Here is a 62,439-nt window from a genome sequence, read left to right as displayed (position 1 = left end):
GTTGGTCGGTTTTACAATGTTTATTTAATTTTAAAGGTAAACATATTATTTACAATAAACGTTAACATTTGAAAAACTCAAATAATTTAACAATCATTTTTTATTACATTGTATCGTGGATAATAATAAAAAAAAAATTAAATCATTTATAATAATATCGTTAATATTAACATAGAATAAATTTAATTAAATTACATATACTTGGAACATGTAGCGACGGATAAAAACGACAACATCAGTTACCTATGTGATTTTCAACTTTTAACTTCAGTAGATTGCATGAAAATGTATGCATTATTGATGTTTAAATTTGCACGATACATATTAATATAACTAAAATACTGGATAATTGATCATAAATACAATATTTTACTAAGCGGTTACGTGTATCGAGTACCCACCCGATTATAATTATTACATTTTTTTTAAAACAAAGAAGTCCAAACAAAATAAAATATAATAGTATTAAATGTCAAATGTGCAAACTAAGTATTAAACTTTTCTGTCGTACAACATAGCCCTACCCCTTTTCAATCATGAAGCAGTTGCTTCAATGAAATCTGCATCGTGCCTCCACTGTAGATTTGTATGTTTAGTCAAAATATCAACTTTATTTTTAAATCTTCAAGAACATGTTTCATAAACTAACGATAAAAATATTCTCATTTTTTTTTTTTTGTAACAAGAGCAGTATACTTAAGCCTCACAAATTCCCCTATTACCAACTTCTGGTAGTCATCACTTATACGCGTGTTCGCACATACGAGTAGCTGATGGCCCATAAGGGATCGCGTGGTAATGAAAACCGTTGACCGCGCGGCTCAACGAAGCGATAAGCGGGATAGGAACCGAAGGAAATCGAAGAAAACGTGACCTATCATCCCAGATCCGAGAAACACCAAGTATACACGACGTCTATTAACATAATACTCAAAGCAGCCGAACTGGTGTCCGGTGATAGTTTATTTTTGCTTCGCCTTACCTACGATCGAATATTGGACCAGAACAGACCGGTAGATGTTAACCGCCGCTCAGATGAACTATCGCAAGCTCAATGTTTAGATGGACTATCGAGATGGCTTAGATGGCCGCCGAAAACCACTTGCAATCCAACTGTTTTCATTAGTTTTCCGATGTCTTTAATCTACGAGAAGTAAGAAAAAAAATGCATTAATACCTGGTAATTAATAAAAGGCTGTATCATTTGATGTTCCCCACAAGTTTTTCAAAACAAACCAATTCATATTTTATTTATGTGCAGTCGAAGTGATGCCATCAAGATTGTTTCGAGACTGCGCCGCCGACTTGTTAAGTAGCGAAAAGTTGATATGGGTACAGGTTATTCTCGGGACGCGACGAACACGATTGACTTCGTTTTGCTCCGGGCATTTAATGTATAGGTAAATATAATTGCGTATGGTTTAATAGAATCCACGACGACGAGTAAGTCAACAAACAAACGTATTCATCCATTTTGGTCATATATTTCTGTGCCGGCCAGAACACATCTACAATAACGGGCAATGCGTGAACCGAATTTTTTGTTTCATAGTAGCTGTCAAAAGATTCGATCAGGCTGGCGGGGTGATTGATATTTAATACGAACCGAGACCGCTAAAATATTATTTGTGACACGCTGAGGTTATGATAATAATATGTGAACATAGATTTGGTGGTGCATTTGGCCAAGCTCGGACTGGTAGGATACCGGCCTTCTATTCTAGGTAAACAGGTGACCTACAATGTATTATATTGGGAATTTTTCAATGTATTTGTCTCATAAAATTGATATTTGGTAGGATTTAAAGAGGATAGAGGGGTGCACTTTCTTATAACCTATATATTCAACAATCATGATTAGTTATGGTGTGTTACCCTTAATCCTTGTCCCATGATTCCACACAAAATACATTTACTTTGTACATACTATAAAGTATATGCTTTAAAATAATAGGTACATAAAGAATTAGCGGAGTTTAATGAAAATCCAATATTATTTTTTGTGAATTAATTTATTTTATTTCAAATTAATAATTAAAAATATCTTTTTTTAAAGGTTTATAACAAATATTAACCGTAAAATTTACTTTATTCTGGCGCCCAACATTAGAAAAATTGAGACAACATATTATTTTGATAAGCATAAGCAAAAAACGGGTATCTGGATAGAACATTATCACACAATATAATATATCAATTTATTTATTCAGTCATCTGTGATTACATTAATTATTATAACACATGTGTATAAATATATACAATATACATCAGAGGTTCCCAAACTTCTTATAGTACGACCCATTTTGAAAATTATTTCAATTTTGACGACCCAAAATAATATCATTGACCTTTTTTTTATTACTGTTTTCATCATTTTAAATCGAAGAAAAGTATTATATTTATAAAAAATGTTTATATTATGTAATTTAATTAGTAAGTATATAATTTTAATGTGAAGGTTGTAATTGTTTCCTATTTTTCATAACTGCATTGATATCCACTTTTTTATTTTGATTGCAAAGAACTTGTTGTAAGCTCATCATCAATTAATATTCGTTTTTTAACCGCTGACTTAGATATTATCTCTGTTTCTTCAGTTTTGCAGAACTTTGAGTCGTTGACTTTTTATTTAACCCCTTGTTTATAGTAACTGTACAAAAACACAAAAAATAACGAATTTATTGGTTATTTGAAAAATAGTAAGATTTAAACTGCGTGCATGTACCGTTTGTTAATGAAAATAATCAATTTATTTGAACGTCATACAGGTACTAATTTGTTTCGAATATATTGCTATATTTTCAATTATCATTAATCCGATTGTGTTGTGTTGGCACAGTCGAGCATAGACATATAAAGAAATATTATTATGTCTATTGGTCGCAGTAAATTTGTAATTGTCACAAACGCAGATAACAGTTTATAATAAAACTAACTAAATAATTAAACATCAACCATAAGTAATAGAAACACTCTCCGTGCACAGCTCTTATCGAGCACACATGTTTATTAAACGTCCGCGATTCTTTTTATGTTTCACTTATACAACTTTGTCGATTTTAACAAAATTTATACCGTTGAAAAGGGGAAAAAAAAGACGAATCACTAGTATTTCAGGTCTTACCCACCACGGGGGTCTGTGCAGCCCCAAGGTAAGAAAAATCACATTTTTAATTACCGTTGCACAAAATGTCTAACCAAAATAATATGCTGCCGCGCTCGTTATCTAACCAAAATAACACGTCACTGCGCTCGCCACCACAAAAGAAGCCATACAACTACAAACCGATAACTCCAATTAAAATTGTAAATGGCAATCAAATAATTAAACAAAACGAAATAATAAACACCGACTCGGACGATTTATCATCTGTTGATTGGACATTGGTAATGTCTCCTCACTCCCAAAAACGTCAGCATATTCCATCACCTATTACGTCTCCCAAAACCAAACAAAGCAATACATCAAGTCAGTTTACAACAAAAAATCGTTACACCTCACTTTCTGAAAACTTATCTACACAGGAAATAGATACTGATCAAACGTCTGAATTACCAAATACCAAACCACAATTACCACCTCCAATTTTTATCAAATCTGAATTAAACTACAAAAATTTCTGTGACGCTATCAAACTATTAATCGGTCCCGAAGAATTCTTTTGCAAAAGTCTTATCAATAACCTAAAACTTCAAACAAAATCAGCTGACTCATTCCGAAAAGTAACTAAACTGCTCAAAGAAAAAGGAGTTGATTTTCACACTTATCAAGTTAAACAAGATAAACCATACAGAGTCGTTTTTCGGAACTTACATCATACCACGCCTATCGATTTTATTATCCAAGAATTAAATGAAAACGGATTCACTGCAAGACAAGTTGTAAATGTAAAAAATAAAATAACAAAACTACCGTTACCCCTATTTTTCATAGACCTTGAACCTGACCAAAATAACAAAGAAATATTTAAATTAACTTCAATATGCTACACCAAAATTAAAGTTGAAGAACCACACCCCCGACGCCAAATAATACAATGTCTTAGATGCCAAGATTTTGGTCACTCGAGAACATACTGTAATCACGCACCTCGATGCGTGAAATGTGGGGAAAACCACAATACTTCTGCCTGTTTAAAACCCATCGACCAACCACCAAAATGCGCACTATGCGAAGGACAACACCCAGCAAGTTATCGAGGTTGCATTGTGTATAAAAATCTACAACAAAGACCCCAAAAAAATAAAAAAAAATTAACCAAGATTTCCAATCTGATATTAAATTATTAAGTAACAATAATCCCATACCTGTTAAAGAGGTTTATTGCACCACCCCAAACGATAATATTAATACTAATAATCAGCCTCACACTCAATCATACGCAGATGCCTCTTGTCAATTTAATAATACAAAAATCCATGAACAAACCACAAATTATTTTTCCAAACAGCTCACCTCATTCCTAGATGATTTTAAATTAATTATTAATCCACTTATTTCACTTCTCACAACGGTTATCAACAAACTTTTAATAAAAAATAATGAATAACTCCACCCAATCCCATCCCTCATTAAACATTTTACTCTGGAACGCAAACGGTGCCATTCAACACAAACATGAACTTCATAACTTATTATTCGACAAAGAAATTGATATATTCCAAACTCGATTCCCATAAAAATCCTCTTATAAAAAATATGTCCTCTCACGTTCTACCTGGAAACTCAAAACGACGTTTAAAAAGGAACTGGTCCCGTGACCTCTTATAATAAATTGCCAAATTACAAATTATGAGGATGTTGCCAATGGGCCTCTTCCCCAATCATGCTATTCATACCATTGTTATTCATAATATTTATCACATTTACTTATTGTTTTTGTTTTTATGTACAGATTGTAAATTTCTTTAAAATATAAAAAAAAATAAAAAAAAGTAATAGAAACACATGAAAAATATAACGCGACCCACAGTTTGGGAACCTCTAATATACATAATATATGATATGCATTAAGCACGGTAAATACTAGATTTACTGCAATAAGCTGATTCAGACTAGATTTCGGTATAATATAATTTATAATATATATATAGGATTTTCTGAAAACCTTGCCATGAAATCATTTAAAAAATGTGACTAGGTACCAAGGTGCTATAAACAGATAATCTGTTCACTATTCTATAATCTCAGTAAAGATTTTTTTCACGGCCGCGGCCTACTGTGCTGTAGCACAGTACCACAGTGGGCCAGTCCGGCCCTGTATATATCTCAACACATCTGCACGAAATTTGGTTCTTATACAATGTCAACCGTTTTTAGAAATATAAACAAGTATAAAAAAAAACGTGATGATTATTGAGAAAAAAAATCATATAGAGTCAACCGTCCACGGTTCTGTCACTGAATATTCTGTAGTTCTGTGCTATTGGTGATAACGGTGTCTGCTCATAAGCGCAAACTAGGGAGCGCAATAGGGTTCTTAGCACTCCTGAGTTAAGATTTACCACCTTTGTTTTTTTTTTTCAAATATATATAATCTATAGTAATTATAGTTAAATAACATTTTATTTTATTTTCAGCAATTTCAGCACTCCCAATGTTTGAGCTTAAGTTGCGCCAATGTTTTTGCTGTTAACAGTGATATCCATTAAATGTTCGCTCCTTTTGCCACTCTCCGTAGGATTAAAAATTATTTATGAATTACCGTTAGAGAAAACAGGCTGAATGGCTGATCTCACCTGAACTAGAAGTCTCACCCCTTTCTTGGCTTTGGATCACATTTAATATATCGTTATCTAAATACTTCTCTTGATACAATACATATATACATATATAGACACATATGCATGTATGCCATTTCATAAAGTAAAAATGTATTTATTTATCTGTGTTGTTCTGTTGCAAACACAAATATCGAACCATCATTTTGCTTAGTTTAATCTTATACTATTATTCATTTAAATGAATCTATAAGGAACAAAAAATAAAAATAAATATGATCGCTAATCGGTTTACACTAAAGTTAAAGTATTGATTAAATATTTAATAATATCAAACATATATATATATAATATATTTAATATATAATAAATGAATATGTAAATTTAATCGATGATTAAAGTAAGTTCAAGTAAACATATAATTTACAATAAACGTCAATATTTCAAAGAAGTCGCACGTTCATTAAAAATTTTAAAATTATTGTTTATTACGTCGTGTTGCGGATGAAAAATAAAATAAATCATATATAATAATATTGTTAATATTACGAGTCCAATAAAATAATTGATGATTTGATCAAATCTTTTTGTATGGAACACATAGTAACGGATAATAACGGCAACATTGGTTATGATGTACGATATATAATTTTTAATTCCGGTAGATGGCGTGAAAATATAACCATTATTGATAGGTTTTTAAATTTGAACGGTGAATACTCTCAATTATAAAATAATAAATAATTGATCATTGAATACAATTCGCTACTACTTTATATAGATTTGGGAGTCCTGTCAATATCTCAATTTTGTTTTTAAATCTTCGAGAACATGCTCCGTATACTAATGATTAAAATATTCTTATATTCTTTCGTAACAAAGGTAATGTACTTCAATCGCTTAAATACCACAGTACGATAACTCCGGTTCCCTTTCAAATCGTATAAATCTTTCGCCTTTTACTAAAGATTTCCGTGGAGGGGATCATTCAAGGGAGTATAGATTTTAATTTTTACATACGCCTGACCAAGGTCGGGCAAATATTATCAATATTATGATACAAGCTAGTTCTCATTTTATACATTCTATATGTATCTACTTAGAAAAAAGAATATATTGAATTTTCATCCAATAAATAGTTCTTTGATATTTTCTAGGCACCAGTACGTAGAAACTTTTCTACGATATCACTATTTGTTCGTTATTATTATACACTATCACTTATATAGACCTTATCGTATAGAAATCGATTGTAACCGTAGAAATTATAATTCGTTAAATATTATGAAAAGTAATTATTTCTAATAATGCAATACGCGTATGATTAACGGGTAAATAATTTTTTCGAAAAAACGAAAAGAAAACCTTTTTTTTTTTGAAAATAATTTGGATTTATTTGAAAAATTACGATCTATACAGTATGTATAATAAGTAATATAAATAATTTACAACAGTTGACCATGAATAGAAACATGAGGAGGAAATCACACATTTGTGACACCTCTTACATTTATAAGCTTTAACTTAAGTTATCAAATCACGGCACCATTTCCTCTTGAGGCATCTGGTTGGGTTACCTGGAAGTGTAGTGAAGCTAACTCTTTGATTAGTTGGTTGGGTATATTTTGAAGTTTGGCGTGGAAGCGTTTGAATTAGATAGCAGCTGTATTGTCGACAGAAGGTAATTTGAGGTCGGAGTTTAAGGTCTCGTTCGAAACGAACCAGGGTGCACCAGTGATTAGACGAAGAGTGATGTTTTGAAAAGCTTGTATAGTTCTCTTGTTAGAGTTCTTAGCGGAACCCCAGATTACAATACCGTATGTCCATATTGGTTGGAGAAGAGTTTTATAAAGAATGATTTTTATTGGTAAGGTGAGGTTCGAACGAAGCAGTGGTCTTAGCAGGTGAAGTCTGAAATTAGAACACATTTCACTCTAGTGTAAACGCACTTCTAGTGCAGTCTAGCTAGAGCAATCTAAATCTAGCTGTATTTATCTCTACAGAGTACAGGCACCTTAAGAGTAGCTGTCCGTGTTCGTCCTCTTGTAAAATCTGAATTAAATCGTGGATGTTCAGATTGTGTGTTAGCTGATGTTAAAAACCAACAGATAATTGTGAACGATAATCCTGATCTAACACTTACCTTTAATTATGTATTTTCACCTGAACATTCTCAAGACCAAATATATAAATTAGCGGTTGAAGATTTAATTAAAAAGTTATTTAGTGGTTAGTATACACATTAACACATTGACTGCTATGGTGATTTGAGTGTGTAAAGGCACAAGTAATTTTTTCAACTTGTTTATGCAATAATTACGTAACATGTGCGGACGCTCGGTATCTTATCTTATTGTGATTATTATTCATATTATTATTATTTATTAAGATATCGAGTTTGTTCGCGCATGTTACGTAGTTAATTAATGTATTATTTTTATAAAAACTTTGTCAACGGATTCCGGATTGCCGTCACAAAGCTAAATCCATCGCGCCAATGGACGCCGTTATCGGTGCACCTACTTATAAAAGGCACGGTGGCGTGATGGAAAGTCACCATTTACTGTCTCTCCGGTGTTGTAGTGAGACCTTCCCAGGCAGACTTACGCAACATTGGAAGACAGTATCCCCCCGACCTCGACGAACGATATATTTATGTTGGTCAATGTTGTAATAGTCGGAGTTATTCTGGCATTGCATCGATCAACATAACCATAGGTTTATGGGGCAATAGTCAGAGTAATTCCGGCATTGCACCGACTGTATTATCGTTCGTTCGAGGTCTTTATTCTAGTCGACGCGATCCGAGATCCGACAGTTAAAAATCAGTAAAGCTCCTCCGAGCACAATTCTTATTATAATAAAAACGCATTTTTTTTTATCATTAGTTGTCTTTCTTTTGTGTGTTTCATGACTCTCCGAGTCAAAACGTATCACAACTTATGACATTTTTTTAATGATTTTTGATAATTTCGTTAAATGTTTAAATCATTATATGTGTAATTTCACCTGTATAAATCTGAAGAGTCTCTAAGTCTCTAAGTGAACTTCAGTATCAATAATTATGTGAATCACATTTTCTAGCTTTAAAGGGACATTATCTCAATATTAAAAATGATAATCTTGAAATAATGTATAACATATAATATATAAAACAAATATTCAACTATAGGTAAATAACCGGCTTTTAAATTTTTATAGTTTTAAAAACATAACTAATTAGCCATATTCCTTTTGGTAAAAATAATTGATTATCTTTCAATTACTAAATGTATAATACTATAAAAATTACAACAAAATACATTTTTAACTTAGGTACTTATAACTTTGCACTTGAACATACATTATAATAATAATCAGCAACATTTTATAATTGAAATGTATATACCATTAAGTATTTGTAAGCGCATGAAGTGCTCGCAATAGTTTGAGCAGCTTGGCCACAACTTGAATTTTTAATAATAATTAATAAAAAGAAATAAAATAATTGTGGACTGTATAATTGATATAATAAATTTAATTAATACAAGAATAATAATATAATTATAATAAAGATCACAGCCAGATATAATTTGTGTTAAAACAGTAATAATAATAAATTTATAATAATAATGGTAATGCAAAAAATAAATGGTAATTAGATAAATGAAATAAATAAAATGTGTGGCACACACGAATTAATAAATACTTTGCCAATGACGGCTAGGCCGTCGGCCCTTACACTAATACACGAATATGGTCGACCAATACTCACAATTGTAACTGTGTTGAATGGCGGATTGCATCCCACGCGACCACAACGCAAAATATGCTTATACAATATACTAAACAGTTATAACAAAACTCAAAAAGCACAGTCCCCACTGCGTGCGACCACCCAAACACAGTCACAGACGAACGACGAATGATAACAAACTGAATGTTGATGTGCACACCACGAAGACACGTGGAAGAGAGAATCGGTGCCGACGACATTTTACCACGAAAGTTCTGGCCGCCGGACACCACAATGAAGATAAAAGGCCTCAGTGTTACCACACAAAACTGAAAAACACTCGAAATTAATGAACTTTGAGGTACTGAAAGCATTACTTTAACTTTTACTGGAGAACATAACCGACAATTTATTTGAAAACGTGCAATAACGACAACTTTCATGTGATGATAACAGCGCGATTGCGTACCCGGCCGGTCGCACACGGAGGCTTATCACCGCCGCCGACGAAGGCTGCGGATACGCAACGCATCGCACGAAAATGATAACATAAAATGACAAAACATATACTACCCGCACATGGCGGGAATTAAAAATCTTTGAATTGCTTGCATGCGTAGACATATTCTCCCCCCCCCTTGAAAGACTGTGTTCTTTCAAAGAGAGAGACAATAATACAAATATTTAACAAATCAAGAAATACATAACATAAAGGAATTTATATTGACACTTTACAGTGTGTCTTACAGTGTATACTAAAAACTATTGGTCTTCGAGATCTTCATCTTCAGGATTTGGTAGTGAAGCAAGTTTGACTACTGGGCTGCGGATACGCAACACACCGCTACGCATCGCATGAAAATGATAACATAAAATGACAAAACATATACCCGCACATGGCGGGAATTCAAAATCTTTGAATTGCTTGCATGCGTAGACAATATGTTTAATTTATTTTTCTCTGTCAGTAAAGGAATAAAATTATAAATTGAAAATTCCTTTTAAGTGGGATTATAGTTTTTGATATAGAAAACATTATTATTCTTATTTCTGAATATTTTTCATTTATAATTAAACCTATTTTATTGTATTAAATTATTATATTTATTAATATATAATTTATTACATTTGTAATTTGATTTTAAAATCTGCTATATTTTATAGTTTTCAATTTCTAAATTGTAGGATGGAAATATATCTTAATGATTTGTTTTTTAATGTAAAATACATATTTTTATATTGGTACTTTTAATTTAAAATGTTAGAACCTTTGAAATTTGTTGGCTTAATAATAATGTATAGATAAATTGACTGTTCAGTCAGATGTTTGACTATTATTATTGTTCTTATAAAACAATATATTGTTAAATAGATCTTGAGAGTCTTCTTTTATTGATTAAACACTGTTTTAATTTGCAACTTTTCCTAAAAGTCATTCAATTCTAATTACAAGGTATTTTTTCATTTTTAGTGTAAAAAATGTTTTCTTTGATTAATGATTAGTTTTTATTCCCTAAATTATGTTAATATTTTATTAATATATTGTTGAAGTTTCTGTTGTTTCACATAAAGAAATAATATATTAACTTATTGTTCCAGTGTAATATTATTTAGTTTAAGAAATCATTTTGTAGATTAAAGGATATCATAACAATATAAAGTATTGTTTGTGAAACAATTAGTTCTAATTTATGTATTTTTCTTATAATATAATGTTACCATATTAGCATACGGACAAACTGGATCAGGTAAAACCCACTCAATGGGTACAAATTTTGTGAATGATGAAAAAGAAGAAGAAAAAGGTATTATTCCACGATCTATTCAAAATATTTTCAATGAAGTACAAAAACTAAAAGAAGTACAATTTTCCATAAGTGCATCATTTATTGAAGTATTAATATTATTTAATGTATTTTCTTTAAATTTTTAAATGTTAGACTAATTTTATTAGTTATCATTAATTACAATAATAACTAGTTTTCAAATTTTCAAATTTTATTGACTTTTTGAAATTAAAATTGCTTAAAAATGTAGTTAATAACTAAATCAATTATCAATACATTTAAATTTTCATACTCCAACAACCAGTTGTAGCTGTTAAGAAATATACTGATTCTTTTATCATACTATCATATTGATGGAATGTACGCAGCCATTTCTTTGCAAAATTACTATAGAATTCACCATTTCCTGACCATTAAACTTTACTTACCCCAAGTATGTCTTTGTATGAGGTGTATAAATAAAGTAATGAGACTGATTTTATATAATTTTTTTTTTTTATTGAATTTAAATAACTATTTTATATTATCTCCTTCAAAGTAATTATCTTGGGAATCCACACAGCACTGGAGTTGAAGTTTTGATTGTTTTTAAGAGTTCTGGAATTTAGTTACTCAAAAAGATTTCAATTTGAAGGTTACAGGTGTAACGTGGTCGGGGATGACCAGTTAAATATATGATATTCAGGGAAGGTTTTCTAGTCCTTATGAATATATTGTACCGTAGCACGGGAGCATAAGAGGAAAGATCTTGATATTACAAATAAATGTAAATTGGTTTAGATTTAGTTATTATTTAATATACATACATAAATTAGACTTACGGACTATGGAGTTCAGCTACCTCGGACGAACGTTGTGACAGAACTACCGCGACTTAATGTAATAACATGTAAATTAACGTGATGTCTACTCAGCAATATCCATATTACATGAGTAGACATTAATAATATGTAACAATCGTTACACAGGTATTTGAATGTTTTTTAGTATCTCAAAATGTCGTCCTTTGAGATAAATTTTTAATCTTGAAAAGAAAAAAAGGCTCAAGGATTCAAATCGGGCAAATAATAGGGTTGAGGAGCCATAGGAAATAGTTTTTCTATTATGTTTGTAAGTTTTGTAGTGAATCTGATTGTAAGTTTTTTGAATTGAAAGGAAGCAGGAATATAATTTGTATTCCATATATCCCACTGTTGGCTACAGCAAAGTGTTTGTTCATATATTGCTGTAATGCTATAACTTCAAGTTCTTGATTTAGCACTAAAATTCCTGGTCCAAGTTGTTACACTCTCTTCCTGGGAAGTGTTGGCTTTAGTAACATATTACCCTGTGTGAAGGGATTTCTAGTCCATCTAGTGAAGCATTTAAAAATATACTGTATTAAATTTATACAAATATATTAATAATATTTGTATTGTATATTTATAGTTGTATCAAGAACAAGTGTATGACCTTTTATTTCCTACAAGAGCTACTCTTGATATTAGAGAAGATGGCCATGGAATATGTATACCAGATCTAACTGAAATGAGGGTTACTGATTTATCTTCTACTCTCCAATGCTTGATACAGGTGAGCTTTTATATATTAAATATTTTGTACACATTTTAAATAATAATTATTTTCTATGTAGTTAAAATGCTTTCTTATACTTAGGGTTCTAGCGGTAGAGCAACTGGGGCAACTGCAATGAATGCTCAATCTTCCCGTAGTCATTATATATTTACGTTAACCATAAGTCAAATACGAGAAAATGGGTAAATTATTTATTTTGGTAAATTAATTAATACTTATAACTATATAATACATTTTTATTTTAGGGACAATACTACTGCTAAATTTCATCTTGTGGATTTGGCTGGATCAGAAAGAAGCAAAAAAAAAAAAGCTACTGGAGAAAGATTTAAGGAAGGTGTTAATATTAATAAGGGGCTATTATCATTAGGAAATGTTATTACATCGTTATGTAACAAATTTGCTCACATTTCATACAGAGATAGTAAACTTACCCGCTAACTGCAAGGTAAATATAAATAAAAAAAAATATTTTCTCATTAATAATTGAGTATTTTTAGATTCTCTGGATGGAAATTCTGTTACACTGATGATTGCATGTATTAGTCCAGCAGACTATAATATGGATGAAAGTGTAAGCACTTTACAGTATGCTAATAGAGCATTACAAAATAAAAATAAGCCTATTATTAACCAAGATATAATTATATTGCTCAGATTTCTGCAATTTCTAAATAAGTAATTTAACTAAATAATAATAATCAAAATTAACATTTTAAATTTATTTTAGAATTGTGAATTAAAATTAAAAATAGTTGCAATGGAAGCTAATAGCTTTGGTTCTTGTCCACCAGAACATAACACTTTGCTAAAAACAAATAAAGAATTATTGGAGAAAACCCTTGCCATGAGTCAAGTATTAAGTGAATGGCTATAGGTGAGTTGCGGCCCGACATGTCATTTACATGTTGAAGACCGGTGAATTGCGGCCCGGTCATATTTTATCACTAAGTTAATTGCGGCCCAGGAAATTTATTTATTTTCAATTTTGTGCCGGCAGTATCGGCAGTATCTTATCTCAAGTAGATACCACAACGTCAATAGTTCAAACGAAAAATATTACTGTGTTAGTCTGTTCACCACTTAGTATCTATATCTACGAAAACTAAAAATTCTGTTTGAGTGTGTTGTACAGTTTATTATAAGTGCGTTATGGAGTTTGTAAATAGTGAAAAATCAAAACCAATTATTCTCTACGAAGGCTACAAATTTCGTTTCCACAAAACACTAAAAAACGATGTACAGCGGTGGCCTTGCAGTGTCAAAAGTTGTAAGTGCTTTTTAAAATTATCTCTTTTAAATAAAATAGTTGACAGTAATACTAATCATAACCACAATAAAAACGACGAAAAAGTCCTGAATAGGCAAATATTAAGTAATTCTCTGAAAAGAAAAGCCATAGAAGATATTTCTTGCAAACCTTCAAAATTAATTCGTTCAGAATTGAAGAAAGGCGATATATCGACTTTGACAACGAATGATTTATCATTAATTCGACACATTGTTCATCGTGCTCGTTCATTTGTACACCCCCCTCTGCCAAAATGCATTAAAGAATTACATGCTGCTTTAGAGTCTATAAATATCAAAACTAATATAGATGAGCTATTTTTGTTTATCAAAGACAAAGAAAATTTTAAAATTGGTTTTTCTACTACACAAAACATAAAATTGCTGTGCGATGTTAATAAATTTTACGTAGAGTAAGCTAGCACAAAAAGAAATAGAGCTGTTTGATTTCATCAAATCATTAAGTTTTAAGTTTTTGCCCAACCAATAAATATATATATATTTACATATTTTACATAAATATTAAAATTCATTTTACCATAAATTACCATACATTTTGCCATTTTTACACAAATAAAAAAATACAAATTTTTGGGAGACGACTCAGCCAACCTCCTCGTGGTGTCTTCTGGGTAACGCTGATATTTATTTATTTATTTATTTATTTATTTATTATTAACAATACGGACTGAGCTCAATTTAGATCTGTTATATATTTAGATAAAAAAAACCTGGGAACTTTGCTGTACAGAAGGGTGGGAGTGTACCTCTGTCTTACTGTAGGGATATATTAAAAAATATGTTTTAATTATAAGTTATTCTTAAAAATCTTATTACAATATACAAGTTACAAAAATTTAACTCAAAAATCACTTATACTAATCGCAGATTCCGTCTACATCTAATGAGTGGGAAAAAGAAACAACATTTTTATGAAAATTGGAATTTCCCTAACTGTATCGGGGTACTTGATGGTAAACATGTAGTGATGAAAGCACCAATGAATAGTGGAAGCCTTTACTTTAATTACAAAGGGACACACAGCATTGTGTTAATGGCTCTTGTTGGTGCCGATTATAAATTTTTGTATGTTGATGTGGAATGTAACGGCCGTATTTCAGATGGTGGTTATATTTGCAAATTGTTCATTGTCAAAAGCTCTCGTAAATAATACTTTAAATATACCTCAACCAAAACCTTTACGTGGACAGTCAAATTCAGTGCCATTTGTTATCGTTGCTGACGATGCTTTTCCTTTAAAAACATACTTAATTAAACCGTTTCCCTTTCGAAACCAACCCGAGCCAAATCGAATTTTTAATTTTAGACTCTCGTGCTCGCAGAGTTGTGGAGAACGCGTTTGGTTTGCTTTCTGTTCGCTTTCGTGTACTAAGGAAACCTATAGAGTTGGATCCAGAAAAAACCACAAAGATTGTGCTTGCCACTTGTTGTTTACACAATTATTTACTATCTCGGAAAGCATATAGTTACGCACCCTCTGGAACATTTGGTAGAGAAGAGCAAAGTGGTTTGATTCCTGGTAGTTGGAGAGAAGAAGGAACTCCACAAAACACATTACACTCAATACACAAAGAAATGCAAGTTTTACTGCTAAGGAAGTACGTGAAAAGTTCAAAACTTACTTTCATAGGCGGAAATTGGGGGGGGCTTGAGGGGTCTTAGCCCCCTCAAAACGTACAAATAGAAAAATTAGCCCCCTCAAATAATTGATCACTGCAGGTTACTGCAATAAATAATAATAAATATTAACTTTCAATTCAAATATTGTTGGAACGCGAATAAAACATTTAGAGAATATTATAGAAAAAAAAATAGGATGTGATATATTTTCTGATTTCAATGTCAAATGCCTAAGTCCATAGAGCACAGAGGCACAGCATAATAAATATTTAAGAATCAATGTATATTAGTTTATTAGTATCTATATATAAACGATATAAGTTGAATCTAATGATTGGTTTCAATACGCAGACAACGATATCTCATTATTTTCTTGGAATTGTCAATTATATTATAAAAATAGACGAAATAGTAAATACCAATGTAAAATTTGACAATTCTAAACACACAACAGTGATATCTCTACTTCATTAGCCATTCATCCATTGTCCATTGCATCGTATGTACTGTTAAGTGTTGTTTCGTTTTTTTTAACTTTGTTCAATTTTTTTTTTTAAATATGTCCAAAAATGTATTTGACATATTTAATTTAAAAAAAAGAATGTTCCGACCGTCGATATTGACCAAGTCAGAATTGATTCTGCATTATTTGAATCATCTTGACTGTACATTCAGGCACGGTAAAACAATCGTGAACGTAGTTTTTCTGCAATGAGAAGGATTAAAACATGGCTGAGGTCATCCGTGGTACAGAATAGATTTAAAAATTTAGCTATAATTAGTATTGAGAAAGATATTTCTAAAAAAATTGATAAAGAAGTCATACTAAATTTATTTGCAAAAAAAAATAGATACATTATTTTAAAATATATATTTTTTAGTTTCATTATAAAGAGTTTTCATTGTTAAAATTCAAGTATATGTATGAGTATATGCATAGTATAGTAGTATATCTATCTAAAATAAATCATGCTTAGGTTTTGCATGATATTTATAAGGTAATATAATTTTTTTTTTTTTTAGCTTTGATTTGCAATAAAGTATTTTTAAATATTAGCCCCCTCTAAAATTATGGAGAATTTCCGCCTATGCTTACTTTATGTCCACAGAAGGAGAACTGACATGGCAATATCAATATATTTAAGTAATATTTAAATAATTTAAAAAAAAAACAACTAAATAATTTTTTAATAAAAAATTTCAATTTTTTAAAGTTTAGATTTAAGTCTTTTTTTTGAAATAGATCTAAATTTAATATTTGATTAATATGAATCTGACAGTGAAGAACAGAACTTATTGTATAATATAGGCAATGTGATACTCAAAAAATTTAATAGTAATTATTATTTTAATTTTAAATATTATAATATGCTAAATAATAAAAATACTAAATTGTATATATAACATCGTATATTGTAATATAAATTATCATTTACGTATCTACCAGTATAAAAATATAAATTTAAATATTGATATCGCGTCGCCACCGTCCAATAATAATATTATATAAAAATCTATTATTAGTTTTTCCATTATTTGTTTTTAATTTAAAAATAAATGTGATAACGATTCAGTACATTACCAAGTAATAAACCTGTTTTAATATTAAAATAAGTAACTTACCAATGCATTTGGTACTGTGCCGACAGTCTTCACACATTCAGAAATGCCAGTCATGAATTTCAGTGAATCGAAAAACTCCCAAGAGCTATTCACGGTCTCATCTGCACCTGCTCCACTCTTTTTATTTTTTGTAGTTCACTATTCATTTGGCACCGAAGATTGTGTAACTTTCTACCAACTTCTGCAGAACTAATTACCAATTTTTGAGCAATTGTTTCCATACATTTTGCCTTTAGTTGCCTGTCTCTGTATTCCTTCAGTGCAACCGCTAGAGCGCTCTATATGTTGTGTACACTTCTAGACTAAATCTAGAGAGCTCTAGCTAGGGTAACTCTACGAGAAAAAATCTACAGTGTACAGTTACCTTTATAGAATCCATACTGTAAAAACGTTTTGTTAAAAATGAAATAGGCAAAAACTAAAGTTTATAGAACAAAGTTAAATATTAAAAAAAACATTGTTAGTTAAAAAAAAAATTATTCACCACTATCGTTCCAGACATAGATGACGGATAAGTGACGAACAAGACGATATAAAATTCAAATTCAAGAACATTACTACTAACCGATGGAAACGGTTACGGTTCATAGAGTAATTGCGCCTTCGATAATGCAACGCTGTGGATACGTATTGCCATCAAAATGATAAAATATGTTCTAAAATGCATCGTAAGATCGTGTCTAGACGTCGTACAGTCCACACGTTAATTGTCTCGCGCACCGCTTTTATCAGCTCTCGTTAGCGTGTGGTTTTTGTACGTCTTCATTCAGCGCTCGTCGCGGTACCTGTACCGTTGGTAATGTATAAATTATCTAAACATTCCCCAAGGCCAACCATAATATATTTTATCTACATCATTATGAGTAACTCTCGTCGTCCATCTACTCCTATCGTCAAAAAACCTCAATTAATAATTAATAACAATAAATCTGCAATGAACTCTATTCCTCCGTTAATTATCAATATACAGCCATTAAATGACCAAAAAGGTGGAAATTCTCCCTCTGACCTCTCCGACAACGAATCTGGTTGGCAAACAGTCCCACCATTATTTAAACATGACAGATCTCCTAATAACGCATCTCCGGTTGCTATAAAAGCACCTGATAAAAGCATTTTTATTTCTGCAAATCGTTTTTCTCCGATTGCTCCTGCTACCGTTGATGAACCAATGGACACGACTGTCAATAACGAATCAAACAATGAAAATAAAACCTCAAAACCACCTCCTATTATCATACAAGATCAAATAAATTACAATACCTTCTGTGCAAAAATCATCGAATTAACTCATGCTACCGGCTTTGACTGTAAAAGCTCTACCAAAGGACTTAAACTCCAAACATATAGCCCTGAATCCTATAGAACAGTCATTAAATACCTCAAGATTAACAGTCTCATTTCACTCCTTTCAACTAAAAGAGGAAAAAGCATATCGTGTCGTAATCAGAAATCTACACCACACCACTGATACCTCTTTTATTACACAAAGAAAAACCTACAATTAAAAATAATAAAAGTAAATGAAATATTTTAATCTCCATTGTTTTGTTGCATATAAATATTTAAAAAATAAACATGAACGTTTTGGTTGAAAAAGGAATTTTGGATCTACACCCGATAACACAATAAAATCAGATTGTGTCTAATATTTAAAATATTTAATAATAATATTTATTTAATAATATTTATTTTCTAATATTTAAAATCAGTATTCTGTTTTGGCGTTCATCAAAACCGCACACTTACCGTTCATAACCGCACACATTTGGTTAACAGTTCCTTTCTCTCTGCACATTTTGCATGTACAGTTCACGTACGAGTCTCACACTAAATCTTTATTTTATCCTGGGACCTACTTGGAGTGATGTTACATATCAAATCGGGGGATATTTTCGTTTTTAACTGTCCGAGCCAGCGAGTGATCCCGCTCGGTCACTAGGTGTATTCATGTTATTTTAGATAAAGGTATACGCAATTGATATATATAAATTTGTGCGGTATTGAACGGTTTAATTTGACGAAAATATGTGGGATTAAATCATAAAAGTGTGCGGATTTGAACGATGTCCTGTTTTTGAAAGTGTACGGTTATGAACGACGCCCTTCTGTTTTGGTGAAACAATAAAGTTTAACTAAGTTAATAAAATTCATAAAGCATTAAGTATTTGAATTTCTAAGTTAGTCACGGCAATGAAAATAAGATGAGTACAAAATTTAACAAATCTCTAACCATTTGCGTGTACTTCATTTGCAATCTAATGACATTAATACTACCACATTATAGTCTATATTAGTGTATTACATGGATATATGCTGCAAACAGTATAGCCTATTATTGTTGATAATAAACTATATAAAGTATTAACACAGTATAAGAAACATAGGAAAAAAAGAAAAAACAATAGTATTTGTTGTTCTGATAAATCCATGTTATTAATTAATAATATTAATAATAACACAATCACAATTCTAAATTATGTTCATAGAAAAAAAAATCATTCACAATAAAATTATTAATTATAGTATTTGTGTTAGAACAATTGTTTGCACTGATCATGTTAGATGAAATAATATTTAGGATCTTCTAAATATAACACGGAATGATGTTTTTTTAACATTTACATTTTTTATTGCGGTATACTACCCAAATTTTGGACAACTCATTCCACGTTACTGAAAACAAAAAAATAATAAGTACTTAAAGTCACTAAATTATAACTTAAAATGAACAATGTCTTTATAGTTTACCTTCTTAAATAATATTAGTAAGCATTAAAAAAGTAATCGTTTTAATAATAAATACAAGATTTATTAGCTATTTTATTTCAAAAGCTTCATTGCAGTATTACGAAGAGCATACAAAGATTTACAAATATATAAGTCAAATCAAAAACTAAATTTTATTTTATACACACACCTTTATGCAACAAATTATTCAACCTAAAATTAATAGTTATTCTAAATTTTACATAAAACAATTATTCACCAAATAGTTCTTACTTAATAATCATTAACCAATAGATCATATATCTTTATAAATTGATAAATAAACCTGCAAAAATGACTTAAAGCAAATAAGTTTAATAATTGAGATATCCAGCAGCTAATTCAATATAATATAAAGCATAAAATATAAACACCGAGAACTTTTAATGCATACATATAAAGTACTCATCAAGCAAATATAAATAGTTCATTATAAGCATAATATAATTTTATATAAAAGCATTAGGTTATAATGTTGCATGAGTAATAATTTATTGATAGAATATTATAGGCAATTTAAAATCTGTGTTAATATTACTTATAAATTTCTTACTTCAGAAAAAAAATAGCTATGTTTTACATAAACAAAAGCAAAAAGCAAATAATCAAATAATTTTAATAGTAATCATAAAATCACATTGACAAAATATTAACTATATATTGTGAACATAATTTTTTTTTTATAAAAATTTGACTTAATAAAAAAATAAATGTGTATCCACTCAAATTTGAAAATTACATTAGGAGAATAAAAAGCAAGCAAAATTTAATGAATGTTCAAATATTGGAATAAAATGATAAAAATTTTAAGTGATTTAAAGTTATGATGGATGTTACAGTCCTGCTGATTAATTAATATATGCACAGCTAATTAATTAATTCATAACTCAAGATAATATACATATATATATGTTTTTATCATTATACCGCAATAAAACCAAATAATGTAACAAATATTAAATTCTCTCCTCTAAATGAATTAATGACAAGATTTAAAACATTTACTACACACCTAATATATTTTTATGAAACTGATAAATTATCATGGAATACATATAGTTGTAACAAAACATATTTATTTTTTCTATGAATGGGCTTTGTAATCTAATTATTTCTTTAAAACCTAGTGCCCATTTAATCACATTTAATGTTATTAACATGTAAGAGAAAAATCTTCTTGATCAGGTACATACACAATACGTAACGTGTTGGTGTATCCAGAACCCTTCTTCCATCCAGTGACAACCACCACAGGATCTCCGGTTTTAATAAATCCACGGGATTTTCCAAAGTTAATTGCATGTACAACACGAGTGTCCACATCTTTCAACCAATCGCTTAATGGTTTTTCTATAATTAAACAAATATAATTTAATGTGGTACAATGTATGATAAAATGTAATTATTTAATGTTCTAACCATTGTAATACAAAGGTAAAATTCCACGGTATATGTGGCATTGACGAGCAACTTGTGCATCTCTGGTTATAGCTATAATAGGACTACGTGGACGGTATTTGGAAATAAGATGAGCAGAATGTCCTGATGTTGTGAGTACAACAATGGCAGCTGCTTTGCTTTTATTAGCAGCATCCACAGCAGCAATAGCAGTTGTATGAGAAGCATCTAAAGGCACATTGACCTTAAAAAAATAAAAATAAATTACATCATTTTTCTATATTACATGTAATATGTACTTACAGCAGATGATAGATCAGCAAACAACTGCTTTTGCCAAACAGCGGTTTCAGCTTCTTTGCAGATAGTAGCCATAGTACGTACACACTCTAATGGGTATTCACCTTTAGCTGTTTCTCCAGATAACATAACACAATCAGCTCCGTCTAAGATAGCATTAGCAACATCAGAAGATTCGGCTCTAGTAGCACGAGGTTTCTTGATCATAGACTCCAACATTTGAGTAGCACATATTGCCGGTTTTCCAGCCTATAAAAAAGTTTCAAAATAAGTTTAAATTTATTAAATAATTTAAAATAGAAAATTAATTTGCACGTAATTTCTCTGGTGAAAATTTAAATTGGTAATTTATTAGGATGGGCCGATACCACTTTTTACCGATATAAAACCGATACCCGATATTATAATAACAAGTAAAAACTAAGTTGATTTTTAAAATATTACATAAAAATATCAACTTTTGTGGTAAAAACCATGAACCAATACTAAAATTAATCTGATACCACAAACCAATATTACATAATATTAGTATAAAATTATTTTACTGTGGCCCACCATAGTACTATCAATATTTAGTAATTAAAATATTGTTATTATTGGTATTAATGTATTTTATGCTGATGGTTCTTTTTTTTTTTGCGGTATAGGTTCAAATATCAGTTTTGAAAATTGTTGCGTGCCGTCGTTCAATCGTAAAGATGTTGAAGATTTAGGAAAATATTCCAAATAAAATACTCAAACTAAGTTAAACTGTTTAATGAAATATTTCTAAGAACAAATTATTTAATTAAATTAACAAATAAACTGGCGTGGAGGTGCTCGCTAAAACACGTCTTAAACACATCTGAATATTGGTCTATTCGGGATTCCCTTATATACCCCGCTTTTTATAGTTGACCCGGATCTAGTGAATACTAAATCACTTGTCATTTGACATTCTGGTTTGATGCTACTAGTATTTTGTGCGCCCAACCCAAGATTATCTATGTAATCAGTTGACCTCGTGAATTCTGCATTTTGCACATATCCTACTGATGCCTGTCTATAATAGTTGTTTTTAATATTTATTACATACTATTTGTCTTCTCTACAATATAACTCATAAAAACCTACATCTTAGTAATATATTATACTAATGCCTATTTATAATAGTTATTCTTAATATTACACCTTGGAATGTAACCATACGGTATATATAATATGTGTTTGCGTTACCCTCTGTTTTAAACTAATAGTTCCTTTCTATTATTTCGAATATTATATTATTTATAATCATTTCCCGATTTCAATTATTTATGATTTATGTGATCCCGCCTATGTTTTAAGAGTCATAAGGACCTACATCTATGTATGTCCGTAACAAAATAAACAGATGCCGATATTTCCGATATCACCAATATCGGCCGATATCAAATATTGGTTCTAGGATCGGCCCACCCCTAGTAATTTATGATATTTTTGTTAATAATAAACAGATGTTAAAATTAACAGAAATAATTCAATGCAACAAAATTTTACTAAAGATAAATAAAAACCATTGCACATTGAAATACCTTGTTGCATCTTGCAATCATAGCTTTTTGAGCCAAGAAGACTTTTTCTGGTGGAATTTCAATGCCTAAATCACCACGGGCTACCATAATACCATCAGAAGCTTCAATGATTTCTTGCAAATTTTTCATACCTTGATGGTTTTCAATTTTTGAAATAATTAATATTTTCTTTCCTTTTTCACCTTTAAAAATAAAATAAATATTACATAAAAATATCTGTAGTTGGTATACAACTAATTTAAGCTTTTTATTTACCTAAGATTTCTCTGATTTCTTTAATTGCAGCTGCTTCTCTGATGAAAGATGCAAAAATCATGTCTACACCTTGATCAACTCCAAATTTTAAATCACTCTTGTCCTTTTCAGAAACAGCTGGTAAATCTACTGGTACACCGGGTAAGTTTACACCTTTGCGGCTTCCTAATGAACCACCATTTTCAATGGTACATACAATAAAATTGCTACCTATAAACAAATTATCGATATCAATTATAAATAAAAATATCAATTTAATTTACATACCAATTTCTTTGACAATCAAAGAAATAAGACCATCATCAATAAACACTCTATTGCCTGGTTTCACTACTTTGATTATGTTAGGGTAGTCAACATAGACATTAGTGGCATTTCCACTATTTTCAAAAGCCTTGTCTGTAGATAAACGGATTTGTTCACCCTTCTTTAATTCTATTTCAGCTGAACCACCCTAAATATAATAAATTTATTTTAATAAAAATTATATAAAATTATCTAAGTTACCAAGATAACGTACTCCTTCTAATAAGCCAGTTCTTATTTCTGGGCCTTTTGTGTCTAAAGCAATAGCCAATGGACTATACACACCAATTTTCTTGCCATAGTTTTCAGCAGCTTGTCTCAAGTTTTTTATGGTATTAGCATGGTATTCATGGGAACCATGAGAAAAGTTCAAGCGACCAACATTCATGCCTGAATCAATCATTTGCTCAAGTGTTTCCACAGCAACCGAAGCAGGTCCTACAAGATTGTATTATTTATTTATTGTATACCTAGATCTACTGAAATTTTTAAATATTAATTGTTGCACTCACCAATAGTACAGATGATACCAGAGAGACGAACAAATTGAGCTTCAACATCGATGTCCAAGGAGCTCATGTAATCCAAATGAGTTGTGGTGTTATCATGATTCAATACAGTTTTAGCCATCTAAAATAAATAGAAAATAGAACTTTTGGTATAAGTTTAGCTTCAGATAAATAATTCAAGCAGACTTTGTGCAACTGATCATGAAATACTGGCCAAGTAAACTTCTTATGTATAGTAGTATGTAAGGAGTTTTTTTTTATAAATAAATTGCAAAATTTAAATGTATGGTTTTTAAATTTAAAACCATTATGTATAAAAGTAAGATAAAATTGAAAGAACATGGTATGAAAGTCAAGTCTAAATGTAAGAATGTCAAGCATGAGGACAGAGTATTTGTAAATGGTATTTAAGATAGCATAAGCAGTATTTGTAAATGGTATTTAAGATAGCATAAGCAGTAATAAGCAATACAAAAAAAAAAGACCGCCGCGCCTGTGCCAAATTGATCACATGGTCTTTCATTTATGATTGGCATACAAGTTCAAACAATTTGTATTCTATTGTCTTAGTATAAACTTTTAAATTTTGTTTGTGAAATTAACAAAATTAAAAAAAAAAGGAATCTTAAATATTTTTAATTATTTCTTTCAGAAATTAGTTGAAGTGTAATTTATTTACATTTTGTTTTTATGAACTTATTTTTCAATTTTTTTTTTTTTTCATAATAATAATAATAAGTTTATTTCAACATCAACAAATTTAAACATCAAATTTTCTTTAAGTACATCATTGCAGCAACCCCGATAAGTTTGAGCTAAGAGAAATCAATTATAGGTATTAATTACAAGGAAATAATTGAATAATAATAATAAATATTTATTAACTAATATTAGATACAAATTAATTAATTTTACTGTTCAAGAGTATTAATAAATATTTATCATTTAAATATACAATTATGTTTTTTAACCGAGTAATGTGAACAAATTCATCCAAAACCAAGTTTTAGTGTCAAATATTTATTAGGAATTAACTGTACTCGATATTTCAATTTTAAAGCAATATACATATTTTTAATAGATGTTTAGCTAATATAAATAAATATAAAAGTATAGTTTTAATAAACAGTTTGAATGCAATCATTAGTATACTTTATAAAATACTGAATTATATCCTGAATTCTGATTACTAAGATCCTGAATACTTAGAGTATTTTCAGAAATTACTAAAATATATTAATAAGCAATTATTTTTCATATTATACATTAAAAATACTTTTTTAAAAGTTACAGGTACTATGGAAATTTATACTAAATGAGTTAGTATTTCAGACTTTAACAATTTTTTTATGTTGGTATAGGAAAAACATACCCATTATTTTTATAACACCTCTAAATTAATTAATTTTTATTAGTTATTTTGATGTATTGACTTTGAGAATAATTGAGATTTCTCCAAGATTAAACTAGATCAGTGATTCACTGACCTTGGTTTTCAAGGTCAATGTATCATTTTATAATAGTTTTAAATAAGTATTTACATAAAAATAATTGATTATAATATTTGAAGATAAACATAGGTAAGACCCTTGCAAAAAAAATATAATTATCTGAAATATATTGAAAATGACAAAATGTCCAATTAAAATTGTTAACAATAGAGCAAAATAATAATTTCCCATTTTATTAGATCATCTAATTACCTAATTAAAAATGTATAATGGTATGTACAGTTGAATGAACAATTAAATTTATTTAAGAAAATTGTTAATCTACAGTCAATATTATGACCATCTGTTATTCAAATTAATAACATTTTTAAGTAGGTATATGATAATAAATGTAAGAGTAATTGTTTTAAATACAACTAATAGAGACTAAGGTCATATTAGTACTACAAAAGCTCAAACAAGAAATAAAATCACACATTAAAATGCATTAAAAAGAAAAATAGTACAAGTAAAAAATAAATGGCTTTTCTGAATTTTATACTACATAGAAGATATGTACAATACAAACACGGCGTGTTGTACAGCATAGACGTGTGCCTATGAAAACGATTATTTATCGTTTTGTTTACAATTATACACCTCGGGAACAATGAAGTTGGATCGCATGCGTTTCGTGAAGTAACCAAATCTGAAGGCCAATGCTGAATTCGTCGGAAGAGGAGTTTTCACGCAACCATTGGCTACAAAACGGAAAACAGCGGTGGACACACGGTGCATTTAAAAGTGCACGAACTATGGAAAAGTGAAATCGAAGATAAACGGGACGAGGAAAAAAAACATAAAAAAATTAACACCGATTACTTAGGGCGAGATACGAGTTAGGCGTATGAAAGGAAAGAAGTACCTGGTTAATCTAGAATCGCACACGTAATGCCGCCAAAGATAAGATAATTTTCGCCGTGAGAAAAAAAGATGAGTAAAAAAAGAAAAAAAAAGTGTATATAATAAGGTTCTACGCATAGAAATCCATATTTTACGATTCAAGGTTGCCGCAATGTCAATGATGAAAGTTGATCAGGGGCTGCGTATTGACGTTGATAATATCGGTAAATAATAATATTTTAGATGACACGACTCGACGGTAAATAATAATAAATATAATACAACGCAATGGTTTGTATAGTATATACAAATTTATCAGATACTCACATTGATCGTTTTTTTTTAAATTACGACGGCGTACGTTACGCGGAGGTAAACAACACTATTCGGACGTTTCGCAGTTAGTTATCGAAAGATTACTGGATTTGGTGGAGAAAGATCGGAGTCGTCGACAACAATATTGCACGGTGAATGAAGGGTTTTCGCGAGACGCTCAGGCAGACGAAGCTCAGAAGGTAATCGACCGGATTGGTGTGCCGCTGACTGAATGAACGTGTTAACGTTTTCGGTTTTTCCTGCGCGCTCGCCGGTAGGCTTCATTTCGCTCGTATCCCGTTTTTCTCTCTCGCTCGTTACGCACCGGTGGCGGGGAAACGAATTTAAAATAGAACGCTTTGCATGTCCGCCGTGATAACCTGCACGGCTCCGATCAAGGTGGATATGCTTACGGTTCGTCACAAAACGAGTAGGCAAAAACAAAATTTAAAATTAAATCGTTATTCACGGCGGACGGCCGGCCGGCAGATTGTACAAGCGTGAACATTAATATAATATTATTTTAAGTAAACGTTTCAAATGGGAATGAGAGAGAGAGAGAGTGATAGAAAATGAAAAAAAAAAGAAAGATAAATCCCGTAGTCGTCGGTCGAATATCGGTTACAAGTTCATGATGCTGACTGATAACAGCTGATCGACGCGTCGACCTCATACAACTGATAACGGGTGTTCTCGCGGATCCGTACAAAAACGTTTCATTTATGACAAGAAATGTAATAAATGAATGAAATAAATATAATGTATCGTAAATAACAATATATAATAATATAATAATAATAATAATAATAATAATAATTATAATTATAATAAAAATAATAATAATAATAATAATATTATTAATAAAATAGATCAATCTATTTTATGGTTTCAATATTATCCACGAACTGTCGAATTGTTCTCTCATGCAGTTTTGATCCAATTTTCGTGTTCATTCAATTTCTATTTATAATCCGCACCACCGCGGCAAGTATTTTCTCTCTTCCCTGACACAGCGTCGGAACTGTATCCGATCTAAGTTTTGAGTTTGCGTATTTTGAAAGCAGAATACACGTTGATCACGCGAATGCTCCTCGGTCGCTAATGTGTCAGATGTGTGTACACGTACGCAATATATTCATGACCATTCTAAATTATTATCAATTGGACAAAAAAAAAAAAGTTGAAATGATTACAAGTGAAAAAAATTAGTCGTGACATAATGATTATATTATTGTGGGTTATCGATTCGTGTGCGCGAGCCCCAGAAAACGATTACGATATTAAAAAACAATAATAATGTATGATTTCGCCGCTTGTTCGCTTATTGTTTTCGAATAGGCTTGAAAACCACATCAGAAATTTTGAGTTCTGTGACGTACGCGTATAATCTTTGGAAATACATCCACGAGTCAACCGCTATTTTTTTATTTATTAATTTCGTCACACAACTTTCGATTATTAGATCGCAGCAGTTAATTTCCGTACAGTGTGTTACTTTTAAATTCCGCCCACTCGAACTCGTTATCGTGGATGAAACAATCACGGTTTTGTTTTAGTGGCTAATCAACTGAATAAATATAAATCTTAAACTACTCGTAATTATTTGTACAAATCGACATAGTAAAATTTTTGTACATGAAACTACACGTATTGTAGGTAATTTATTTTTAAAGTAGTATTTTAAATATTTTATTGTTAACCAATTAAAATTATTTAATAATTTGTTTTATAACTGCTTTACATAATAAATGTTATTGTGATAATACAATTTGATAGATGGCAATAATGTTCCTTAATATTTCATCATTGAATGATATTTTATATTTATGGTGTTGAAATTGTAATTTAGTCAATTAGTGTAGTGCATTTTTTTTTAAGTTGACTCAAGTTTTGAGTGCAATTAATGATCACATATTAACAGTAATACCCGATAAATAAGTACCTATTAGAGAAAAAATTAGTATAGGTACTTTCTACAAGTTAGAAGTAGCAATATTCAAGATCAATAATCTACATTGACATTTAAACCGTCTCTTAAATGTATCATGTAAAATACAAATAACTTATAAGTAATTTTACTTAAGTATTAAAACTGCTTCATGGTATATGTTATAAATTAAACGATGACGGAAGTAAGTTATGCACTATGGTAAAAGTTGGAGGAATTTAATTTTAATTTTGTTGTTTTGTTTTTAAAGTACAATGAATTCAATTATGTATGCCGCATTAAATGAATGGCGTAGTACCTACAAATCGTTATAAACTTCAGCCCAATACAAAAACTTCCTAATGGGTAGTTAAATGAAAATACTATTCTCACATAATGAGTTTCTACAATAAATTTTAGTTTTCGCAACTGTTTATACGTATGGAACATAATCAAATATTTTATTACACGACACTTTTTAACCTTTTACAAAGGTTTTCGAGCTAGTATTATTTACAGTTATAACGATTAAACATCACAATTTTGAAACTCATCGATTTCGCGTCCATAACTTTATGTTCTTACAAAATGAATATTATTATCAAATTAAGAAAAACGAAGAGAAACTTTAGTTCTGTCATCACTGAGTAGATTGTTCGAAACTGTACAATTTTGAATCCATCTTAATCAATCAATTCTGAATGGCGACCACATAGAACTTCAAACGAACCTTTAGTTATTTTTATATTTTAATCTTTTTGCTATACATTTGTACAACAGTTTAAATTCTTGAAAAGTAAAATAATCTCGAGTGATATTGAAGGTAAAATGTAAAAAAATCCACTTTGTCTTGCTGAGAATTAAATCTCACACCATCAAATATATCACATACAACATTATCAATGTTGAGGGTAAAAGTAGAAAACAATGTACGGTGGAAAAAATATGCATGATATGAATATTATTTATTATATGATATGATTGAATTTAAGTAATTAATAAAATAAGAAGCACTACGGATATGCGTTATTTGACAAACTTGTTAATCGTGATATCTTCTAGATTATTTACATTTAAATATATTTTGGTTCATATATTAATGATTTTTTGTGAGTTTTATTTGTTTATTTATAAAACATTGATCCCACCACGCGCGTTGTATAATGTACACATATGAATCTGCAGCAGTGACGGTTGAGGTGTTTTTAATTGTCACCTTTTTAAAGCGGGCCAGGTGTAGAGGAATATTCTGACTATTGATTTTTAACCGGAAACCTTTTATTTTTGACACCTCACATTCCTATATTCACTTCTGAAACGTTTTAAAAGGTCACATGTTTTCATTCCGATAATAGTCAAAAATATGTCTTCAAGCTAGTTTGGAGGACTTAAACTATATTCAATGCAAACACACGAATAAGCGTGTAGTGAGTATACCGATATTATGAATACCGTACGGCTGTATTGTATACATTTATGTGCCTAGTTTTAATAAAACATGAATCAGCATCTCGCTGTCTAAACATCTGTTATCGTTATAATGTAAGTGTAATATTAATGAGTAAGTATTATATATGATAATAAGTTTGAACCGATTATGATTACATATTGTAAAACATTTGTCAATAATTATTTTTACTTAATTTATTGTTCAGTAAGCCGTTTAAATGTTAACTTTGAGATTTAATACGACTTATTATTGCGCAATAAGTGATAAACTATATTTTCGATTATTGTTTTCCTTGGTTATACTTATACAATATGTTATATCATATATTTTGCAAATACTTGATCTTCTTTTCTATATTACGTATACGATAAGAAAGATGTATTATTATGTTTGTATTCACCACTTCACCACATGGACCTTCATGACATACGGGTCCCACATTTATGTAGGTTCGTTCTATAAATCACATTTGTGTCGGTTGTAGGAAGCACTTAAATGAAAAGTTTAGGGAATTCAGCAGTCGTACAAGTTGAGAAATCTATCCTCGAAAATGAAGAAATGTGTCCAAATACGCATATAATGATGATGTTTAAATTTCCAACTGTTTTTAGTTTGCATGAATAACAAGTTTTGAGCATTAGTAATCCTACATGTTACTTATCCGAATTGAAAAGATATTGTTTTTGAACGTTTGTTTCTTTCGATTTGTTTTTTTTTTTTACATCATAGAATAATTTTAAACTCGAGCGATTATTAGCTTGTGTAAATATTTTACTTCATACAAACATTTTTAATTGTATTTTTAGGATTCATGCCATTAAAATAATTCTATGGGTATCAATTAATACTGATGTATCAATAATGTACGCGTCTGTCGCGTACTATAATACCTAATAATATAATAGTATGCGTTTAAAAATATTGCAATAATAATTCAGATTATAGTATGCTATCATAAAATTAATAAGATTATATTTTATGAAATGTTACGGTACGAATACTTCAAAATTTTAAGAAAGTGACAGACTTTCAACAGCGTTCAAAGATTTCCTTTTTAAAATAACTAGTTCTTCTTTTTGTTTTTGAAATCGTATTAAAAATTACTGCTATCTTGTATGATAAAAATTATTTTAATTTTAAATATTGTATGTGTATTTAAATGTTGATTATATGCAAATTATAATAATATATACTTTGATATTTTATATTATTTTATAATAAAGTATTCTTTTAACATGCTCAGCAGTACAGGTATAAACAAGGAAATAAATATTTATATGACTGTTAAATAAGATAAAATAAGTATCATGCTACAATTTGAGTTAGGTTAGCACTAATACACCATAAATTAAATATTTTATGTTGTTTTCACCATCGTATTAATTGTATTAATTATACAATAATCTATATTTGTCAAAAATCAGTCGCAGGAACTTTACCAAAACATTTTTAAAATATTTTAAGCAAAGCACTATGAAATATTATTTCATTAATAGTATGTGAAAATATAAAATATATATCGGCTGTGTATATGTTTGGCAATTAAAAGCAATCATTGAATTAAAAATAATAAATAAATATCTATATGTTCTTAAATAATAAATATATTAAGTGTTAATTGTTCTTTTGGAAATTAAATTAAATTAAGATGTTATTCGCAATAGTATAATTATTAATAAAATATAAGAAGATTTATATTAATATGATCTGAAATAATAAAAATATTTACTAATAAAAGGTATATTAATTTTTAATCAATACTCAAGGTTTGTAACTTTGAGCTAAAAATATAATAATATTTATAATATTTATTTAATACTATTGCAGTCAGCTTAGGAGAATATTTAATGATAAATAGATAAAATATACAGCGAAAAAAAAATCAAATGTAAAATATTTGATTTGTTATTGATGAAAATCAACCAAAAATACTACAATAAAGGTAAATCATTTTGTGTGTGTTTTTTTTATATTTTCTTTCTGAGGGTAAATAGTACCATTATAATAAAAGGCATTTGTATACCTGTTTGATTTTTAAGTGGAAAAATGTTTGTTTGATTAAATTTTAATATGTGAAATTGGAAACCATAGGATTTGTATATGATTTTATTTTGAGAGATAAATTCGCGATAAGATTTGTAAGATTTATTTATGCGTATATTTGATCTAAGTTTGAGGGGTAGATACCTGAATTTAAAATGGAATATTTAGATAGGGTGTATTTATTTTTCTTTACCGTCAAGAAAAGTTATTTTTCAAGTAGTTTTCTACCTTATACAGTTTTGATAGTTCGTTGAATAATTAAGGAATTAATATTTTACACGGATAAGACTTTTGTTTGTGGAATTATTTTAAGTATATTCGAAAAGTTAATATTACATTTATATTACATTAATAATACGTTGAAAAATTATCCTTTCCTATTATAATAGTCCAAACTATTAATCACTAAATTTAATTATATATATTTTTTTATTTAAATAAGATCATCTATCAAATTTAAATAATTCGAATTAATTCAATTGTAACCCAAGATATAAAGAAAACTGAACTTCTTTAGATTGAGAGTAAGATTAACTAACTAAAAGATACTTATTAACTAAAAAAAAATTAGAGCTTTTTTTTTTTAATTTGCTTTTTAGAGCTTATTTTTTTAAATTATTAAATTTTTATTAATTTATGCAAATGAAATAAGTTTGAAAAGTAGGAATAGACAGTTAATTACTGTCTAGATTATTAATCAGGTATTAGATGTATTAGAATTAAACGATGTACAAACACTCCGTTTTCAAATATAATATAATTAATGTAATCAATTTAATATTTATTTATTAATTTTTAATTAATTTAAACGAATATAATTAATCAAAGTTAAAGGAAACAATATTTGTTGATAATGTATCGTATAGTTTAGTAAAAACAAGTCTACGATGAATTATCATCGACATCTCATCGAATTCTATCGAGCGACATTTGATTGCAGTAACTTCGTCGTCTTATAATCGCTTACATGATAACTATTAAGCATACTTATATAATAACGTAAATTTGTTGTTCAAAATTACAATCAATTGAATTTTGACATAATTATTTAATGTTTTTAATTATTGATTAATATTAATAATAAACATATTAATTCATTTTGTTGTAAAATTAATTATTTTATTAATTTTAATCATGCCGATTATGAAAACATTCTCAAGTTTAATGAATACAATTTTCGTTTTATTTATATCAATTGATATTACTTCTTGATATTTATACTAATTAACCTTCATCAAAATCTAAAGGTTATTATACAGTTTCCATAATATAACATTGAACTGATGAACTCTTTTTTATATTTTTTTTTTATTAGAAAACATAATTACAATCTAAAAAACATTCAGTTGATGAGTTACAAACAACTAATATTTGAGTTGATGATAAATAAATATTTCAACATATTTGACGTACCTATAAGAATATATTTTTAAGTTTCCAGGTGATATCATTATTTTTACAATTGAAACTTTTAGATGTATTCAAAACACGAATCCGATAGAGTGTAAATAGTTTTATTTTTTTATTATGATTTAACTAAAGTCTGAACAGAAGTATAACATTACATTTTTAACTCCATATTTATCTGTTAACACCGTGTTAACTATAGAATCTTGAACTGTAAACATGAGTGTCGATTAGTATAATGAGGCGGATCAAAAAAAAATTAAAATAAAAATAAAATTCCCGTGCAAGTGAAATGGGAAATGCAATATTTTACAAATACCTAACATTTGTATTCTTTCATAAATGTAGGATTGAAAATCTTGGAGTAAAGGTATTTATTAGGGTGACCTGACAAATGGCAATCTGTTGGAAGTCTTTGCGTAATCCGACCAACATCTAATACTGATCGTTTGTCATATTCAGCCCACGACTGAAACCTAACATTCCTATTTGTCTTCACTATCCCCATATAGATATGGTCACTTATATTTCACATACGACAGTTTTGTTAATGATATATCAGCGATGTATTACCGAGGATATTTTTTCTTATCGGCACCGAATACCGCACGATCACACGGGAAGAGTTTCTATGAATTATGAATGATAAAGAAGATCTCGTAAATTGAAAGTATAATTAATTAATGTTTACCTGGGTTTACATAAATTATTCAAATACTGGAATCACGAATTTCCTGGGGTGAATCTGCTGTTTCTTAATTTAGGATCCGTTGAAGTATTTAATTTTCGTGATTAATTTAATAAATAATAATCTTGGTATTTTCTTCTGCGACATTTTCTTCGAGTAATTCATTTAAATTCGGTTAAGTACATAAAGGTTATGCTTTTTTAACTATACACAAAACAATCATCATCGCTATTTGTACGTTTTAATTTTTAAATTCTACACTCACGGCGATGAATTCGTTGGATGTACTTTCAAAGGTATACTACATTTTTAATTTGATAATTATATTGTTTATAATAATATTCATATACGGTTATTTGTGTCATGCATTATTAATTCGTTATTAATTTCACCTTTGGACATTTTATCGTTTTATCACAAAACAAAACGTGACAACTGTTTTTTTTTTTTACAAACCAATTCGTTATTTATAGTAAGAGTAATGTGATTAAAATGATCAAACACATATCTAAGTAAATTGCTTGCAATAGATTTTTTTAAGAATATAAATAATGTTTTCAATATAAAATGGTTAAATCTAAAAGTTATTTACAAAAGCTACAAAATCATTATTTTAAATAGTTACAAATTTGAGCAGTCAATTAATTTTATAGGTAGATATCAATTTAATATTCGACGCGAGAGACGAAATTGTAATAAAAAATAATTGCAAACAGTTGTGGTTTATATTTCTTAATTGGTAATCATAGAAATACATTTTATTTATGCATTTATATTTTATACTCGAAATGAAAATCATCATTGTTGGAAGAGTCCTATAGGAATAACCGTGTTACTGGGAAATTTCCTGGTGGGCTTGTTGGGAATTTGGGAATTAAAGGGTGCATCGCACAGTTGTTGGGAAATAACACAGTTTTATATTTTAGGCAATACACTATTCAGTTCACTATTCGCGTATGCCTTTTTTTAGTTTTTGTTTTTATGATACATTTCTGGACAAACTTGTAAATAAAATACCTTATTATATCCGTAATGTTATCATACGTTTACATTCTATTTTTAACCTACATTTATTTTACAAGTAGTAAATTATGTGAACACAATTTGTAATTTAATTTGTTCAACTTAATTAATTCATATAAATAAATGTGTATACATCTAGGATGTCTGAATGCATTTTAAAAGTATTAAAACAGTATTTAAATGTAATTAAAATCCATAAATACATACGCATTTATAATACTTACAAGGTTTTAAAAATGTGCGTGTATCACCATCAATCTTTAAAGGGATTGAATAAAAATGTATAAGATACAATTGATTTATTTTATAAATTGTACGTTAATATTGAATTTATATTGATAATCAGTTTCAATAACAAAATAATTGTCGAGGAAGAGTTGGCTTACACAAATACAGCAAGTTTCTTCTATAGATTTGGAATAGACTGATTTATACTAGTGATATTGATACTAGTGCAAATGTTGAATGGTAAAAATCAATAAATTACATTAATCAATTTGTTTACTTTTAGATAAACTTGTGGTTTTTACTATTTTGGTGGGGGATACTCATCAGTCTTGTAAACAGTGGGCCAAATATATGGGCACCATTAATTTGACCTAATCTAATCTAACCGGCCGGAAATAATATTGTTATAAAAAAAAAAAAATTATAAAAATAGCCACCAGGTGAGTAAAATCGTATTTTGCAGATTATTGTAATTTATTTTTGTCGAAGTTATCATTAAATAATCTTATTTTCATTCGTTCTTGGATTATTTCTTTCGAGATATTTTTGAATGACAATTCGTTCGGAGAAGAAAATATTTTTGTCAACTAGACTCACTCATTATCATACTGTTGTCTGTGCTCCTCGTGCTCCAACGGGATAGAAGCATTTGTACCAAATAGTTTTTTTTACTTACATTTAAGAATTTCAAATAAAGACAATCTACAATTGATTACACAAATAAAAAAAAATTAAAAAAATTAAATTTTTCGTGCGATATTCATACGAATAATATATATATATTTCGTGTGTATACAACTTAACTCCATTTTATCATGGTCGTACGCGCATACCGATAGTTATCGAACGGTTAAAGGTTTCGATTGTCAACAGACATTGTATTGACTACTGTGGAAAAGTAGTGTTAAAATTATGTTAAATTATGTTCGCGTTTAATTTTAATGCCGGATCCGGTCAGTTGACTGTACATTATTTCGATTATAACGACATGACGTGGTACGGTTACGAGACATACTCTGTGTCACACACACGCGCAAAGAGAGAGTGTTTATCATAATAATAATAATAATAATAATATGTCCTCCGGGGGAACACATATGTGCGACGTCGGCAGACGACATACCGCGTGGTTTTTCTCTCAACCGGTTATACCTCCCGTTAGAATCGTTCAGTCGGTGTATCTACCCGTTGCTGTGTGCACGTACTCTGTAGAGCAGTTGCCATTGTATTTCACCGCGTGAAAATATAACCTCTTGATATCAATAATATTCGCATTTTTCAGTTAAAGACGTTTTTGACGATTTTATTCGATTGTTTTCGTCTGATTTACAATTTCGTATACCGTTGACAAGCACTTGCGTGCGCAATTATTTCGGCAGAGCAACGATTAACTCAGTACAAGGCACAATCGGCAGAAATGGCGCCGTCTTCAAAACAAGTGATAAATTTCGGCGCAGGACCGGCCAAGGTGCCCAGACAGGTAAAAATATTAATGTGTTTGGCTTTACGACATTCGCATCCAAATTTCCGCACGGTTATTCGATTTTCTTTGATTTTTTTTTTCGTCATCTACGTTTTCCCGTTTTCAGGTTCTCGAACAGGTGAAAGAAGAACTGTTAGACTGTGGTTGTGGTATCAGCGTTATGGAGCTCAGTCATCGATCCTCTGAGTACGCGGCCATCAACAACCGGGCAATCGCATTGTACCGAGAATTAATGTAAATATAAGGGCATAATAATTTTTGTACGCCCGACGTTTGTCATCGTTGCATTTATTTGCATTTAATTAATTGACCATATCCGTAATACATAAGGTACCTAAGGTATGTGCATGTAGTGGCTTAGATTTTTTAGCGATAACGATTACGCTTTAAAAAAAAAAAAAAGATCGCAGTGCGATTTTTTATTCTAAGAATTCTGTTAAAATATTAGACCAAAACTGATAATAATTACGTTCCATTTCCTAATTTATTGAATAATTACTAACATAGAACAATTGTACATATGCTAATATGTAAACGTCAAAATTTCAATACGAATAAATATTTTGGTTTCTATAGAGGAATGATACATTTTTTTTTTTTAAGAATTAAAATGGACTTTTTTTGAAATAAAACAAATTCATTGGTTGAAAAAATATAAAATAATTACTTAACACTTTTAAAGCATTTTTGTTCTACTTCTTAAGAATAATTATAACATAATGATTAAAATCATAAAATGGTACAGGTATAAAAATGATTTATTATGCATTCAATTTAATTTGATTTTAAGTAGTGACGAATTTTATGTGGTTTTTTTCTACAAAAATCTTTTTTGAGAACATTATATTTTTGAAGCATTTCATATACTTCTTGATAAATGAAAATAAATTGTACAGAACTACTTTACACTAAACATGCGTTTTAAGTTTTCTTGGTATTTTGAAAAATTCAATCTCAAAGAGCAAAACCATGAAAATTAAAGCATTAAAGCACTGACCTGCTTTTAACAAAATCGATTTTAATAATTCAATGTTGTATTTAAAAAAATAATTATCTCAGTGATTTAAGATTTTAGTTTATTATTTAATTTAATTATTTAGTTTCAAAGTTTTTGTGTTTTGCTTAAATTTAAAAGTAGGTATTCAAATTTTTGAAATTGTATGTGTTATTCATGTTTTATTCTATACAATTTAATTTTAATGTATATGATATCTGTAAGTTTTATATATACATATAATAAGTAAATAATCAAGTAAATAATCAATTAATACAAAGTAAATAAAAAAAATTAAAAAGTTAAAATGTCATTGAATTTTTATGTATTTTAAAAAGGGAATTTATTAAAGCTTTAATTATTATTTTGTACATTAATGCAAATTATATTATTAAATAGTGTTGAAGTTTAATGTTTTTTATAGAACCTTTTAATTACGTTACCTATTGATATTATTAATATTTAACGTTTTTAGTATAAATTATATTTGAAATTAAAAAATTATAAATTTTATGCTGAAATATCGCGTGTGCAATTTTAAGTTCATGTTATACAAATTATATAAAAAATATTTATGTTTATAATGAATTGAAAATATTACAGAGGCATCCCAGAAAATTATAAAATATTATTAATGCAAGGAGGAGGAACCGGTGCTTTTGCTTCAGTAGCGTTGAATTTAATGCATAGGGGTGAAAAAGCTGATTATATATTAACAGGTGATTTTTTTTCTTCATCGTTTTGTTTATTTATTTAATCTATCTGATTTCTTTTGACAGGCGTTTGGTCAACAAAAGCAGCTAATGAAGCATCTAAGTACTTAAAAGTTAACCATGTGTTTCCAAAACCTGAGAAATTTAACGCGATTCCTGATCAATCAACATGGAACCTAGATCCAGAAGCTGCGTATGTGTATTATTGTGATAACGAAACAGTGAACGGTAAGAAATGGTTTAGAATGGGCTATTATAAAGAGATGAAAATTATAAGGGACAACAATTATTTGCAAGTTGATTGTTGTATTTTATTTCTTTGCTCTCTTCAAAAACATTGAACGGTTTATTTTTTTTTTTTTATTTAATACTCCTGTTTAAAAATAACGGTTTAATATAGTTTTCATAATTTATCTTCTGTAATGTTCAGAATATCAAATATAGATGAATTTTTGGTTTTCAAGTTTAAAACATTGATTCTCAAATTGAAAATTGTATTAAATTAATTTAAAACTAATGTCCTACAGTTTTTTATTTCTTATTAGGCTCGTTGCTAAAGCATTTTATGATTTTAAAATGAGAAAATGTCATGTATTTTGGAGAATTATACTTATACAGAAACTGTTTACTGCATTAGATTCTTTAAATACCTAAATAATTTTTGAAATTAGATTAAAATCTATAGAAAAGTTAAATCAACGATCATTTCAAAAACATCCTATGATTTAGTTTTTAAATGTGTTATAATTATAAAACTTTTTTTTTTTTGTTTTTAATTAGTTTTATTATGTAATCTGTAAATATAATATTTTTACAATAAGTATTAGTGCTGTACAGGTAGAAATAGAATAAAAATAAAATAAAAAGGAACTGTTGACTTCTACTGATGAATCCATCCAGCGATGGAACTTCTTGACATTGTGAATGGGTTATATTCAACCAGGAGATCCTGATACCATTTGTGTCTTAAACGTCTTCTAGGGTCACCTGGGATGTTGAGGTCAGATAAGTTTGAGATTAGGGGATGCGATGGTTGGAGAGATTTGAGTGGAATCGTTTTTATAGAGTTTTGGTTGTACTGTTGGAATGGAGAGGTCATTATGGAGTGTATCGTTTGAGATATAAAATAGGGCTTTGGTAATTTATCGAAAGTATTTGGATTGGAATGTTTGAATTTTCTTTATATTTGATGGTTTGGTCGAACCCCAAAGTTGTTTACTATATGACCATATGGGTTTTAGTAATAGTTTATAAGTATTTTGTTGCTCAGATTGATGTGTTTAGAAGTTAGGATAAGACGTAGTTGACGGATCGGTTATTCAGTGCGATACTTTTGATATGGATGTGGTGGGCCCAGGTCAGTCAACGGTCCAGGTGGAGGCTGAGATATCGGACATGACATTTTGTGTGGGTGGGATGGGTAGGTTATTGAAAGTTATGGTAGGGCAGTATCTTGGTCTTAAAGTAAAAGTGCAATGGGCGGATTTTGACCCATTTATCTTAATTCCCCAGTCTTTATATCAGGTTTGGAGTAGATTTAAGTGGAATTGAATGAGGTTTGAGGCTATTTCAGGTTCTGAGTTAAGCGCCATAATGGCATTGTCAATAAGTCACCTGTGATTGAATGATTAGTTGTGGGTTGGTTGGAGGTGTATTATAAAAATTAATTTAAAAAAATGATAACAACTAATAATTGTATACTAATAATAATTATTAGTATAAGATTAGTATTAGTATATAATATATAGTATTAGTATAATTATTATACTTCACACTCAATTTTGAAGTTTAAAATAAATTATTTTTCTTAAATTAATGATAATTTTTACATTTGTACAGGTGTCGAGTTTTCTTTCATTCCCGAAACTAAAGGCGTGCCATTGGTGTGTGACATGTCATCCAACATTATGACGAGGAAATTTGACGTGAGCAAGGTAAATAACATCAAAACGTGTATCTTATATGACCATCTTCTCTTTTTCTCTCAATGATGATGTATTACCTTTTCGATGTTGAAGATATGAGATGTAATCATATTAATTTTGCCATTTCGTCCACAGTTCGGTGTGGTGATTGCTTGTGCGCAAAAGAATCTCGGTCCCTCGGGTATTACTGCAATTATTATTCGCGAAGACCTTCTAGGAAAACCGAGTCCACTTTGTCCTCAAGTTTTCGACTATACATTATTCACAAAAGAAAACTCTTTGCTCAATACACCTCCAACTTTCATGTAAGTTAATTAACTTTCCACGTGCTAATAAAAAAGCAATTCGATGATTATAATACATTTCTATTTAGAGTTTATATCTTCTCGCTGGTATTAGAATGGGTTAAAAATCAAGGAGGACTTGTTGCCATGGAAGCTAATTCAAAGGCTAAAAGCGAGTTGCTGTACTCAGTTATTTCGGATTCTCAAGGTTTCTATTCATGTCCGGTCGCTAAGGACTGCAGAAGTCGTATTACCGTGCCGTTTTGCTTGAATGCAGGACCCGAAGCTGACAAGCAGTTTTTAAAGGAAGCACAAGAATTAGGATTCTTACAGCTTAAAGGGCACAGGTATATAATGTAAATATTTATTAATCCTGATGAAATTAAAAATCATATGAGTTATTTGTTCGTAGATTGGTGGGAGGTATCCGAGCAGCCATGTACAATGCCTTAACATTGGACGAAGTAAAAATCCTAGTTGATTTTATGAAAACATTTCAAGAACGTAATCCACAATATTCTGTTTGAACAAATATTAAACCATTCGATATAAATATATTTATATATATGTATTATATTCATTTTTTTTTAGTTTGATTTTTTGACATTTTACTTAAAGCATTCATTTATATAAATATATATATATATATATAAATAGTGTTCCCAATTTTGAAATTTGATCGTTGAAAATTAATTCGTGTTGATATGAAGCGATTGTACATCATACAAGAATGAGTCGTTAATGTTTTTTGTTCATTGACAGAACAAAAATTATTCCGAGGTACATGTATATACTATTTTGATTTTATTTCCATTGACAAAAAAATAAATACACAGTTTGCGAGAAACGAAATGAAAAAGAGTGAGGGAGGAGAGCGGAGAGAAAAGAAGTTAGGAGAGAGAGAGAGAGAAAGGGAGAGAGAGCTTTTAGTGAAATAGGATATTTTATTATTACCGAGGAGGTCGAAAGGATAAATCAATGTCACGGACGGGTAGCGCCCAGATGGCGGAATAAATTAGCGTTCAGTTCTCCTAAAAACGCGATTTTCAACAGGCCAACGTCGGACTTAATAATAAATGTATGGAATTATTTGAAACTTTAAAACTAACAGGACACACGCAAAACCTGGAAAACATATTGATCAGTATTTGATTTAACCTCGTCAAGTAGTAACTTTAAAGGTATTTTATGAAATTTATGTTTTTAATGGGAAAAAAAAATTTATTTTGTGTCTAAGAATGTGTTGGTATTAAAAAATGATTATGCTTATATGTATATATTCACATAACAGATGATCCCTTCACGATTTTCACTGTAAGATTATAAGTATTATTTTACATTTACTGTTATTAAAACATACGTGGTCAAATTAATAAATATCTTAGGAAATCCATCTCCTTGAACATTTATTGTACTTGATAAAATTCATGATTCACTTACGTACATGATTAAAATTATTTTCATAGTGAAAAAGTTCAAATTTATCAGTTTTAGTGTCTTGAATAATTTATCAACGCTTCATTTACACATTTCAATTTTAATGTCAATGCATAAGTAAAGTGTAAGATGTAGAAATAAATTTAGTATATTTAAATAATTAAGTGAAAATACTGAATCGGATTCAATTTATACTATTATTTATTTATTATTAACTCGTTAGTTAAATGATCATCCGAGAAATGTCAATAATTGTATAATATTTGTGTACCATTATTGATTAAATGACGTCAATCTATAAGGGTTTTCCATAAAAATGTTATCACAATAATTCAATGAAATAACTCACTGTTGGAGTCAGTAATGTATTATTATAAATATAAAAGTTAAATTTTTATAGCCTATGTAGTATGAAATCCATAGGATCAACACTTTTTGAGGTTATGACAATTTACGAGTTTCAAAAACTTATAAATAGGATGTAAAATATAATTTAATTGTTATTACCCATGAATACGTCCGTGTTTTATTATATTTTATATTTTCAAGTACAACGCTAATGATATTTGATTCAAATGTTTAAGTACTTTTGTATTCTTATTAATATTAACAATATACATGTCATATGATAATCACACGAGGGTTTTGAGTAGTGTCGTTTTCTGAATTTATTTCTAAAGGGTCTTCTCGAATGTACTTACCAGTTAAAATAATTGTGAATCATCGCAAAAAAAATAAAAATTGAATTGATAATATCATTAATATGGTTTATTTTCATGATAAAAATCGGTATAAAATATTTAAAGAAACTTTCATTGAGTGAACAACACTATAACATAAATAATAAATATAATGTAATACTTGTCAGAATATATTAATATAATTTTTTCGATTGGTAATCATAATAATTATCAAAAACGATTCAGCAGATCCTCTCGGATAAACCTTCGGATTTCGGTTTAGAAAACACTGAAGATAAGGTATATTGCACGATTTTCACACGTACGTAAACATTCATCTCCATAACAGTATGTACTTTTGTTTATATTTTATGTAATAAAATATACACTAAGCATAAATATAAGTAATATGTAGTGTGCATTAAAATCGTAATAGAATAGAAAATTCGTAAAAGTATAAAAAATGTGCTTAAGGCGTACTGCTTTCGTTGAGCATATTTTATTCGAGAAATCGTTTTTAAGTGTTTTTTTTTATTCGATTCCTTATGGACTAATAAACACCCGCGAGATTGCGAGGGTCGAAGCGTTAAAGATGTACATTTTTTAATTAGAATAAAAAGGAGAAGAGGTTACCGGTCAGCAATGACCGAATCGCGTGCGAAAAAAGGTCGACTCGCGTCCACGGTTTTTCCAGTCGGGTACGAATTACGTGAGCAATTTTTTTTTCAGGCAGGTGCACATAACAATGTTTATTATTTTTGTATATAATCAATTAATATTATAATAATAATATTTATATTCTTAATTATTTTCATATATATTTCGTAATATTTCTTGTAAACAAATAAGCTGTTCATTTTGATTTTTATAGATCTTTTGTGTGTTGTGCTTCGGGTTAAAAATAATATTTTAAGTGTAGGAAAATTGTTCATAGAAACATTGTATTTTGTCGACGATCAATTGGTTATTCTCGTTCACCTCCCAACTGTATTGTAGTGCACGTGGATATTTTTATCACAGAGCTTTATCACCTTGTTGACGGGCGTACCGCATACTTACGACCGCGCTTTACGATTTCGTCGTTGTATTGTACACAAATAACCATTGAAACACGTACGAAACGGACCCGTTCAGACGTACCGTGCGCGCAACTCGGCCAGGGTGAAAAAAAATTGTTGAACATTTTTTGTTTGCACGTGATTCGGATGCAACCGAGGTCGCCCACGGCGTATTCGTCGCGAATCCGAATCAATCGCGGGTATCGTGATAGCAGTTTTTTCCGATCGTTATGCACCATCGCGTTTATCGCGCGAACACAGCGAACGTACGGGTGGTGCAGCGAATGTATTGACGTTAGCGCTCGCGAAGAAAAAGCAAAAAAAGAATAAAAAAAAAAACTACCTACTCGTCGAGACGTACACATAATTCTTACCGGAACTGTCGGTTTAATCAATTGCGAGGAAAAAAAAGAAAATGAAACGAAATAGATTTTCCCTTTCTCGGTTCGCGCCGGGCTCGGAGGGAAGCAGACGAAAATTAGATATTCCGTTAACGTTTCTCCTTCGCCCGTTAAACGAGGACGGGTTCCGCAGTTACGCCGTCTGGCGCATTTAACCGAATCTATTTTTCGAAAACGGCTTTCAACCTGTTGTCAAACTCACATATAGGTATAGTAAGACGTGTATATATATATATTGTAAAAGTCGTTTACTCCCGTTATGATAATAGTGGTGGTAGAATATCGTACGGGAGGCAGGAGAGAACATCAAGGGAAAACTTCAATTTCGTCGACGAAAAGTTTCGTAAGTGAAATACATCAAATATTTCACTTGTATAAAACTTTACGCCGCTATTTCGGATAAAAAAAAAAAAAAAAAAAAACGAATACAAATATTCGATTAATTAATACATAGTTATACTAAACGAATAAATGGAAACAAGCATCGTGATTACGCTAGTGATTTTCATTCCCGGTACACTGTAAAATACGTATTTGCATCAGCCATTAGCCAGAAAGATATTATAGATATTATATCAACGATCATTCAGTATACTGTACACTATAGTGTTCATGTGTACCTACTAGTTAGTTACGATAGTTATGATTCTAGAATGTTACAGTTTGTTTATCTATCACCCACGGTTCCCGAGTGTGCAGAAGCCTTCAATTTTCCTCCGTTAAAAGCATTTCTCGTTCGAGTTTTAATAGTTTTGATAGCTCGCTGCTCTCCGGCTTTTAATGAAAAAAAAATAAAGCCCTTTCGTAAAATTTGATAATATTAGTTTCTTGTCCGACGTATTTGTTTGTTTACGGTGTTCCGCTTAACGAAATTTATTGTTGGAGTGAAAAAAAAATGAGTTTTCTAAAAAGGTAAAAAGAAATTAAATTATCATTATTATTATTAATTTTATTTTTAAATTCTGTTTTCAAAAGAACCGCGACGAAGCAGGTCGCTCCGTCTAAACCTCAGAGTCCGGTAGCCCACTAAATGTATTAATAACACCGACGTTACGATAAGTGATACAATAAAAGTACTGAATGGTGAAACGCGGTGTGGATTGTTTACAATTTTTGGAACGCAAAAAATGGCCAATTTTCTCGTGACGCGTTACAACGAGTGCGTCTATTGTATCCGTAATCACTGAACACACAAAAATAGCATTTATGTATACAAGAATTCGATTCGACTTATACAAAAGTCAAACAACGCGATAATAATATAATGGGTTGCCCTTAGTAACAGCGAACGGACTACGGCTTTTAAACGTTACGTAATTCACTACGTTTATAGACAACAATTGACTCCTAAAATATTTACCCCTGTTGACCGACATTTACCCTCCCCCGGACTCATATAGTAACCGCTATCCATGGTAACTTAACTCCGCTATACTGCACAAAAGGCAATACGTGTTTATATAATAAAATATAAATATTTATGTACAGAAAATTCGAAATTAAGAACACACACGCGGACGTTATTTGCGGACAACGGCAGCAAAGATGTTTATCGGTCAAGAGTTGAATTGTTAAAAAAGGACGACGTTACATTGTATTAGGTGCACGTGTGTGTTACTCGGCAAAGTGGTATTTGCATGTGCATAAAGTGAATGGGCTTAACAATCGTGCTTATTATTATTATTGTTGGTACGCATATATGTAGTACACAGTGTCGTATTTTCGTGTAATACTATAGTATAGTAATAAATGATGTACACGTTATATACGTCGAGTATGGTGACTGACGATGTGAGCAACTTTGCGGCGTGTAACACAATAATGCTATGGCACGGCGAGTATGTAATGTAAGTACTCCCATTGCCTACACGTCGCAGCCGGAAAACGACCCGAAGCAATTCATTATTAATCTGATAGAATCGTATAGAACAATTTGTAAACGCGTATGAATATGCGGTGGACGTCGTGACCGGTCGTTTGCGGTAAACCACCCTCTCTTCGTACCTACAAATCACCGGTTATCTAACCGAAGGGACGCGACAACGGGAACCGATTTCGTATTGTGCCGCACATCGATAGCGTCGTACCGCGAGATTCGCCAGTTTCCGAAATAGTCGCGAACGGATTTCTTCGTTGTTTTTTCCCCCCTGTCCGTATTAAATATTAAATTTGTTCATAATATTGTTTGGCCGACGGTTGAGCGTGACCGCGTACGGATTACGCGTTTCGTAAAAATGACGTAAAGACTGACGTTACCGATGGATGTACAAAACGTTAGAAACGTGTTTTACTTACACACGCTGGTGCGAAATACGAAAGAAGGGGTTGAGGGTATACAGTTTTCGAGTTAAACAACCGTATTAGTAGCTGCAGGCGCGTCACACTTTGATGAGCGGTAGACTCACGTATTGAATCCGAGTCACGTCACGTATACGCGTTTATCGGTGTACACCTGATCGGATTTTATCGCGCCCACTAAGGGTACGCTAGGGCGGTCCAAAGTGTACTTTGAGCGTAACAACAATGGCCGTCGGAATACGTTGGAAAATCGTCGGACCGTTTGAATGCAAGTCCAACGTATGCGCACAAAGTACAGGTACGCCCAGTAAAAAATATGATTATTTGCGACGACGACGGATCACCGCGTAGCCGATCTATACTTGTCCGACTGCGGCAAACAAACCGCTCGTGCATGAAAGTCACGGGACGCGAGAAACTCCTGCGGGGGAACGAATGTTTTTTAAAATTATTTTTGAAAGCGGGCCGTCGGGGGAATACGCGTGAACACCACGGATAAATATGTACACTCGTCGCGTAATATGGAATTACAATACGTGGATCGTAAAATGCACTCGTTTGCACGACTGTTGAACGTTTATCGCGTGATCGTTTCGACAGTCGTAATGTTTAACACACACGTCACATGCAAGCGTAAACGATATTTTTCCGCCGAGTGTGCGAGAAAAATGTCTATTACCTCCTCCTCCCGCCCGCGGTTGTGTGGTATAAATCTATAGCCGCGAAATAATGTGAATCCATATGGTTCCGATTGACGCACGGAGCTTATGCGAATCGGATTACTTTATTTTTATTCTACGACCTGAACGAGTGTATCGTATTGTAGATAAAAAAAAAGAAAAAAAACCATTTTCCGTCGGCCTGCCAAAGATCACGGTTTTGGTATATTTTTTTGTAGTTCGCTATTTACAGTGTTTTGAAAATATAACGACGTTTAGAAACGGGCGCATGCATTTCGGCGGCTCGGGCTCTGGTGCACAGGAGGAGCACGTGAACCGCCCAAGAAAATTTCATACAAAAAACCAATAGATTCCTGTAACGAATTATTATTATATCGAATTGGTATTACAGTCTGTAATGAACAATACTATTTATTGGAAAAAAAAAAGACATTATTGCAGCTTTTCTTGTTGAAAAGTGTGTTGGTAACCACACTTCACTAAGACTTTCGGTCGTATTGGTTTTTTATTTTTTTATACGTGGTCTTCGAACATCTTCAACGGTCCAATTGTACAGTTATTACAGTTATCGAAAATGTTTTAATTATTTGTAATAAATATGTTTATTTTCAAATTCGACGCTTAACTTACGGTATTATTAAACTATTGTGATACGGTGCATTAATAACCATAGTCACTTACTATATTGAATAATTACTTATTATGGTATATTACTGTATAATTAAAGTGGAAACAAAATATTCATAACATTTTAATTTAATTTTTATTCAATACTTTATAAATATGTTAGTCACTTGATTATCGAATGCTAAAGCTATTTACAAAAATATAATTTAATTAATTATGTGTATCATTCAAAATTGTTGCTTTTGGAAATCAATAAATTTGTGGCTCTTTAGATACATGTACAGAAATCGCATAACAAGTAATTAGGTCCAAGCCTAAAGTTACACCATTGTTATTTAAGGTCAACCTTCAAATGAGATCATTTTTGGTAAAATTACTATCCCGATCTACTCTCTAGCACAAAACGTCCATCAGATCTTTTAAGGAGCTCTTCGTTGCATTTCAACACTGCATTCACACCAACTGTCAACTATCCCGTTTTTAATATTTAAAATAAAAAAGCTTTTTTGTCTATATATGTACGAATTTCATTACTGAAGTGCAACAAAATTACAATATATAATCATAAATTAGTATGCGAATAAATTTTCAGTATCAGTATTCACGGACAAGGTTATAAATATCGGATAACGAGCCATTGTGACATTATCACTCTGGCAAGCATTCTTGACGGCTATTTACGTAATCCTGTCCTATCCCTATTTTTAGTTACTACATTGTCTATATCATCATATTAGTTTTATTATAACTATATGAAAAATAATTTTTAATGTAATCCCTTTGCATACCAAAAAAAAAAAAAACCAATATTATTGAATAAAAATAAACCGTAACCTAACTCGTCCACACTTTTTTCTTTCTTTCGTTAGTATTAATAAGTCGTTCTCTTTTATTCGTATTTGATACATTTATATTTAATATTGTTATTTGTCATTGAGTATATATCAATATAAATCTTGTCGTGTTGTTCTGTTCACAATACACCTATCTAAAAATTCAGTCGGTAATTATTACTTAATTAAAAATGTTAAATCAATCAAACCTCACTAACGACCAATTCAGAAACGAATCCGTTTAACTGTGTTCAACACGTAGTAACTTGTGTTTATTATTTTATTCGGGCAATCTGAGCCATTGTCCATATTTCGTGGTCAGCAAATCGTGAGTCCTGCACCAGTGTTTGACCCGAAATCGGGAGTATTGCCATTAGCCAGGAAACACAACAACAACTCACTGAGTGTGTGATTAGTCACCCAGGTTGCCTAATATAAATATAACCCGACTGTTGTGAATCATGTGATCATTGCACCAGATCCGATCAATAACGGCCCAATTCTAAAAAACAAAAATTAAATTGAATTTCCTTGATCCCGTGCATAAATCAACTTGATTCCATTTCTCTTTCGTTCATTGATTCCAACTTGCCTCCGTCACGTGTCGGAACTGTGCAATAACTGTGGCAAACTGTCAGTTTCAAATACTCGTATTTAGTATAATTTCATCTAACCCGAAGGCACATACCGAAGGTTACATCATCATTACGATATATTTTCTTTCGTAAAAAATTAGTTCAAATCAAATACTGTATCTGTTTCATTTTGTTTTAAATTGAAGCTATTGTTTTAATAATCACACCAAAAATATTAAGATTCATCATATTTTGGAAAAATATATCATCGTTAATCATGATTATACTCAGAGTTAACTGTATTTGCCGTGTTCTGATTCAATTAGGCAATTTAATTTACGTTACGCCGTTAATACAAACGAAAGGAAATCATTATTACGTGAATCCAATTAAAGTAAAGGATAGACACGGACAATTTTAGATCGATCTGTTGTGATGACCTGGTCCAATAACTTATATTTTTTTTGTTTATAATGGTTTTTATTTAAAAATAAATAGTTTTAATAATAAGTTAAAAAAAAAAAATATTATAGATTTTAAACGTTTGTAGTCCGTGAAATGTTAGCTTCTATTGTCAATATTTTCTAGAAAATATTTAACGAGACAGTAAGAGATTAAAAAGTAAATACACTGATGTAAATAGTTGTCTATGTTATAATAACTATTAATATGTGATTTCTAACATTCGTACTTGATCAATAGTTATAACGAATATTAAAGATGTTCTGGATACCCAGCAATTATACGATAACCGAGTACTCGATATCATAATTATGACTCAGCCTTTACCCAGTACCTGGAGTAACACTGCATTTTTACTCGGTCCTTACTCAGTAATCGGTGTAATATTGAAATTTTTACTCGGACTATACTCGACATTCGGTTTATATTAAATTTTCTACCAGGAACATCTTTAACGATTGAACACTAATTATATCGTAATATTGTAAGAAATAAAGAACTAAACTAACTATAATTCAAATTTATAACGAATAATATTATGTATAATAAATTCAATATATTTTGATATAGATGCATTAATCAATGACCTGAATGTACCCAGTTAATTTATGTTCTAAGTTATTTTAATATCAAATAATCGATTAAATTTGGGATACATCGAATAAACAGCACAAATTTCATTCAAATAATTCGACAGTTATTTATTGTCCTTTAATTACTTTTGTAAGTACTCATAAATTTATCCAGTTAACACGATTGATATTTCAAGAATAAAAATCAAATATATAATATAGTAGAATCGAAATCGTTGAAATTCTCAATTTCACCAAAAAATAATTTTCTATCATGTATAAAATATTTTTTTTAAATTAATTTTTGTAATTAAACAGTAAGATAGATATATATAAAATATTGTATTATGTTTTGAAGACTTCTTATTGTGTCGAAGTAATTGTATGGACATTTTATAAAAAAAAAAAAAAATGCTAAGAAAACATGATATTTTTAAACAAATATAAATTGACGTGCCACTATGTGGCGTGATGTATACACACTTAAAAGTAGTTTATTCTTACGTGTATTTGGATACAATTATGTCATTCTTCACACTCTGGCAATAACTATAATAAATTAATGTTATTACTATTTAGAAATAAGAAAAACTGAATTAGACTGTATTATAATGCTTGTATATAAATTTAAGCTAATTCTATTAAAACAAATTTATAAATATTCCTTAAAGACAAATACTTTAGAAAAAATATATTAATATCAATAATTAACGAGTATTTATAATCGATATGGTCTTTAAATATTCTAATAGATTATATCACTATTCGATGACAGATCGATTCAAAGTATATTCAGTAAATTTATTTTATCTGTATTCTTATAATCTTTTTATTAATAATTTACTATATAATCGTGTAGAAATTTAGCATATTATTTTCGATAACTATGGAATTAATATTGTGAGAATTTTATCGTTTTATTTCTTAATCGTCACTAATCGTAATTTATCTCTTCGTTAGCCGTCAGCCGAATGTAATTTCATTTTAGTTTCATTTGGTCAGTTGTAAAGTTCTTGAGATGAGTGCGTTAAATTCAAAAAATACTATTGAAAAAATGAATTTTATCGTTTTATTTCTTAATCGCCACTAATCGTAATTTATCTCTTTGATAGCCGTCAGCCGAATGTAGTTTTATTTTAGTTTCATTTGGTCAATTGTAAAGTTCTTGAGATGAGTGCGTTAAATTCAAAAAATGTTATTGAAAAAATGAATCTGAATTCAATGAAGCAGAAAACCATAACAGATTTCTTCCAAAATAATAATTTTTTATAAAAATAATTTAATTTACATAGTATAATTATTATATAATAAAAATGTAAATTTTAAAAACAATAAATAAATAATACTACCTAATTTTCTGAAATAATTAATAATTATGTACAATAATAAAAAACAAAATTTTTCTCTTAACTCAAGAATTCGAATTTTTGTTTTGCTCTCTCGTTTTTTCGAACTACTCAACAATTCAAACTTTTAGTAATTCGAAATTTTTCAACAGTTCTGTTAACTTCGAATTATCGAGAATCAACTGTATATGAACATAAGCCTAATTGTTAGTTGAAAATAATGATTGAACAATATTTTAGTGGTTTGGTAAAATTAACAAATACTAAATAAGTTTGTTTCTAATTGGACCCTATTTGCCTATCATGCACCGGTACCTCCACAGGTCTAGCTACGCTGCTGGTAATAAGCATTTTTACATACTTCGTAGGAATATATTTTTGGTTTAGATATATGTCATATTATCGAAATGTTGATAGTTGGAAATCGTTATAGTCACAATTTTATGGGTAAATTTTTATGGGTAGCATAAAAATGTATGTAATTAAGTATGCGTATTTAGCATAATTTTGTACAAATTCAAATGTTTTAAATTACGTGAGTGCACCAATGATTCCCTAAATTATTCGGAGGGCTATGTATACTATTTGCAGTTCGATAATTTTAGTATATTTAATTTATGTAACTCGTGGTTTGTACCAGAAAATGAGAGAAAAATGGAATATTTAACAAAAGATATTTATCACATTTTTTAATGCCGTTTTCAGAGCACAACTGTTCGAGTGCATTAAAGGTAATTATTTTATTGGAGCTATTATACGATTTTACGTCGAGGTAAACCCTAATCTTATTGGTGTTTTTTATCGATTTTATGTCGAATATTTTTCAGAAAGTAATAGTTTTAACTGTCCTATACTTGGACTCATGATAAGTTCAAAGAAGGATTTATTCCTGCAAAAACAGCATTTTTATTATTTGTTTGCAATTTTGATTGATGTTATTGATTTTATCTATATATGACAATCGGCAGAAATTGCTAAAAATGAAAATTTTTGTCTTGTTAAACTTCCATTCTCATGTTTCTATACTTATTTGTAACTTAATATGATTTTATTGTGAAACCAATAAGCCGAACTAGATATTCCGTACAAAATGGTATTTATTTTGTCATAATGTACTAAATATATAGAGGGCTATAGTGTAACTATGCAAGACATAAAATAAATGTCAACTATCATATTTTATAAAAAAATATAATCCATTTCTTATTTAACAACCAATACTCAGGGGTGAACTGGATGTAGAGGGGCCTGAAGGGTTAATCAACTGGACCTATTTTTATAACATTTCAATTAATAATTATTTTTATTTAATAGTGTTCAGTTCATCTCAATTCAGATATTTTAATAGTAAATTAATGGTGTTTTGGTATTATATTTTAATATTACATTTTGTGTACGAGTTTATTCATTTTTATTAATATGACACTAATGAGGGCCGAGAGGCGATTGTTCCTTAATCCACCCCTGTCAATAATTCATCTATGCTTTTATTGCAGCTTATTTTCTGTCTGAAATATGTATGTTTATAAAACAATATTATACATTAAGCTAGAATAGTTTTCAATATTAATTTATAGCATTGTTATATCATGACAAATTTAACCCAATTTAGTTTTAATAACAAATAATTATCTACACGTCCATATGTAACATTCATATTTAGTTATAACTGTATTAGAGTCCAATTATTTGTTTTTTTATTTATTGCTTATCGTTTATTTTTAGGTTTAGAATCAATTGAGCAATGTATTGGTTGTACCATAACGCGTCATGACGTGTGCTTATTCTTTTTTTTTTTGTTTTTGTGTACATGATTTTTACAAAAATAATTGCTCCTGTCATCACCAAATACGAAGTAAGAAATAGGAAATGTTAAGTTATTTTTGAATTTTTCAACAGTTTTTAAAGATGTAAAAAAAAATCATTATCAACCGAGATTCAAACCCTCTCTCTCTATTATTACGTCCCACACGATTTTGTCTGTGTTTATGATTTCGATCAAAAAGAGTGCATTGATTTACACAATCAGTGGTGTATTTTCGGGGGGGGGGGGCCAGGGTCTTAAGCCCCCAGAAGAAGAAAAAAGTTACGATTTAGCGATGTTATCAATAAATAAAAACTATTTAATAACAACTGAAACTATTGACAAACTGGCAAAAAAAAAGACGTTTACCTTTTTTACTGTAAATAACTCTTAATTTGTGTTTATAATAATAACATAATTATTAATTCATATCTTGTATGTATAATATTATAAAATCAATTGTATATTATAAAAACTAACTCCTCACAAATTTCTTTTTTTAAATACGCTATTGAACACAATCATAGCAGATTTCAGATAGAAAATTTTGGTCTAGTAAGTATTTTGATGGGAGTCCTTTTACAAATTTATCAATAGTTTTTTTAATAAATTCGAAAAACTGACAAATGAAGAAATACGACTTGATTGATTGAAAACAAAAATATTTTAAAAAGTAAATAATTATATACTGTTTAATATGCAACTATATTTATGATCGTTCAACAATTTCCGAGATAAAAAATCAAATGAAAAATTAATTGAAATATCGTTCATCTAATTAAAATGTCAATCATTTACACTTTAGTAAATATAACACGACCAAAAGTAAGAACTTCAATTTCTTTGACGTAAACTTCCGCTGTAAAATATATCTGGAGGAGTCATGTAAAAGCCGTTTGACAGATTAGTATCAACTGTTAAATTTAAAAATGTTACAAAATATTGTGTATATACTTATACATACATATAAGCCCATGTAATAACGTATATGCATCGCTGTAGCGCACATAAATCAATACTTTTTACTTATAAGAAATCGATATGATTTTCATTTAAAATTTTATAACACTTTTAATAATTTATGAATCGGCAATTTGAATATTTTAGATGTTTTATATAATGAACAGTTTCAATAGAATTTACAATATTATATGCAGTACGAACACTTATTTCAATTTAAGTAGGTACATTAGAAATATGTAACATAATTTTATTACAGTTAACTATATAATAATGTTATTTTTTTTAACATTTTTCATTGGAATATTTTAATTATATTAATATATATTATATATTGATAAGTGATCATCTACATTACAAAAAATATTAAAAACATTTTTGTCTTAACGATTATAACACAATGACTAGATAAAATGTATAGAATGATTTTTCGATTAATTTTAATTCAAATAATATATTATACTAAAGTCATATTTAAAAAATTGTATTTTTATTACATGAATTGCCTTTGGTAAATCTTATGATATTTTCTATTTTGTATGTAATTCGAATCAAAAATTGTATATAATATTTTTATTTGTTTTGTGTTTATTTATGATTTATGACAAGTACTCATTTTCTAAAATCTTACAAGTTAAAATCAAAGTTGATTATGGTAAAGAGTATGAGAATATAATTTTATGTAAAGTATGCAGGGATTTCTATAAGAAGCTTCATTGATTGAAGATTAATTAGTGAATTTTGATAAAATTATTTGAATTTAATTTTATTGATTATGAAAATAATAAAAAGTTGACTTTCAATTAATAAATATAATAGTATAATTTAAGTGACAAAAGTGGAAATCACAAAATCGATTAATCGAATTAATAATGTAATACAATTATAGTGTTTTGTAATTAGATTAATAATAATAATAATACTGATAAAATGTTTCTACATACTATTATTATACAGTATAGCAAAAACATATTTTATCTACGTTAAATTAATCGTTTAAAAATTTAACTAGGTAGCTTATAAATTTATGAGATTTTTGTATATTATATATACTATATATACTGTGCTGTGTATACAACTAAATGTATTATAGCCTATTGTATATTATCATGCCTACCAATTTTCACTATATTGTCTTTATGCGATCATCTTCTGAAACACTAAATGATAATGGTTATAACCTTCAACAATTATTATTATAACTCTTCATAAAATAATAATTATGATTTTAACCATAAATAATAGTATCATGCATTTATGTACGGCTTAAATTTAAATATTATTGAATTAGTAAACATTAAAATAATTTAACTCTTTAAGATTATCATGATTTTTACTTATCAGTAGTATGGTATTAATTATTAATTGTTGTTATACAATTAGTTAATACGTTGTCCCCGTTATAAGTTACCTATTATTTTATTTGTATAGCCTTAAGCACATCTACTAACGGTTTAGCATTTAAGTTACTTACAACGGTTTTAAAATAGCTTTTAGTACGGCTTACAATTCGTTTAGTTAAGGACAAGAATTTCAAAAATTAATTTTCTTTATTCTATTTGTACCAAAATATAATTATTTTTTATAAAAGCTGTCATTAGGTATAATAAATAATCATGAAATGTGTGTCGTCTAGGTTTCTTTTCATTTTTTTAGTTGTTATAACAACAACAAAACAACAACTGTCTGTTCGGGCCTTATCAGGTGTAATGATGTTTTCGTTACCTTTTTTTGTGACAGAAGGTAGCATATGTCCTTCTTCAAGATCTAACCTATCCTTCTACAAAATTTCATTAAAATCGTTTAAGCAATAGCTTAACTGTAACTCAATAGCGTGTAGTCAGGGTAAGCGAGGTGAGCGGCGCATGCTCAGATAAAAGTAAAAAGAAAGGGAAAAAAAGAGTACTTATTGGTTATTTTTAATAATATAAAATGTCATTGCTAATGATTTAATCAGAAGAATTTACTAATAAAATAAATACAAACAATGATATAATTTGTAAAAAAATCAAGAAAATGTTTTATTTTATAGGTAACGTAATATACATAAGTAAGCGCTCAGTTTTTTCCAGACTCGACCTATGTAGTAGTATTATAACGACTGGGTGTGGTAGAGGAGGGGGGGGTTCTACGATTTTACATCAGCAAAACGCTTTTGACGAGATTTGATTAGCCACCGTCACCGTCACATTTTATCAGCAGCGCGTTCTTGACGATGGCATATTCCACGGTAGTCGGTAGAACCGGCCATCGGTGGATGCTTTCATTCTTATTAATTCTTATCGAAAAGTTCAAATTAGAATCAAAGCAGACTGTTTGTTTTATCTGTTTATCTGTGTATACTGTTGTGTTATTGACAATATTTTATTTTCACTCTCATGACGTATCGAGCACATCATCAAAGAAACATTATAATTATATAACAATATTTATAGGTATACGAATTGAATATTACGTATATATTCTTTTTATTTTTTATCAAATCGAATCAAATCTTATCATAGATTAACTCAAGACCAGGAAAGACTAAGTTATTTATCGTTAATACCAATTGAAAGAGAACTGTTATGGAAAAAAAAAATCAATCTAATACAGAGTCTTATGATGAAGTTATAAATGAGTTTGTAAGACAAGAAAGAAGAATGGATTTTGTTTATAAATAATTTTAATTTTGATTTTATTTAAATTTACAATACTTGTTTACTTATTATATTAAATAATATATATTTCATTTTAAACTTGTTTAGTAATAAATATAATAACTAGTAAAATATTAAAATGAATACATTTTATTGGATTTTAGGTAGGTAGGTATGCTTATTTTAGCGCTTGCCCATAATGTTTTACCACCAAACGCCACTGCTCTAACTAATTTTTGACTTATTTGGTAGATATTCTAAAAATCTTAATTCATACAAATTTTATCCACACAATTAAGTATACGAAAAAAAAAACAGTGAAATCGGTTAAGCTGTTTTCAAGTTATTCTGTTACATACATTTATATATATATATAGTCTTTATCTTGTTCTCAATTGTGTTAGTCAAAAAATGATAAACATATTATACAAAAATAAAATTAATCTTTGAATTTCAGCGGAAAAGTAGGTTCCATTTGTATAGCACGACATATTTTCAGCAACACAAAAGATAGTTTGTAGTATGTATATGTTATTAAATGCCACATTTATTGATCCGCATTGTAGTCGTACTATAAAATATTAAATTATTTCAATAATGTTTTGATATTCTTCTGGAAGTATTTAAGAAGGTTAAGTTAAAAGTTTAAAGTAAAACAGTGAATATACCAGTTTAGTGTTTTAAAGGAACAATGTATAATACAAACATTTCGAAATAATTGATTTTACTTTTATGACTTAAGATTGGGGTTTTGAACTAGTGGGTTGCTCATGATTGAAAATCTCTGGAAAATGTCAATATATATATCTAATTCTTTGCAGTATTGTAAAACCAGGGAAATCGGGACGAGTTCGAAAAATAGGATTTTATCCCCGATCAAACTCTATACCAGTAGCTTTCAACCTGGGGGCCACGACTTCCTTAGAGATCGGAATGATACTTTGGGGGGACCCAAAATAAAGAACAAATGGATTTTTATTTCAAAATGTATTAATTTAATCTAATTATTACGAATGTATAATAATACAGTGAATAGAATAGCGTTTAGTGAAATCTTATCTGACGACGGATTATTAACTATAAGCGATTGTGGTCACCGATCTTAATTGGATTGGCATTTAATATCTAGTTATTTCTACACTCGTACATTATATGTGTCTTTCAATAACTTTAGTCATAAATATATAATATTTATAGAAAAGTTTGGTAAAAAACCAGATTTAAGAGTAGCAGTTTCTAATGAAAAACTTAATATGGTAACTATAGTTTCAAAAATTCAAGCACAAGTTTTCTATTAAAACAAGAACCTTGTTAACATACATTTACATATTATTTATTTACTTTTTAAATTTTAATTTTTTTATTTATTTAAGTATAGGTATTAAAAAAAAAAATTAATATTCTATTATTAATTATTCGTAGGATCGTATTAAAAAAAAAAAAGTAAAAATCGGGGGCCACGATTCGAAAATGATTGAAAGCCACTGCTCTATACGACGAAGAAAACTTACTCTTCAATACAAATTGGAGACGCACTTCAAATAGTTGTACTTTACGTATGGGAAAAAGTAGAATCTAAAAGAAATATTTTTCTACGTAAATGTTCAATCAAAATTTGATAAAAAAATGTAGAAAGAATTAAATTATTAAAAAATTAAAAACATCAAGTACGTCTGAGTCTTGTATATTTTTTTTGTCTGTGACGAATAACACAATTATACAATTTACAAAGCATTTAATTTAAAAAATTCATGAAAATTCCCAACTTACGCGTTTATGTATCGAAAACGATACACAAGTAGATGAATAGATCTAATTAATCTTTTCCGAACGAGATGGTGTAGCCGCTGTGGAAAGGACAACAATTATTATTTCTGCTGTCGCACTTCCGTTGTGTGAAATCTGAACGGGATGAACGTGTATTATAAAGTAATTTATCCTGAATACAGTAAGACAATTCAAATATGACCAAATCACATACACTGCAGACCGTTGTCAATTGCATCGATAACACAATAATACATTGAACAACGCAGGAATACAAAACGTATTATGTAAATTATCGCTGATCACACGAGATGTGAGTTAAGTGAGAAGTATGTACCGGGGGCTACGTGGTAGACAATGTATTGACCATACGTTTACAGGCTTTCGGATAACCTTTGAATATTTCATGTTTTATGCTATTATACGAATGTAAGTTGTGAACTTGCGTATTTATGTGCAACCATTTATTTTCGATTGTATAATAAAATAATCCCGTTTATAATAAGTCACTTTATTTTATACGATTATTTCCTGTGATAACACAGAATAGATAAACTTTTGAATCTATTTGTATTTCAGATGATTTATTTTTGAATTTCACCAATTATTTTTGCTCTTTATGAAATACCTAATGTTGAACCGATGGGAAATTTTATTTTCATTCGACTATATTTTGTACTATAAATGACGTCTCAAATCTAATGAATGTTAATTAAAGTCACATTCATTCCTTGATATGCTTATTGTGTACAGTTAGTGTAAGTACACTTATCATTTGATTATTATTAAGAGTATACGAAAAGCTTTTATACAAATACTAATCTATACAGTCCCGAGTTTGTCTAGGGTTTCCTAATCAGGTTAGATTTTTGTGTTAATGTAGGGTTAGCTCGAAAATGAATCGATGGAATATATTTTTAAAACGCGAAATTGGAATATCAACAGTACCAGAATTGGAAAAAAGTAATATTTTTATTTCAGTTACTGTTTTTAAAATTATATTGTTCAACCCGAAGTGATTTATTTTGTATTTTATAATAATTTATTAATAGTCCTGGGATTTCGATCCATATTCATCTTTTTTTCTGATGTTTAAACACCTTTGATCTGTAAGCAAAAAATGTTTTTCAAGTGATAGTGTAGATTTTTATTTAATGCAGATTCTATTTTGCATTTTCTCGCATTTTTTGACAAATTAAAATTTTTCTTTTTATTGAAACTTTCTGAGAAAAATTTAACTTTAAATACATTTTAAATCATATTTTGCTGCTCTTAAGTCATTTTTCAATAAAATAATTTCATGATTATAATAATTAACAAAATCAATCTACTTCTATATTGTAATATATATTGTATGGAAAGCGTCTATTGCATAATTTTGCCTTAAGAGATATTTGCATCGTTATAATAATTTACTCTACCATATTAGATTTCATCAGCTTGAGAAATTCATGATAATCTCAAATTTCTGTTTGTATTTAATATTCACTGAAAATCTAAAATATATTAATTAATCCTGCTAAATAATTTCGTTGTTATAAGATGTAATCTTAAATGATATACAACACGTATTCATTATGCACTGTACTGGTAAGAGTAATGGTATATATTAATTCAATTTTTATATTTTAGTAGTACAATTGATATATTGTTACAATGATGTATAAATACATTCGATTAAATAATTTTTAGATGAGCAGAAAAATCGGTCAGTCGAATAATTATTTGATTTCGTTTTGTTTTTAATTATTTTATTTTAATTTGATTTTTGATTAATAAATATGACACGATCAACAATTAATTGGATTTTAAGGCAGAATGGAAAAAAAACTAATTAATCTTTCATAAAAAAAGATAAAAAAAACCATCGATTTCGTAATTTATTTAATAAAATATGTATTTGTATTATAAAACCAATTTGAAAACAAAACTAATGAAACAAATAAAAAATATCCTATTCAAAATGTAAATTAAGTTCTAAGGCACTACGTAATTGTTATTCTATACATATTTAGTAAACCAATAAAATATATTATTCTAGTTCTAAACCACATTACTCTATACTTCAAAGTTCGGATACGTGAATTCGAGTCACATGGGTACCTTCTTCGACAATAAAATTAACTATACATAAATGTTGCAGATTTATATTTAACTTGATACATTGTATAAATTAATTTACATATTGTACTTAAAATTTTAAAATATTTTAAAAATTTTATTTTTATTATTACTAAGTATATACAATTAATTTTAAAGAAAGATTTAATGGATATATTTAACTTTTTTTATGAATATTTAAGTCTAAACTTTACATTTTAGTATTTTATATTTAAAATATTTTAACAAGATTATTGCACTTTCTAATAATATTGGAAATTTCAAATAACAGTTTTTTTTTTTAAACATTTAATATCTATATAGATAAATTTATTTATTTTTATAATGAAACGCATTTTGTACATAATTGTTTTTTCGAATGTGATTTAATTTATCATTACTCTTAAATTTAAAGATACCCCACTTCATTACACCCGGGTTGTCCCGATTTCCATATTCCACCCAAGATATCCTATATCCGGTCGGCTTTTTTTTAGTCTATTAAATTGTATACGGTCCGGCGATGTTATGTTTAGCAGTAAATCATGTATTTTGTAAAAATAATATTTTATAAATATTTGCTGCATAAATGTATAACTATTACTTAATATTATTAAAAATTACCAATTAATAAGCCGTGAAACTTTGAAAATATTTCAAAGTCTGCACTTGTATAATAATAATACATATAATACAGGCTGTGTATTCTATATACTGGATTTGATTAAAACTATTTTCAGTCTAAAACAGTGTTTTTCAAAATAGAGATCGTCAACTTATTATTTAGGGTTACGTATGATTTAAAATTTAAATATTTTATTACAATATATTATATTTGTTATATTATATATTAAAATATTATATAACATGAGTATATATAATTAGGTATGTATTAAAACAGAAATTGACTGGATATTTCATCAGCAATGAGAATTAGTTTAATCA

General features: G+C 29.2%; 2 protein-coding genes, 1 non-coding gene and 1 pseudogene across 6 annotated transcripts; 3 read left to right on the top strand and 1 right to left on the bottom strand.

Annotated features, from left to right (window-relative positions):
* Positions 1-3,390: 3,390 nt before the first annotated feature.
* LOC112682186 lies at positions 3,391-13,729 on the top strand (annotated as a pseudogene).
* On the top strand, positions 6,640-6,760 carry LOC112682196. Its single transcript, XR_003148465.1, has one exon. It is a non-coding gene; the product is annotated as a U5 spliceosomal RNA (small nuclear RNA).
* Positions 13,730-19,969: 6,240 nt separating the features above from the next.
* LOC112682190 (pyruvate kinase-like) lies at positions 19,970-35,929 on the bottom strand. 4 transcript variants are annotated; one of them, XM_025552715.1, is made up of 10 exons: positions 26,533-26,787; positions 24,446-24,563; positions 24,148-24,371; positions 23,895-24,081; positions 23,628-23,837; positions 23,373-23,554; positions 21,823-22,068; positions 21,541-21,763; positions 21,315-21,471; positions 19,970-20,028 (listed from the first exon to the last, which is right to left on the bottom strand). In XM_025552715.1, exons 1-10 carry the CDS (start codon positions 26,668-26,670, stop codon positions 20,016-20,018), a joined length of 1,698 nt encoding a protein of 565 aa, XP_025408500.1. In that variant the 5' UTR covers positions 26,671-26,787; the 3' UTR covers positions 19,970-20,015. The 4 variants fall into 4 exon arrangements, with proteins under 4 accessions (XP_025408500.1, XP_025408502.1, XP_025408501.1 ...); XM_025552717.1 differs by lacking the exons at positions 19,970-20,028; positions 26,533-26,787 and adding an exon at positions 35,853-35,929 and having other exon boundaries at positions 21,113-21,471; XM_025552716.1 differs by lacking the exons at positions 19,970-20,028; positions 26,533-26,787 and adding an exon at positions 27,103-27,382 and having other exon boundaries at positions 21,113-21,471.
* Positions 35,930-36,971: 1,042 nt separating this feature from the next.
* On the top strand, positions 36,972-41,835 carry LOC112682192 (probable phosphoserine aminotransferase). The gene is made up of 8 exons (XM_025552718.1): positions 36,972-37,336; positions 37,446-37,573; positions 38,937-39,052; positions 39,113-39,274; positions 40,886-40,980; positions 41,107-41,276; positions 41,345-41,602; positions 41,668-41,835. The coding sequence occupies exons 1-8, from the start codon at positions 37,274-37,276 to the stop codon at positions 41,780-41,782; spliced, it is 1,107 nt and encodes a 368-aa protein (XP_025408503.1). The 5' UTR covers positions 36,972-37,273; the 3' UTR covers positions 41,783-41,835.
* Positions 41,836-62,439: the final 20,604 nt, after the last annotated feature.

This window comes from Sipha flava, unplaced genomic scaffold (assembly GCF_003268045.1).
Source record: "Sipha flava isolate LNK unplaced genomic scaffold, YSA_version1 1_pilon_pilon, whole genome shotgun sequence".
Taxonomy (NCBI): domain Eukaryota; kingdom Metazoa; phylum Arthropoda; class Insecta; order Hemiptera; family Aphididae; genus Sipha; species Sipha flava.
Note: the sequence above shows the minus strand (reverse complement) of the source record. Positions and strands in the feature narration are given on the sequence as shown.

Coding starts and splice junctions, on each gene's coding strand:
- LOC112682192 (XM_025552718.1), top strand. CDS start 37,274: ATGGCGCCGTCTTCAAAACAAGTGATAAATTTCGGCGCAGGACCGGCC. Junction 40,981..41,106: donor GGAAATTTGACGTGAGCAAG/GTAAATAACATC, acceptor TTTCGTCCACAG/TTCGGTGTGGTGATTGCTTG. Junction 41,277..41,344: donor AATACACCTCCAACTTTCAT/GTAAGTTAATTA, acceptor ATTTCTATTTAG/AGTTTATATCTTCTCGCTGG.
- LOC112682190 (XM_025552714.1), bottom strand. CDS start 26,670: ATGCACCGTGTGTCCACCGCTGTTTTCCGTTTTGTAGCCAATGGTTGC. Junction 24,372..24,445: donor TGGTATCATCTGTACTATTG/GTGAGTGCAACA, acceptor ACAATCTTGTAG/GACCTGCTTCGGTTGCTGTG. Junction 24,082..24,147: donor GAACTGGCTTATTAGAAGGA/GTACGTTATCTT, acceptor TATTATATTTAG/GGTGGTTCAGCTGAAATAGA.